The sequence below is a fragment of the Falco biarmicus genome, chromosome 14 (assembly GCF_023638135.1).
Source record: "Falco biarmicus isolate bFalBia1 chromosome 14, bFalBia1.pri, whole genome shotgun sequence".
Taxonomy (NCBI): domain Eukaryota; kingdom Metazoa; phylum Chordata; class Aves; order Falconiformes; family Falconidae; genus Falco; species Falco biarmicus.
In genome coordinates, this window is record NC_079301.1 from 23,976,422 (window position 1) to 24,042,229 (window position 65,808).

At 59.1% G+C, this 65,808-nt stretch overlaps 5 protein-coding genes across 13 annotated transcripts in view; 4 read left to right on the forward strand and 1 right to left on the reverse strand.

The window, feature by feature from the left end:
• Positions 1-1,153: 1,153 nt before the first annotated feature.
• XPNPEP2 (X-prolyl aminopeptidase 2) lies at positions 1,154-7,661 on the forward strand. Its single transcript, XM_056359617.1, has 21 exons — positions 1,154-1,300; positions 2,194-2,267; positions 2,359-2,469; positions 2,557-2,620; positions 2,822-2,926; positions 3,066-3,152; positions 3,259-3,405; positions 3,519-3,620; positions 3,756-3,837; positions 4,298-4,493; positions 4,688-4,777; positions 4,882-4,991; positions 5,073-5,150; positions 5,245-5,316; positions 5,465-5,525; positions 5,658-5,727; positions 5,842-5,946; positions 6,470-6,529; positions 6,719-6,795; positions 6,908-7,006; positions 7,310-7,661. The coding sequence occupies exons 1-21, from the start codon at positions 1,255-1,257 to the stop codon at positions 7,526-7,528; spliced, it is 2,055 nt and encodes a 684-aa protein (XP_056215592.1). The 5' UTR covers positions 1,154-1,254; the 3' UTR covers positions 7,529-7,661.
• A 606-nt stretch (positions 7,662-8,267) lies between these two features.
• On the forward strand, positions 8,268-14,268 carry SASH3 (SAM and SH3 domain containing 3). Of its 2 annotated transcripts, none has more exons than XM_056359620.1 (8): positions 8,268-8,464; positions 11,144-11,239; positions 11,516-11,665; positions 11,737-11,878; positions 11,954-12,111; positions 12,263-12,469; positions 12,773-12,923; positions 13,040-14,268. In XM_056359620.1, the coding sequence occupies exons 1-8, from the start codon at positions 8,411-8,413 to the stop codon at positions 13,222-13,224; spliced, it is 1,143 nt and encodes a 380-aa protein (XP_056215595.1). In that variant the 5' UTR covers positions 8,268-8,410; the 3' UTR covers positions 13,225-14,268. The 2 variants fall into 2 exon arrangements, with proteins under 2 accessions (XP_056215595.1, XP_056215594.1); XM_056359619.1 differs by having other exon boundaries at positions 8,269-8,464; positions 13,037-14,268.
• A 330-nt stretch (positions 14,269-14,598) lies between these two features.
• On the reverse strand, positions 14,599-29,670 carry ZDHHC9 (zinc finger DHHC-type palmitoyltransferase 9). 2 transcript variants are annotated; one of them, XR_008825462.1, is made up of 11 exons: positions 29,537-29,670; positions 28,964-29,242; positions 20,907-21,067; positions 20,179-20,337; positions 19,115-19,252; positions 18,907-18,955; positions 18,516-18,618; positions 18,241-18,344; positions 17,546-17,714; positions 15,443-16,867; positions 14,599-15,326 (listed from the first exon to the last, which is right to left on the reverse strand). XR_008825462.1 is itself a non-coding variant. In XM_056359618.1 (10 exons), exons 2-10 carry the CDS (start codon positions 29,128-29,130, stop codon positions 16,763-16,765), a joined length of 1,155 nt encoding a protein of 384 aa, XP_056215593.1. In that variant the 5' UTR covers positions 29,131-29,242; positions 29,537-29,670; the 3' UTR covers positions 14,599-16,762. The 2 variants fall into 2 exon arrangements, 1 of the variants encoding a protein (XP_056215593.1); XM_056359618.1 differs by having other exon boundaries at positions 14,599-16,867.
• A 1,294-nt stretch (positions 29,671-30,964) lies between these two features.
• On the forward strand, positions 30,965-36,493 carry UTP14A (UTP14A small subunit processome component). Of its 2 annotated transcripts, none has more exons than XM_056359615.1 (14): positions 30,965-31,069; positions 31,369-31,439; positions 31,684-31,748; positions 31,920-32,062; positions 32,228-32,383; positions 33,343-33,462; positions 33,547-33,641; positions 33,880-34,003; positions 34,089-34,166; positions 34,615-34,978; positions 35,134-35,513; positions 35,586-35,773; positions 35,845-35,944; positions 36,101-36,493. In XM_056359615.1, exons 1-14 carry the CDS (start codon positions 31,007-31,009, stop codon positions 36,371-36,373), a joined length of 2,220 nt encoding a protein of 739 aa, XP_056215590.1. In that variant the 5' UTR covers positions 30,965-31,006; the 3' UTR covers positions 36,374-36,493. The 2 variants fall into 2 exon arrangements, with proteins under 2 accessions (XP_056215590.1, XP_056215591.1); XM_056359616.1 differs by having other exon boundaries at positions 35,586-35,724; positions 36,101-36,236.
• Positions 36,494-46,894: 10,401 nt separating this feature from the next.
• BCORL1 (BCL6 corepressor like 1) overlaps positions 46,895-65,808 on the forward strand; it is a 30,953-nt gene continuing 12,039 nt past the window's right edge. For 5 of the 6 annotated variants that reach the window (XM_056359300.1, XM_056359306.1, XM_056359302.1 and 2 more), the window contains exons 1-7: positions 46,895-47,018; positions 54,723-54,861; positions 57,789-57,879; positions 58,153-60,717; positions 60,986-61,199; positions 61,445-61,525; positions 61,684-62,106. In XM_056359300.1, coding sequence (XP_056215275.1) covers positions 54,776-54,861; positions 57,789-57,879; positions 58,153-60,717; positions 60,986-61,199; positions 61,445-61,525; positions 61,684-62,106 — 3,460 coding nt within the window. In that variant the 5' untranslated portion in view covers positions 46,895-47,018; positions 54,723-54,775. The remainder of the gene's footprint in view (positions 47,019-54,722; positions 54,862-57,788; positions 57,880-58,152; positions 60,718-60,985; positions 61,200-61,444; positions 61,526-61,683; positions 62,107-65,808) is intronic. The other variant, XM_056359301.1, reaches the window with a different exon arrangement.

A 65,808-nucleotide genomic window follows, 5' to 3' on the forward strand; every position in this document is an offset into this window, starting at 1 on the left:
TCCTGCTGGCCAAACCACCAAGCACAAGGTCCTGCCGTGATGGCGGTGACATCTTTCCACCCTTCTCCCAGGATCTGCTCTCAGCACGTCTCCATCCCTGCCCCACACCTCCCCTGGTCCCATCTCTCTTTTACCCTCCTCCAAACACGTGCTTGTGCCATGCCCCTCAGACAGAGCCCCAGGGCCACCTGGCACTCAGCTGGCTGTGACAGTGATGCTGGGCCTGCCCCTGTGGTGCAGCAGGTCCATGAGACATCCCAGCCAGTTAAAAGGAGCTTCGTGATCTGCAATGAGCAATGGTCCAGCAGGGACCCCTCCTGGTACCCCTGTCCTCGGTGGGGATGCGCATCCTCCCCTGAAGATCCATGTCTGACCCATGTCTGGACACCTCTGCTGCCTGCCAACAGCTGTCCTTCAGCCAGCCTTTCTCTTCAATAAGCACAGAGAAGTCATTAACGAGCTAAGAGGAAATACGGATGCAGTAAAAGTGACAGGCCTTGGGGTCAAGGCTCCTCATGACTAACATAATGAGTTTTTTAGCAAGGCAGATGCCGTGGCGGTCCAGAGCTCACGGGCTTAGGCTCAGCGGGACAAAGGGCAGATCCCAGCGGGCTCCTCCCGCAGAGCGCAGGTCCCAGCGCAGCCCTCGGAGGTGGCCGCTGGTCCCCGGGCCCAGTGCCCAGGGTGTGGGCAGGGGCTGGTACCTGGCCTGCACAGCATAGCTCAGTCTGTTCACCACCATCACGGTCCCCTCCCTCCACACGCTACCACCAAACGTGTTTCTGATCATGTAAGGCTGCTCGATGCTAAAATATTGCCTAAATATTGCCACTGTCTCCCTTGCCAGTGTTGCCAACCCGGCTCACCAATACACTCCAAATTTATGTTTCCTATTATGCCATTACCAGGACAACGGGCTCTCGCTAGCGCTGAAGTTCCCTTTTGGTGTTGCAGCCCCTTTTTGCCTGCTTTGAACCCCAAGCAGCTGGAACGTGCCAGGCTGAGCTGGCGTGGCCCCACCTCTGCTCTGGGAGGATCTTTGGACTTCGTGCTGACTTTGCTGTTTGCTTTGATTTAGCAGCAGGATTTGCATAGGACAACAACCCCGCTCCCCATCTGCTCCAGGCCTTGACCTTCCCATCCAGCATCCCTCTGCCCCAGGGGCAAAGGCACAGGAGGAGGGACCTGTCACCCAAGGCACTGGCGAAACATTCCCTCCACTCCCTGTCCTGCTGGGCACCTCTGGGGGCAGCCATGCACCCCCCACAGTGGATCGCAGCCTGGGTGCTCCTGCTCCACGGTATGTTGGAGGGGCTGGACTGGGAGGTAGGGTGGGCTCCTCAGGGAATGACACATCCTGGGAACTCCCAGGAACCAGTTTGGTCCCAGCACAGAGGATGTAGGGGTGTTCTGCAGCAGTCCAAACCACTGCCTCGGGTGAATCAAGGGTGTGTTTGCCCTTAGGTAGCCAGGGCTGTGCTGCTGCTCCAGCCTCGATACCCTACGGCAGGGGGGCAGGCTATGGAGAGGGGCTAAGCCTGCCTGCCTGACCCCAGGGATGACCCCTGGGGAGGTGATGGGTAAGGAGCAGCTCCCGGGGGCAGTGAGACCAGGCACCCAAGGCCACACCATGCTAAGGGTGGCCCATTCCCCCATTGCACCATGGACCAGAGCTTGGTGCCCTTGGCCCAAGACAAGGAACCAGCTCCCAGCCCACCGACTGCAGCGGCAATGGTGATGGAGATCTTGGGGAAAGGCAGTGCCGGTGATGGCACCAGATGCAGTGCAGTGCTGGGGAGAGGCCAGCTCCTGCCGGGGCTGCCAGCCAGCTATTCCCTGGACCCAGCACTGGGGATGCGCAGGGCTGGCTCCTGCCAGCTGCCTCCCGGCTCCCAGACAGTGGGCACCAGCTGCACCTTGTGATGATTCCCCCCCCGGCTGGGCTGGTCCCCAGGCATGCCGCAGGCACTGGCGTTTACTTCCTCTTGAGCTGGATGATGGCGTTGGTCTTTGCCCACTATTCCTGGGGCTAGAAACACTGTTTTTTTAAAAAGCCCTAAAGCTGGTCTGGCTCGGTATTTGGGACTGGGGATGAGGGTCACAGCTGCCCTGGTGCTGGCTCTGGGCTGGAGCAAGGGGCCAGCGGGACCTCAGGCTGCAGCCTGAGGCTCCAGAGTGTCCCTGCACCCCCAGGCTGTGCCACAGGCTGGCCACTGCAGGGCGCCTCCGCCAGGACCAGCGTCCGGGACTGCTCCGTGGACCCACCGGTGAGCCCCGCTTGCCCTCCCAGTTCCTGGGACATCCCACACGGGATCAGCCCCCCAGCTCCACTGCTCACATCTTCCCTCGTGCTACCAGTACCTGCCCCCTACGGCCACCAACACAACCGCGCGGCTTGCTGCTCTGCGGGGCACCATGCGAGCCCACAGCGTCCATGCCTACATCGTGCCCTCCACGGACGCCCACATGGTAAGGCAGCAGCCTGCCCGCACCCCTGAGACTGGTTCTCCCACCGGTGCCTGTGACCACCTCTCGTGGCTCTGTTCCCGTCTCCAGAGTGAGTACATCGCTGAACGGGATTCCAGGCTGGGCTGGCTGACCGGCTTCACCGGCTCTGCAGGTGAGAGCATCCTCACCACCCTGCGGTCTCTGCTCCAGCGGGGACGGGGCAGCACCTGGCTGCCTCCTGGTCCTTATCCTTGGGGATCCGCAGGGCAGGGCATGGTCCCACTCCACACGGGAGGTTGGGCTGGCGATCCCTGAGGGTCAGCTGCCTGGAGTGGGGGGAGAGGTGATGTCTGAGCCCCCACTCCTGTCACAGGCACTGTCGTGGTGACGCAGGACAAGGCTGCCCTGTGGACCGACAGCCGCTACTGGACCCAGGCAGAGCGGCAGCTGGACTGCAACTGGGAGCTGCAGCGGACACGTCAGTGAGGGGCAGGCCGGGGGATTTCTGTGTGCCCCCATGCCCAGGACCTTCCCAGCCCCAGCCATGGCCTCATCTGGGCTCACCGTGGGCCAGGACATGGTTTGTCCTCTTGGTGCCACCCAGCTCTCTCCCACAGCCTGGATCGAGTCCATTGGGCTGTGGATCCTGGAGGCAGTTCCTGCTGAGGGGAACATCAGCTTGGACCCCTTCCTCTTCTCCATCGGTAGCATTGGCCATCACATAGAGGGTGACCCTGCCTGACATGAGGGCAGCTCCCAGGTGTGGATTTACCAGGTGTCTCCAACTGCGGGCTGCTTCCCCCCACTCAGACGCCTGGAACAGCTACAGCCAGGCTCTGCGTGGCTCTGGCAGGACCCTGCTCCCCATTGAGACCAACCTTGTGGATCAAGTGTGGGGTGACCAGAGACCCCCTCCAGCCTCTGGTGAGATCTACAGCCTCCCAGCAGCATTCACAGGTATGACCACCATCCTCCCCAAGGCTGTTGGGAGGATGCTTGCCAGTGGCAGACCCCAACCCAGGGGTCCATGGTGGTCCCTGAGCTGAGCTGGCTTCCTACTCCCCCCCCAGGGAGCAGCTGGCAGGAGAAGGTGGCTGGGATTCGGCAGCAGATGAAGCAGCACATTCAACGTCCCACAGCTGTGCTGCTGTCAGGGTTGGAGGAGACAGCCTGTGAGTAGCTGTGGTGCCACGGTAGGTGCTGTGGTGGGTGTCACGGTGGGTGTTGTGGTGAGTGCCCTGGGATCCAAACCCTGGGGGTGGGAGGGGAGCTGGTGGGCACAAGCTTGGAGGTCTTGTTCCTGACAGGGCTCTTCAACCTCCGTGGAGACGACATCCCCTACAACCCTGTCTTCTATTCCTACACCCTGCTGACCAACTCTAGCATAAGGTGGGAGGCATCTTCCTGCAGGCACAGGGCATGAATGGGGCTCAGCACCCACCCAGCTTCCCTTCCAGGGCCAGCACCCACAGGACCCTCCCCTCAGCCCAGTGGTCCTTTCCTCAGAGCCCACTATGTCCTGCAGTGCCCAATTCCACTGACTGTCCCCTCCAAGCCCCACATCTTTCCCATGTCTAGCCTGCACAGCACAGCCTGGGGTGCAGCTCCCCCACTCGCAGTCCACCCCAGGGTTGTAGCACCCTCCTTCTCAGCCCACTTCGTGGTGCAGCACCTTCCCTTCCAGCACAGCCTGAAGCTGACCCCTGTTCCCAGCCCAGCATCCCCTCTGGGCTCCCCAGCCCCCTCCCCTTCGCCGGCACACTCTGCATGGCCAGGCTCAGGGAGGGGGGACCAAAGGCAGCAGGCCAACCCCACGGCACTGCCTGCACCATCCTGCATCCTTCCACAGCCTGTTCGTGGACAAGAGGCGGCTGGCGGCAGCAGCACGGCAGTCCCTGCAGGCCGGCTGCCCCGGGCCTCTGTGCGTGGAGCTGTGGGAATACGGGCAGGCACGTGCCCAGCTCCAGTACTATGCCCAGGGCAACGTCACCATCTGGTTAGGCACTGAGTACACCACCTATGGCCTCTACAGCGTCATACCCCAGGTGGGGCACCACTGCGTGCTGGCACCAACACCCATGCCACTGAGCCCTGCCGTGGGCAACATGGGTCCCGCCGGGCGTGGGGATGGCCCCATGACCACCAAGCTGTGGTGGTGTGGGATGTGCCATGGCCACCCTTGAGGCATGATGGGTGGATGGCCATGCCCAGCCATGCCACCCTCAGACTGCCCTTGCAGGAGAAGCTGCTGGAGGACAGCTACTCCCCCGTCATGCTGGCCAAGGCTGTGAAAAATGCCAAGGAGCAGGAGATGCTGCGGGCTGCTCACGTAAGGGTTGTCCCCATCCCTGCAGCCCTGAGCAGAAGTGGGGGGCAACCGGGAGAAAAGGGTGCTGGTGCCCCCCTCCTCTGATGCCTTTGGGCCACCCCCAGGTTAGGGATGCAGTGGCTGTCATCCAGTACCTGCTGTGGCTGGAGAAGATGGTCCCGCAGGGACAGGTGGACGAGTTTTCGGGGGCACAGTATATCGACGCACTCCGCCAGTCAGTGCTGCCACCACAACCCCCCCACCCGGTGTAGGGCAGATGGGGACTCCCAGCATCTCCCTCCCTGCTGTCTTCTAGGGCCCAGGAGCACAGCCACGGACCCAGCTTCCAGTCCATCTCAGCCAGTGGGCTCAACGCGGCACTGGCCCATTACAGGTACGGGTCAGCCCCAGTCAGAGCCGGGGCAGCCAGGGCCAGCAGCAGCAGTGGGGAGGCTGGGAGCAGGCTCTGACCCCCCCTCTCCTCACAGCCCCTCCAACCAGAGCAGTCGGAAGCTGTCTGTGGGTGAGATGTACCTTTCGGACACTGGAGGGCAATATCTGTGCGTAACCCCTTAATGTGGGCCCTCAGCACTGCACAGTGCCCCCATCACCTCCCATGCCTCCAGCACTGGGCATTGGCAGGGAGCCCCAAAGCCAGTGCCAGGGCTGCATCACCCCCATTCATGCCCCCCCTCCCCCCCTTTGCAGGGACGGGACGACAGACATCACACGGACAGTGCACTGGGGTGTGCCAACCCCACTCCAGAAGGTACCAGCCCCTCCATGCCAGCCAGCACCCCGCTGCAGCACTCAGCACCAAGGTCACTGCCAGGGCTGGATGTGCTGGGGCAGGCATCCAGCTACCACCACGCTCAGCCCCCTTCCACCATGCCCCTCCTAGGAAGCCTACACCCGTGTGCTGATGGGCAACATCGACCTGTCCCGCCTCATCTTCCCACCCAACACAGCAGGTGGGTGCTGAGCCAGGCATCAGGCAGCCCGGAGACCCCTGGACATGGGGAGGAGGAAAGCAGAGGGGGCCCTCACTGGCTTGCTGGCCCCCATCCCACCTCATCATTCCCCAGGGAGAGTGGTGGAGTCCTTTGCCCGCCGAGCACTCTGGGATGTGGGACTCAACTATGGCCACGGGACCGGCCATGGCATCGGCAACTTCCTCTCAGTCCATGAGTGTAGGTGCTGTGGCACTGTCACTGGTGCTGGGGACATGGGCTGGGCTGTGGGGCAAAAGATGAAGACAGGGGCTCATGCAGGACTTCTCATAGCCCAGCTGAGCCTCTCGCTGCGGGTGGGTGTCCCCTACCTGCAGGGTGCTGCGGTCCTTGCAAGGATAGCCCCATGGTCCTTGCCGGGGTAGCCCTGCAGTCCTGGCCAAGGTGGCTGCATGTTCCTTGACAGGGTGGCCACATGGTCCTTGCTGGGATGGCCCCACAGTCCTTGCCAAGGGTAGCTCCATGGTCCCTGCCAGGGTGGCCCTGCAGTCCTTGCCAAGGTGGTAGTCCCATGGCCCTTGTCAAGGTGGTCCCACAGTCCTTGCTGGGATGATATGATCTAATGGTCCCTGCACAAGTGGCCACCTGTCCTTGTTGCGGTGGCCACGTGGTTCTCGCCAGTGTGACACCTTCATCCTTGTTAGGGTGTCCCTGCAGCACACGCTGTTCCCAGAAGCTGTAACACACACCATGTCCCCTGCAGGGCCCGTGGGCTTCCAGTCCAACAACGTGCCACTGACGGCCGGCATGTTCACCTCCATCGGTACGCACACCCACCGCTCTGGCCAGTGCCTCGGGCTCTCTGGGGTGTCCCTGCGGTGCAGAGCCTGGCTGGGGAGGAGGTGTTCAGCTCTCAGCCCCACTCAGCGGCCAGATCTGGCCCCTCCAGGGTGGGATGGGCTGGGAGAGTTGCTGGGGCTTGGGACTCACTGAGCACCTTCCCGGCCCCCAGAGCCTGGGTACTACCGGGACGGCGAGTTTGGGATCCGCATCGAGGACATTGCTCTCGTGGTGGAGGCACAGACTGAGGTAGCACAATGGGGCTGGGGTGGCACCACACTGAGGGAGGCTGCATCAAGCCAGGGGCGGAGGCACCCCCTGGGTGCAGGTGCGGGGACCCAAGGCCACCTCTCTGTGGCAGCACCAGACTGGGGAGAAGCCCTTCCTGACCTTTGAGGTGGTGTCCCTGGTGCCCTACGACCGAAACCTCATTGACCTCAGCCTTCTGTCACCAGAGCAGGTATGGGGTGCTGGGGGCAGGGAGGCAGAGCAGGGACATGGGGCCAGCACATGGGGCTGGAGTGTGAGGAGAGCAAAGGGGCTGGGAGGGGGATGTAGTGGGAAACCAGGACCATGGCACGAGGCCAGGGTGGGTAAACAGGGCCAGGGCAGGGAGGGACGTGTGGATGGAGAGGGGTGATGGGGTCTGGAGACAGGGTCCAGCGATTAGGGTGTGGGGTAGCTGATGGGTAGCACCAAAGGCGGGGGGGGGGGGGGGGGGCAGGCAGCCCCTCCATAGCCCCCCCCCGGTGCCTGGCTGCAGATCCGGTACCTGAACGCCTACTATGAGACCATCCGGGCGCGCGTGGGGCCAGAGCTGCTGCGGCAGCAGCTGGAGGAGGCGTACCGCTGGCTGCAGAGGAGTACAGAGCCCTTCCCACTGGGCAGTGCCGCCACCACCGTCGCTGCTGCCACCACCACCCCGGGCATGCTGCCCCTCGCCTCCCTCCTCTCTGTGCTGCTCACCAGGCTGCAGGCCTGACCCTGCATCAACCAGCCCGGTGCCAGCCCTCTCCCTGCTGTGGCCGTTTGTTCTTCCTGCCGCTCAGTTCCTTTTTTTTTGTTTTCTATTCACTCATTTGATTAAACATGAGCAATGCTGGCAGGTGCCTGCATACTGCTGTGCCCTGCTGCAGCAGCCCAGTGTGCTCCCAGCCTGCCCACCACCTCACTCACTGGTGTGGGGCTGGGGTCCGGCCCCACATGGCCCCCAGCCCCACATGTAGGACCCTGCTCATGCCTTCTGGCCTGCCCTGGGGGACCAAGGAGGTAGATTCAGGGCAGATTTTAATCACTGGGTCAAGAGATGGAAGAACTGGAGCAAGAGGGTGCAGGACAGCTGGCCCAGCCGTGGCGATCGCCACTGCCCTGCAGGTCTCAGCAGCAGTGTGCAGATGAGCACATCCCACCTGGGCTCAGTGCCCAGCCAGCCAGGAGGACCTGCAGATGTAGGGGACAAGTGGGACATCCCTGACCAAGCACAACATGGAGTGCTCGGCCATCGTGTGCTGGCAGAGAGAATGAGCAGGCACAGAGAGGGGCACAATGGAGAAGTTGGAGACCTCCATCCTTTGGGTAGGGGGGTGTGGTGCGGTGCCCACCAGCAGCATCGCCAAGGGGTGGCAGGGTGCAGGCAGACACCCCTGCCCTGGGGGCCCTGGGCAGGGTAGCAACTTCGTGAAGGGTTTCCTTCCTCCTGCCCCAGCCAGCACACCCGTCAGCCACTCTGAGCAGCGCCGCTGCAAGCACCCCTCATGTGACCGCCAGCTTCCTGTGCGCTCCCTGGCCTTGGTGCCGGTGCTTTAGTACGTGCCGTGCCAGGCGCTGCCCCAGCATTGTACCCTTGCCACTGGGCCCCAGCACCATGCTGCGCCGCAAGCCCTCCAACGCCAGTGAGAAGGAGCCAGGACACAAGAAGGTGAGTGCGGGCAGCGCCCGACCGCCCTTGGCACCCACAGTGTCTCCAGCACGCCCAGCACCGGCTGAGCCTGGGCTGCTCGTGGGATGCTGAGCAGGGAGCACTGGTGTCAGTGGGCTGGGGAAGCCATGGGACAGAGCCCCGTGGGGCCTGGGGGCAGCGCTGCCAGCACTCGGTCCCTGCCACCACCAGCCACTATGGCCTCACTGGTGCGTGGTCCTGGCTTTGTCCCATGCCCTGCTCCCACCCTGGCTTGCAGCTCGGTGGGATGGTTGGCCAGGATGTGCAGACCCCTGGGGTAAGCATGGGTGCAAGCTGGGGTGCTGGTGGGACCCGTGGGGCTCTGCCAGGGGGGCAGTGGCTCCCCCTTTCCGTGGGCTCCCCACAGCGTGGGCGGCCGCCTGCCGTTTCCTGCCATGGTGGTGGGGCGGCCGGCTGCGGTGCTGAGCGCGCAGCTCCCAGCCCGACCCACAGAGCAAGGTGTCTGTGGTTGGGGCAGCGTGAGGCTGCGTTCAGTCACATGTGTTGGCCTCTTCCTCTGGCAGCACTGCACCAGGCGCTGGAGCCACCAGCAGTACCAGCTACCAGCACCTCCTGAGAGCCCTCAGCACAGCAGGGCTATATGCCACCTGCCCAGAGGGCTGGAGCCACCGACGGGGGCCATGACCAGCCCCTCAGTTCCTGTCAGGTCTTGCACCAGCAAGCACTTCAGCTCTTGCCAGGACCCAGTGGGCTTTGCAGCCATGTGTCACCAAGGGGAGCAGGGGGACAGCTCCTGGTGCCGGGGTGCTGCCCACAGTGGGCAGACATCCCGGCAGAGATGCACCACAGCGGCTCCTCCCTGCTGGGGAGCTCCCAGGGGAAACGTGAGCAAAGCCCCAACTCCCTGTGCTGGGGGTGGCCCAGTGAGCCTGGCAGGCCCCAGCGGACATCCCCTGCCCTTGCCCAGCCACAGCCACGGCTCTCACTTCCCTCTTGCTGCCATGCTCCTGGGGGGGCCGTCCACCCCAGCTCCACAGTCCCCCGCTGCCAGGCTTTCCACAGCTGCTGTTGCACCCCCAGCTCCTCCAGCCCCAGGGCAGCAGCTGTTGCCACAGCTTTCCTGACTGCGGGTGGGCACAGAGCACAAAGTTGTTTTACCTGAAGGGTGCAGGGAGAGAGACCTGAGGGGCTCAAGCCACCTGGGTCTAGTGGGTTCAGGGGTGCTGGCATGGGAGCAGGGCAAACCACCAGCATTTCCTCCCCATGGGTGCACCAGCTGAGCCGGTCCTAAGTTAAGCCACAGCAGAGATGGAGCCAGGTCTCCCTCATCGAAGCCAGCCCTCTACAAGAAAATGGCAAAAATAAGTAATAGAGGATGCTCAGTTGAGTTGATGAAAAGGAGAAGGAGGAGGGGAAGGTGCAGGGCCATGTCTGGGCAGGACCAGGCTGTGCAGGGGCTGAGAAGGGCCTTGGCTGTTTCCGATGCAAGCAGGAGTCCAGGGCAGGCAGAGTGACTTGAGAAAGGAAATTACTGCATTTGCAGTCACGGAAAGAGCGAGTGCTGCAGCGTGTGCTCTGAGTGTGCTGGCAGCCAAGCCTGCCCAGCCCTGCCATGCTAGCTGGCTCCCACGGTAGCACTGGTGCTGGGCATCCAGGGATGAAGGAGACCTGGGACCATGTGCTCCTACAGGGAACCCGGCTAGCCAGCACTAAGGATGCTTCTGGACCCCTTCCCACATGGAACTGACACCTGAGGACAGAGAGAAGGGGGAAGGAGAGCCAGGGAGGCAGGCAGAGGGCACAGGGAAGCCTGGAAGAGGCAGTGGTGGAGGGCTGCACCAGGACTGAGATTCAAAACCTGCTTCAGTGGCTTTGGTGCAAAGGCGGGACTGAGCTTCCTGGTGACGCTGGCAGGGGAGGTGCTCTCTGGGCTGTGGGATGATGCTTGCAGGCAGAAAACATGGGCAACTTTCAGGCCTGGAGCTCAATGTGAGGGCAGCAGCATGGGCATGGCAGCACTCATGCTCTCAGCCACTGAAAACAGCCTTTAGTTGTCAGACACTCGCAGAGGAGGAGGGACTGACCCAGGGTACAGCCACTGCAGGAGCCGGACTGAGTTCAAGGCAGGTCCCACTGCTCCCATTCACAGGATCCCTGGCTCAGGGGCTGGGCTGGTACAGCATGCCCACGTTTGGGTGCTGAGCAGAGTGGCTGTGTTGTAGAGCCCACGTATTTCCCCAGCAAGCGCCCAGCCCACATGCTACGACAGCAGCATGGCGCAGACCTGGGCTGCTCTCAGCTTGGCAGCACCAGGCTCAGCGCCGGAGCACCCGCAGTGAGCGCTGGAGCAGAAGCTCTCGGTGCTGCTCAGTCCGCAGCAGCACCAAGCGGCACCACACAGCCCCTGCCCCTGGAGCACTGCGCCCAGCAGCCGTACACGCACCGAGAGCAATGCCAGGTCTCTGGACCCCAGGTCCTGGGGGGCTCACATCACACGGAGGTTCTTTAAGGGGTGCGGGGGGGGGGGGGGGGGCTGTGCAGGAAGGGGGAGGCTGTGTAGCCAAAACACTCTTCAAGCACCGGCATTGCTCTGGGCAAGCCAAAGCAGCCCGAGGGGCATGGCTGCCGGAGGGGAGGGTGGGAGCTGGGGCACGGGGGTGCAGGGAGAAGCCCTCACACATTTCTGTTCCCCCCCAGCTCTCCCTCCAGCGCTCCAGCAGCTTCAAGGACTTTGCCAAGTCCAAAGTCAGCTCCCCTGTGCCGAGTGAGAAGGAGTTCAGCTTGGATGAGAATGTGAGTGCCTGGATCCCTGCAGACCACCTCCTGCCACGTCCTGCTCCCTTGGGACCACATCCCCACTGGGGACAGCCCTTTTCAGAGCCTGTTTCCCCAAACTCCTGGTCCTACTGGCGGCCCATGTGCAATGGAGCAGCCCCAGGGGTTCCAGCACCGGCAGGACTCAGGGTCTCACCCCTCAAGGAGTCTTGCACCCCTGTGTGACCCAGCTGAGGTTTGCCTGGGGGCGGTGGGGAGCGTGGGGTCTGCCTTCACTCTCCATCCCTCTGCCAGATCCCCGAGGACGAGTCCAGCAGTGCCAGCCCTGACGATACTGCACGAAGCAGCGGGATGAGGTTGGGCAAGAAGTGGCGGGCCGTCATCTCCCGCACCATGAACCGGAAGATGGGCAGGATGGTTGTGAAAGCACTAGCAGAGGGGAAGGTGAGCAGGGGGCCCAGGCACCTGGGGGGCAGCTCTCCCTCCCTTGGCCTGACCCTGTCCCCCCCTGGCAGGGAGACGTGGAGGAGGAGGGGTCCCTGTGCCCCCTGTCCCCAGCCAGCAGCACAGAGGAGACGAGCCACGAAAAGGTGCCCCCATCTTACCTGGAGATGGAGGAAGATGGGCACCCATCTATCGGCCGTCAGCTGTCCAGCGGTGAGCCTGGCCCCAGCAGGGTGCTGGCCCCTCACCTCCCAGCAGGTCACATCCTGACCTCCCTCCCCTCCGCAGGCAGTGAACTTTCCAGCCCCGGCCCCTCGGGCAGCAACCGGGACAGCTTGCAGCTGGAGGAGAGCAGCCCAGCCTACACTGGCCCCTTCTGTGGCCGTGCCCGTGTCCACACTGACTTCACACCCAGCCCTTACGACAAGGACTCACTGAAGCTGCGGGTGAGCCACACCACGGCCAGCCCAGGGCTGTGGAGAGCTGGGGCAAAGGGCAGGTCTGGGGAGGGAGAGTGGCTGGGGACCCCCTGAAAGGGGATGCTCCCCAGCTGTCCCCAAGCCTGTGCCCACCTTTGCCCCTATCTCCCTTGTCCAGAAAGGGGACATCATTAGCATCATCGAGAAGCCGCCCATGGGCACCTGGACGGGGCTGCTCAACAACAGGGTGGGCTCCTTCAAGTTCATCTATGTGGATGTCATCCCTGAGGAGACAGCTCCTGCCCGCAAGAGCCGTGGCCCCAGCAAGAGCAAGCGGCTCAAGCCCAAGACCCTCCACGAGCTGCTGGAGCGCATCAACCTGCAGGTAAGGGCCAGGGGCCCATGGGGGGTCAGCGGCACCCAGCATGAGCCCAGGATGCCCGCAGAAGGACCACCCTCTCCTCTGCTCCCCAGCAGTCCTTCACCAGCCACCAGCCCCATGGCTCCCTCCACCTCATGCCCAAGCACCGCTGGGGCACAAAGGGGACACAATGGGGCTTTTCCGGGTAATGCCTGGGCAACTGCCTGCCGTGGACCTGCGCCACACGGCTTGCACCAAGGGCCAGGCAGAGAGCTGGGGGAAGCTGTGCTGCACTCTGCTCAGCCCTCCGCTGCCCTCCCACCCCAGGAGCACACCTCCACCCTGCTGCTGAACGGCTACCAGACACTGGAGGACTTCAAGGAGCTGCGGGAGACCCACCTCAACGAGCTGAACATCACGGACCCCCAGCACCGTGCCAAGCTGCTCACAGCTGCCGAGCTCCTCCTGGATTATGACAGTAAGAGTCAGGGGAGGTGGAGGGGAAACACTGCATGCTGCCCATGGCCCCCACGCCGGGCAGCCACAGCGGCAGCCTCCCTGCCCACTAATGCCACGTCCTGCCTCCCCCAGCAGCGAGCGAGCCAGAGGAAGGCGACAGCTCCGAAGCCCAGCCTTTGCCCTCAGAGCTCAAAGGGGACATTCCCCGGGACTCAGGCTGCTTCGAGGGATCAGAGACCCTAGACAGCAGCCGGGAAGATGCTGAATCGGGTGGTCCTGAGGGGCAGCTGCGGGCTCTCTCCCTGGCAGAGTCGTCCTGAGCCTGCCCTGCCTGCTGGCACTGCCTCGCAGATGGGCACAGCCCACAGCCGCTTCCCGGACTGGAGGGGACGGCTGCTCACAGGGGAAGCAGGTGAGCACCAGCAGCAGGACCCCACGGCCCTGGCATGGGACCTGGTGCTGCGTGGCTGCAGGCAGCTCAGCCACTGGCCCTCTGGGGCTACCCCCAGGACGTTTTGCACTGTACTGCGTTGCACTGCTGCCCCTACACAGGTGCTCCAGGCACCCTGGGGAACAGTGTTCCCTGCCAAGATGCTGCAGGCCTGGATTGCCTCTCCTGGGCTTGCCCCACTTCATCCACAGCTTTTAGAGCTCTTCCCAGAGCCCTTGCTAGCTGGGTTGCACACACAGGAGACTGCAAGGACGGGGAGGTCCATGGCAGGCAGGGACAGGAGGTCCAGTGCTGAGCAGCTGGGTGCGAGAGCACAGAGGTCCCACTGAGCCTGACTCCTTGCTGGCAAGGAGGACACCCACACTGCCTTCCTCCAGCATCTTCCTCACACAGCCAGGGCAGGCAGGGAAAGGTTTGCTGGACGGTTTGCATTGTCTGTGTTGGTGGGGTGCATAGGTGGGTGGGTGGGCAAAGGTTCAGCCAAGCTGAAAGTTGCCCAGCAAGGGCACTGTGAGCCCCCGCTCTCAGCTCAAGGGGAGCCCCAAAGGCTGCCCGCAGCTTGCCAGCGAGCCCGGTCCAGCAGGGCTATGAAAGGGAGCTGGAGCAACCACCCTGCTGCCCCACAGGTGGCTGGGGGAGGCTGTCACCCCGGACAGCCCCCGCCATACTGCCAGATCCTCCCAGCCAGGGCCCCACAGCCTCTCTGCATGGGCAGGAGCCGAGGCAGGGGCACGCATCCACATGGGAGCACGGGGCAGCCTGCTCCCTGGCTCGGGGTATCTACTCCAGCTCCCTTCAGCCCAGCTTTTGCTGCTCACCACCACCTCCAGCTCCTGCACTGCAGCATTGGCCTTTGGGCACCCAGTTTGTTCCTTTGCGCTCAATCTCAATAAAAACATGCAAGTCCGTTTCACTTCGGCCTTCAGCCTGCTTCCTACCAGCCAGGAAGGCTTGGGGAGGGAGCTGGGGAAGGGAGCAGGGTCTGCAGGTAACCACACGTTTCCCAGGATGCTCCCCAGCTGCACCCACTGGGATGCATCTTGGCTCAGCTCGGGCTGCACAATCTGCACGCAAAGACACCCCCCCTCTTCAGCTGCTGTGGGGGGACAGGAGGACGCAATTAAGACAGCACAGATAAGACACGCTAGAAGCATGACACGTAGAGGCTGGAAAGCCACGGGGAAAGGGAAAGAGGCAGCTGGCTTAGGGAGGCACAGAGAGAGGCAGAGGCTACAGGCTCAGCCATTTTTCAAACCAATTAAGTTTCCTTCATTGTTTTAAAATTAAAAAAGGAAAAAATAAAAGAAACGCCAACCCTCGCCCTACCCCCACTTCCTTCACGGAGACCTTGAACAGAGCAGACAGGAACCACAGGTGTGGGCAGCATCTGCGACGGCCCCAGCAGGCAGCACTCAACACACCGCATTAGAAAATAGATTAGTAAAACAAAAAAATACACTTTTTCACAACGAGTTTGAGATTTGGTCAGTAGCGTGTTGGGGTGGGTGGGAGAGGAGGGGCAGCTCCCACCACCAGCGGGGTGTGCATGGGGCCAGGCACAGCAGCCCAGGCCTGGTCCTGGGACCCCCCCTCCACCCCAGGGTGGGACAGGCCCAGCCTGGCTGCAGGGTGGCAGCGGCTGCAGGCCGGGCAGCTCTGGCCCCACGGGCAGTGGCAGGCCAGGGCTCCTTCCCCAGTATGCACCAGTGGGGAGCAGCTGAAGGCAGCTGCAGGGCAACTGTGAACCAGCGGCTGGAGGCCAGGGCAGCAGCTCTGCCCTCTCACCTAGGAGAGGAGACCCCGGCACTACAGGAGAGAGGGCAGCGCTGGTTGCCACATTAATACTGGTTCACCCGCTGCCAGGCACAGCCCAGGTCGACACTGTAAGGGGCCAGGGAACAGGAGCAAGTTGGGAGGCACACATCAGGCCCTGGAGGGACAACACTCCCCGCTGCGCTCTGCTCCATGCCACTGTTGAAAGCAGGATGGCATATGAGGCCAGGGAAGGAGCAGCAGCAACTTCATGCTGCCAGGCAGGAGCATCACGGAGAAACAAGCAGGACATTCTCCACCTGCCACTCGCTCACCTCATGTCTGCAGAGAGGCACAGGACCCAGCACTCATGGTACAGGATCAACAGCTGCCAGGACACAAAACAGCCTTCCCTCCATCACCGGCCTCTGCAGGGACCCGCAGACACAAGGCTCTTCTCAGCCTGGCTGCCAGATGCAGGACAGGGAGCGTCACAGTGGAAGAGGAGCCCTGCCACAGCACAGAGGTCTCCCACCACGGCCCAGCCCTGGCCTCTCCCCCCTCCTCTGCCAAGGCGATGCAGATGGCCAACACCAGACAGCCAGTCCCCGAACAGCTGGCAAAACCCAGGGAAGATTCAGGCTCTGAAAGCCAGTCGAGGATGGCTGAGAAATGCAGGGTAAGGCAGGGAGGACACAGGAACATGATGACATGACACAGAATCGGGGCAGAGGTTCTGCAGAGCAGCAGCTGAGTGGCATGCCACAGCCTGGCAGGCAAGGGGAGGGCACGCCTGTGCTTGGCGCAGGCACCCATGAGCAAATGCAGCCCTGGCACTAGCTAGAAAGCCAACAGCACAGGCAGGCCCTCCCCTGCAGCTTGATACACCCCTTGCACAACTGGGGTGGAGACAAGCAGCAGGAAGATGGGCTGCCCTGCTCCCCCCCTCAAGCCCCTGGGTCAGGCATGAGCCCCGGGAAAGGATGGGAAGGAGTGCCCCCGCCACAACTGCTCTCGTGCAGGCCAAGTCACATGAAAAGAAGGAACATGGGAAGGAAGCTACTTTAAAAACCACTGCCAGCAGAACACACCTTCCCGGTTGTTTTGGCCCTTTTGGCACCGAAATGTCTCCCGACAACCCCTGCCACGTTAACCAATAAAACAATGCCACAGATTAGAGGAAGGAGGGAGGAGGGGAGAGAGGACACTACTGCCATAAATTGGCTTTCCTCTTCCCATCAGGATTCCTCAGCAGTAGAGAGCAGGCCGACCCTAACATCGCTCCTGAGCTGCTTGACCACAAGTCATCTTGTCAGAATTGGGGCCAGATGGAGGACAGCCCCAGCCACAGAGCCAGTACTTGGCATCCAGGACAACCTGCAGAGCAAGAGGTCCTGCCTCGGCCCACAGGCAGACCAGCCTCAGTGGTGGCGAGTGCCCCTGGGTGACCAAGGAGGGCCACTCACCCTCATTATCCTTTGACACCATGCAAGGCCAGTGCCAGCCTGCACTGCCTGTGCATCAAGGCGAATAATGACTAAAGCAAAATGGCCATGAGGAATCGTTTGCCTGCCATCCAGCCCATCTCCTCCTCTCCTCTATCACTTCCAGCTTTGATTAGACAAAACAAGAAAGTTCTCCCTTTCAAGCAGATGCTAGTGCTCTGCTTGCCCAGCATTCTGGGATGGGACCGGGAGCTCCCCAGATGTTAGCTGCTTCTGCTCCGGCATCTCAGCGTTGCTCAGGGATGGTGCAGGGACCTGAAGAAAGAAGACAGCAGTGACTTGCGTGAATACACCCCAGTACAGAGCATGTTTGAGCACACAGACACGTGGCCCTGCTGCCCTGGTCCTGTCTTCAGCTCCACCAGGCAGAGGTCTCGGCTGCGCTTGGGAGAAACCAGGGTCCACCAAACAGGCAAAACAGCAGCTCCATTAAGATCTGGAGCACTGGACTCTGGAGGCCTCCTGTCCAATCACATCCTTAATGCAGGGCTAATTTCAAAGGCAGAGTAGGCTGCTCAGGGCCATATCCAGTGGGGCAATAGCTTTCTCCAGCAATGGAGATTCTACATCTGCAAGGGCCCTTCCCAGGGACAATCCTTTAGCTTGCACTCAGTGCCAAAACAAGATGCCTGTAATCTCCCACCCCTCCTCGACCCCTCCTAGCTTCCATAGGTGCCAGCTCCCGGGACTAAGATCTCCAAAAGCACAACCAGCTGTGACTTCCTTTGAGGAAATCAAAGGAAATCAAGAGATGCTCATTTCCAGGGCCAGAGCAGAATGAGCTTTTTATCAGCAGCCTCTCAACAAGGCCCCCCCAAGCGTTGTTTTGTTCATGCTAAGTCACAGTATCTGCTTTCTCTCTGCTGACCCAAAGCACCAGCAACTCCAAGCAGATGCCGCCCACTCACCCCCCACATGGAGGGAATCACTCACAGCACTCAAGTGAGGAAGGCTGCCATCCTTCTGTGGAGCTCTGCTCTCCTCTGCCTGCCCACCAGAGTCCTGAGCAGCGGTGGGCTCTTGAGTGCTGGGCCCCCGTGGGCATGACTCCTCCTGAGCTGTGCTCTCTTCTTGCTGCAAGATGCCCCGTCTGTCCAAGACACTACAAGAACAGAATCACACCATCAGAGACCCACACCTCCCCTGAAGCTAGTGAACTTTTCCTGGCAGAAAAAGTGCTGGTGGAAAACAAATGTCAGGTCAAGAAGGTCCACTCCAAAACAGGCTGTGCACAGCCAAACCTAGTTTACAGCGTCTACATTCCTCCTGTGAAAACCAAGCCCCTTGGAAAGCAGTTCAGAGCGTGGGATCCCACCAAAACGAGTGCCCTGGAAAGCACCTTCGCTCCATATATTGCCCCAGGTAAGGGGAGCCACTCCCCCACTGGCTCCCCAAGGACATGGTGATCAGCAGCACGTCACAAGCTAGAACCACTGAAGACAGGCAAGGAAGGCAACACAAGGCCTTCCACCCCAGAGCATCCAGCCCAACTGACCTCTGGAAGCCTCATACACACAGAGCGCTGGCAGAAAAGCAGCCAGGCCTTGTACCCAAGCAAGGGGAGCTACACACAGTCCTACACCGGGCTCTGGGGGAAAACGTGGCAGGGTGGCCCCTTGAGAGCTTACCTGGGGGGAAGAGGCCCACAGAGCACCTCACAGCAGTTCTTCACTATGTTGCCATGGCTGTAGGGATTCTGCACGCGGTTCTTCCCAGTCCAGGACCCCTTAATCTGCAACAGTCAGGGCACAAGCTCAGGTCTGCTTCACCAATCACCAGCCCCAGCCCACGGAGCCCTGCCTTCAGGCCACAGGCCACGTCAGCAAGGTGGACACAACCGTGACATGCTGAGGAAGTGACGAAAAATGGAGATGGCTCAGAGGAACAAGAAGAGTCTACTTACATCTTCATTGGTTGTCTGATTCAGTGCCACCAGGAAGGTGTGGAACCCAGTCAACCCCACCACTGACCACAGGGTGAAGAAACAGATGAGCACTTCCAGTACAGTAAGGACAGTTAAGGACTGGGAACAGCCTGGCAACAGTCCCAGCCCAGCTGTGTCACTACCCCCAGGCACACTATCCTAACTCCTTTTCTTTTCCTAGACATGGTTTTCCATTTTACCTTCCTCCCAAAAGCCACAAAATCACTCCCCACCTTGTAGTCACAGGGGAAAACACCATGGAAGACTCCTTAGAGAACCCTGAGCATCAAGACTCCAGTCCCCCCAGAATGCAGCTCAAACTAACACCCAGCTTTGGAGAAGCCAACCCCTCTGCATTGTGGAAGGATATGTCCCTGGGGTTTCCTTCAACGTGTTCAGAAACCCAATCTTCAAAGATTCTGGCAATACAAAGAGAGAGGTATTTTTTTTCTCTGGAACATCACACTAAATCCTGCTCCCTTTCCCATTCCATCACCTCTGGTTTGCAACACCATCTGTATCCCCCCCTCCAGCTCCTTAGCCAGCCCAGTCATCCCTCTCTCCAGAGCCAGACTCACTCAGTGCTACGTAGACTATGTTGAAGGTGAAGATGTAGATGGTGAGGAGTGAGAGCGAGAGGATAAAGAGGTAGAAATAGCGGTAGTTCCTCTTCCCCACGCAGTTGCCCACCCAGGGACAGTGATGGTCGAAGCGCTCTATGAAAGGAAAAATGGAGATCAGCACTGCACTAGTGCAGTCCTGCCTGCCTCCAGATGCTTTACTGCCATGCCCTGAATTGAAATATTCCCAAGGCTGGCAAGGACTCCCCGGGCCATCAAGTCCAACCCCTCTGCTAACTCAGGGCCCTGTATCACGGCCCCCTTCCAGAAGGGGAGGCCACGTAAGAAAGTGCAAAATCATTTTACTAATGAGTTGGTTTGCACATTCAGATAGAGTTTAAGAGCTTTTAGTAAAGCAGCACACAGGTTAGATGACAGCCTGGGGCTCAGAAGTTCTTATCTAACCCATGTGCCCTTTACTCCTGTTGGAATAATTAGAAGAAGGTCCAAGGAACTGTATAAACACTCAAAGGACTGGGAACCTGCGGAGGAAAAAAGGGATCCAAAAGAATGGGATTTCTTCCTTGAGAAGGGATGCTGAACATGCGCCAATCATGATACGCAAAAGAGTTAAGTCTGCGATGCAGCAAGGGGAACAAAAAACAAGGGCACTCAACATAATGGCAGAATCTCTGTGCTGTTGCAAGTTGCAGCTTTCATGCAAGACACAGCTCTCCACTGGAACCCTCTAGCCCAGCAAGGCCAGCAGCTCAGTGAAACTCAGAAATGGACTGCACATTTACAAGGACAAGTTACACTTACGTTACACTAGTTATTGCCAAAGAAGTACTGGCTAAGATGAACCATCTGGCTTTAGGTTCCAAGCAAATCTCAAGCTCCTTGAGCTTCAGATGAAGCAGACTGTCCCTGTCTGTTCACACACCACCATTCTGGACTTGCTCAGCACACACAGTGTGAAACCCAATATGGAGCGAGATGGGGTGCAGGTCTCCACCTGCCCTCTTCCAAAGGCTCTCACCTAACATCCAGGTGCTGGAGCAGGCACAAGCTCTTCTACTCACCCACACAGTTGTCACAGATGCTGCAATGAGAGGCACGGGGCGGACGGAAGATCTTACATGTGTAGCAATACTTCAGCTTCACTATCTGGTTGTTGATTTGAAAGTTTTTAATCCGTGGGGGTGGGCGCTGACCCTGCGGCACGGTACCGTTGGTGGCCTCTGAGTAAGAGAACCAAGGAGAGATTGGACCTGGTGCTACAACACAACAGGCCCAGAATGACAGCTCGCCTCCCTGCTTTTCCTGCTAGTGGGATCAGGGTCTGCTGGGTCCGGAGTCAGTGGCTGCAGCTCTGCTCACGCACTCCAGAGCCAACCTGAAGGCTTGGAGGCAAGAAAAGGGATGCCAGAGCTTTCATGGGCATATGGACAGGGGCTGTGGAGGGGGCATCACCCACATCCACCAAACTTCCTCTCTACCTGAAGGATCAAGGTGCCCACACCAAGCTTCCTGCACCCCTTCCCAAAAGCAAACCAAGTCTGTATGTACATGGCTACAAGACAGAAAACAGCATGTGAAAAGGTTCCCAGAAAGGGAATTCGGTACATCACACCAACTTTTTGAGACTCAGCCGAGCAGAAATAGCCAGCAGGTGGTAAGATGCCCCATTTGGGGCAATCCTCACTTTTGGAGGGCCAGCCGGGAAGAAAGGCTCTGCAGTAAGAGTAGCCTATAGATATGCCAGAAATGCAGAGGCTTTTCCAGCCAGCTTGGCTGGCTCCGCACTCACCAATCTCCATCTCTATGAAGGCTGCCTCATCAGGCAGGGCTCTCGGGATCACCCCAGGATCACTGAAGCTTGTCCGCAGGAGCGTAGCCATGGCAAATAGGAAGAGAACTGCTGCAAACACGGGGATGGCTGGGGACAGCTGGACTGCCAGGTACCGACACCTGCAGAGAGATGTCAGGAGGCGATGAATCAGACCACTGCACAGTCTGCCTGAGCCAGGGCCTGAAAGCCTGGCAAGATGTCAGAGTCCAGACTTTTCTGAACGCTGGTTACAGCTGGAGAAGAGAAGCTGTTCAGCACTTCCTTCTGACCCCACCACCACAGGGAAACACCCCTGGGGCAGCTCTAATGACCAGCCACAATCAAAATGTTCCCCCATGTTTTTAACCAGCCAGGCACAGAATACTTTCCAGCACTTTGTTTTGTTTCCAGCTCCCATTGCTCTGAGTCACGGGCAACGCCAGAAACACAACCAGCCAACGAGAGGGATCTTGCCTAGAGGACACCTGCTGCAGCCAGCTGCCAAGGGATGGACAGCACCTCTTGGAGAAGCACACAAAGCCTAGTCTGAAAGCCCACCAGCACATCGGAATGGTGGGAATCTCTAGCTGTCCCCTAAAAAGGCAGCAGCTTCCAGTACCACAGAAATTACTTTCCAGGGATTAACCATGTCCTGTGCTTCTCAGGAATGGATCCAAGACAACCCCAGCTCGAGAGAGGAAACACAGCACAAGGTTTGTTTGCTTTATAAATACAGAAAGGTCCAATAAGGAATTATGTTGCTAATCCCGTTGACCGAGGTAGTGCAAAGGGAGCAAGGAGATTAATCTTGCCTGTGCCCCATGTCACTTCTAGACACCCACAAACATGTCTCCATGGGCAGTGCAAGCTGTCCAGAAGGCCTGTACAGAAGTCAAGGTTTAGAGATGTACTGGTCTTAAAGAAAACACATTTTTAGCCCGATTCCTTCAGAAAACCCCATTTATGGCAGCGTGAAATTTCTATGGAGTTTTTCCCTAAGGTTTGACGGAAACCCCACCCAATTCTCAACACTTGTGCAAAATCTCACCTCTCATTGCACGCCTTGTTTCCCCAGGTTCCTCTCAATGAAGCTGGGTACCCAGGCTTTCTGGTAAGCCCTGACTTCACGGGGTTGGATCCAACCCGGACTCCTGCTTTCCACAGTCGCTCTCCAAAAAAGTAGAAGGCTACTGTGATGAAAGGCATGGGATTATCCTCCCCAGTGGATCTGTCATCCTAAGCAAGGTGACTTCCATGACATCCATAGCATTAACGATTTAATTCTGGATAGCTTTCCCACCCATAGCTTCTCCGAACACAATAAAGTTTCTAGCTCCGGCTGGTTGGTTTGCAGCACCAAATTCTGCAAGCCCACCATCCACTGCAGGAAGGCTCGCCAGGCTTCAATTTGCCATTGCTTGACTCCAGTGACTGACCTCTGTGTGCAATGAGGTACAGAAAGGGCTGTATACTGAAACTACGGTATGCTTTGGCCACAGCCACAACACAAAAACCTCTACAGCGATGCACAGGGCATGTCCCTAAACCAATGTTGTTAAACACTACAAACTCTGCAGTTACTCAAAATGACACAATCCTTAAGAGTTCTCCATGTGCAGAGTCCTGCCTACATTTGAAGTGCCAGGTCAAGCAGCCAGAGGGCTGAGTTTATCGTCTTTAGGCAGCCCAAGATAACTTTGCTTTCCCTTTGCAAGGGCAAAGTCTAGAAAGAGAGCTGCAAGTCATTTGGCAATTAAAGAGAAACCTTGGATCCCATTTTGGGAAGGAACACGGGTTCATTCTTCTAAAAGCTGGACATGGTCTGCCTCAAAGGGCTGCAGCTTGACCCTTGTCCAGCTGACATGACAGCTTTAAAACTGTTACAACAACATGAACATATTACGGGCTTAAAATATGCATTCGTGAACCATGTTAAATCTGAGCCGAACCCGCGCCAGAGCTTCCAGCCTCAGATATACACTAACACCTTTTAAGTTTTGTCAGTGTACTGTCAGCAAAGAGATTTATTGCCCGCAAGCACATGATCCGTGCCAGGTGTACTCTTCCAGGCACAAACCTGAAAGCTTTACACAGCGACACTCAAGAATAAATGGGATCAGCCCCTGCAGCAACCAGTGCGGTCCCCATTCCATCTGCATTTGAGCCGGAGCGTGGGATGTGACTCACTCCCTGCTGACCATTTCCTACGCATCTTTGTGCCGTGGCAAGGAAAGCAGCACCATTCAGCCAGTATCCAGCCCTTCCATCCAGCTCCCAGCGAGGCACAGGCACAGGGCAGGTTAGGTCCCCAATTCAGGGTGGGAGAGAAGCAATCCCCAGTAGCCTGCCTGTCTGCCCAGAGGTGTGCAGTCAGGGAGGACAGGGACAAAGCCCCTGAAAACACCAGATGCCTGCTCTCCTGTCTGCTGGGAAAAAGATACCTGGAAACTCACACAACGAAGGATTAACACTAGCTCCTTCAGCTGCCATTCACCGAAGCGCACGAGATGTCTGCTCAACAAAGCCATTGTCCTGTTGCCATCTTCCCTCCAGCACAAAGCAAACACCCAGGCACTGTGCCAGCTGCTCAACCCCATTGCTCAGACGTGCTCTGGCACAGCAGGTGCTCAGCAGGGCCCTCCTGCTTCCCCAGGTAGCGGGGCTGGTGGTGCTTCTGCATCCCCTCGCCTAGGCACAAACACAGCCTGGAGGCAAGGTCAGAGAGGCCTGAGTGAGACAAACCCCCACTGCACTGAAACTGTATCCTGAGACCCAACACTGAGCCTGCTGCATGTCTCCCATCCCTCCCTGTGCTGACAGGGCCTTGCTTTTAAGAAGGTGTCTTTCAGGGAATAACCCCAGACCATCTGCCATGGCAGAAAGAGCCAAGCTCCGTCCAGAACGGCTGAGCAACAGGTAAGACCACCATGCAACGTTTTGACTTGGTACTCACTAGCACTGGGGATTCTTCAGTCTATGCCTAGACTACAGCACCATCACGCTCAGCAATTCGTTCACACTGCTAAGTAACAGACATTTTAAAGATCTTTTGTTTGGGAAAGCTGAGAGTCAACAGAGACATACTGGCATGTAAGGATATTGCTCCTCCTCCACTCCCCGTGCAATATCTGTGTTCTTGAGCATTTTGTCATCTAATAGCAGACAATAACCGCACTATCACAACCCATCATCATGGGCGGGTGGGCTGTGGGGTGAGAAAGGCTTAAACAAAGAGTTCGTTAGAATAGCGGGGGTAGGGGGGTGGGGGGGGCAGGCAGCAAGAATCAGAAGCTGGGAGGTGCCACAAGTTTACAGTGCAACGGCTGCTTGACCGATTATTTTGCGACTGCTTGGGAAGGTCTGTTGTAAGCAGCACATTAAGCAAAACTCTGGAGGAAGGGGAAAACAAACAGGCCAGCCACGATGGAAGTGGACTTCAGCCATGGCCATTAGGCAGCACATCTCATGGTTGGGTCCCTCCAGGGTTCAGCGCAAGCTCTGTTGTATAATTTATTTACATCTCACTTGCAAAATACCTATTTAACTTTCCTAAACTAATGCATAACCACACTGTGTACTTGTCCTGAATGCTAGCGAAGCAAAGTCGTATCTTTACCAAACATCTGACCCTCACCAGAGCACTTACAGTCGTCTGCATTTCCCAGACCTGGGATTTTTTGCAGAGGCTGATGTACTTGCAGGAAGCATGGAAACTGTTGCTCTGAAAACCTGGGTAACCACTGCACTGCAGTGCTAGAAGTTCAGTGCCCTTTCCTAAGCAGCACTCGGGCAGAAATGAAGCTGTCTACAGAAACTCTCCCTGTCTGTCAACAGTGACACAGAAAATGCTCGCTAGAGACCCACTTCAAATGCGGTTCCACTGTGAGCACATGCCACGTGCTTCCAACCCAACTGATGCAACAACCGACTTTAAGCAGGAAACAGAAACCTTATGCCAATGTTACTGCTCTTTTCCCAGCTACACTCACATCTCCACACAGGCAGGAGAGCACCCCAAGACCTGTGTGGGAATGGTGGTGCTATAGAGGATGTGCACACAGCAGGGAGACCAAGGTTGTCTTCCGAAAAGGAGCCCACGTACAAGAAAAAGGGCATGCAATTAACAAACCCGGGAGCAGCTGCTTCACGCAGAAACACGTCTTCATGAGCAAAACTAGCTGAACTCTGGATACCAACAAGTTTACCTCTACCGAGAGAACCTGTAACTACTAAAAAGCACCAATCAACTTGTGTTTAAGTTTTGACAATGCTTGACATGGACCTAAGCAGAGGTAAAAGCCGTCTTCAGGAGCATGTCTTTATCAGTGCCAAACCTTGGATCCTTGGGATTTGGAAAAAACAACATTTAAAAGTTAAGTCACATGAAGTGTCACCATGGGTTTTTTCAACTCATCAGAAAACAAAAAAAATTTAATCTCTACATAGTTAAAGAAAAAAAAAAAGTAAAGAAAGTGATAAAGTTGCTTGGTTATTGGAAAAGCAAACAGCAGCCCTTTTCCGCACTCAGGAGCCTGGCATCGCTGGCACTATCTTGCCTGTAACACTTACAAACATCAACTGTTCGTGCTGAAAAACTGAAGACAATAGAAACCCCGTTCTCTTGCACATGCTTTGGAGAGCTAAATGGAGAACTCTCACTTCAGGAGGGCCATTACAGACACGCTGGCAAACTGCAGAGGAAACTACCAGCAGCCAGAGAGAAGACACTACATCCCATCATCTTAATTCTCAAATGGATTTTACAAGTGCTTTACCTGGGCTTCTCCTTGTGCTCAAATACCACAAGCAGAGTTGGACAACTAACCGCCCTATCACAAAAGCTGACGTACTCATTAAATGCCTGAAATAATGCCAAGAGGATATTAAACAGAATTTTACGTGACACGTTACAGTCATAGAGTAGACCCAATTAAATATAGATCTCGGACCCTGCAGGGACCCGCCACAGCCCTTAAGCAGCAGGAGCTGCTCTCTGCCAAGGTGGTGGCGAGAGAGGTGCCCTTGGGCAGAGGACTCCAGTCACTGCAGAGCACTTCCCCAGGAGCCAGCACAGCTCTTTATCTGCTTTATCTGGGAGGGAGGAGCCAGATCTCCAGGTAGAGCATTGATAACTTAGTCAGCCCTCTAGGTCCTGTTCGCTCAGTGATGGAAAGACTTACCCAATTCCAGACCACAGCTCTACAGCCTAGAGGATAAAAACATATAAATTCCCATGCATGGGGGCTGAGATGGCCTCAGACCATTCAACTAGAGGCACAGCAGATAAACTAATGGCATTGGAGCTACTTGAAGGAAAAATAAAAACGCAAAAACAAAATAAAAAACCCCACCAGCAGCAGCCCAAACAGAGAGGCTGTCATTTCATGGCTGGGGACAACTCTTTCAGGGAGGAACGCAGCAGCTTATCTCATGACATGCGATGCCAGTCACCAACAGCTCTCCAGCAACAGCATTTGTAATCAGAGCCCAGCCAGAGCAGCCTGGAGGGCGAGGATCAAACCCGCACTGGCTCAGATCGAGTAGCAAGACATTTTCTGGCTTCAGGCATCCCCAAGCCTTGTTTAGACAAGGTGTGACTGCGCAAGTGATTCAGCTGAATGAAATAAGCATTCACAACACAGGCACCCCTACAGCGAGTGTATAAGAATTAAAAGGACTCCTCTACCCACCACAGTCTGCTTCACTCCAAAACCAGATCCTAACAACCCAAATTGTTCCTCTGTAGCACAGACTTTAAGGGGGAAACCATGAATTTCCACACAAACACGAAAGAATCTGCCAAAAGCCAAAAGAAATGGGTAACACAGCAAAAAGATCAAGGCTGAGACCCTTATGCAAAAGCACCCTAACACATGCAGAAGGCATACAGGGTAAGCAGGGCTCTTGAGCAGCCAAGCTGCTCATCTTCTCAGCTCGGTCACTGAAACAGAGACGTTGCAGAGTGTTTCTGGCTGGGAAAGCAACATTTCATCCCCATCCCAAATTCAAAAATCCTCAAACAAATCAAAACAAAACCATCTCGTTCAAACAGAAAGCATTAAGGTCCACACACTGAGACAATCTAATAGATACTTTGAATTTTCCCAAACTTTTCCCCATCTCCCCAGTTGAAACTACTCAGCCATTTTAACTAAAAATTCAAGAGATGATTCCTCTCCCAGCAAAACTTCCCCTGGGCCAGCAGCCCCTGCAAAGACCACCCTCCAGCTCCACGCAGAATGCATGTCTCTGAGCAAGCAAGGACATGAGCAACCCCTCTGCCTCCCAGAGCATGGGAAGAGGCTTCTCCAGGAATTTCCAGTCACGTACCTGCTGCACCCATGGCCAAACTAACCATCACACTGCCAGCTCTTCCAACAGCTAGGACTGGAAAAGCAGCCTGGGTTCGCTCTGTCCTGCACAACCACGGCAGGCAGCTGGCAAAGGCAAACATGGTAGAGCGGGATGTGGCTTCGCTCTTCTGTTAAGGACAGGCTCCGCAGGGAGCAAGAGCAATTATCCCTCACAATAAGTGTTTCTGGAGCCGTAACACTTACTAGTTCTTCCTGCAAGGCAGGAAGTCTTAACCCCATTTTTCAGATGGGAAAAAAAACAAAAAAACCAAACAACAAGACAAACAGTGGTGTCATTTCATACCTTTAAATTTGAATTCAGACTGAGTCAGGGATAATTTGGGCTTTCCACACTCAGGAACCCCAACACCCTGCATTACAGTTGTACAGCACCTGCCTCCAAAGCTACAGGACAAACCAGCCTCATACCTGACCAAGGCCCGACATTAGCCACTTCATTGTTGCTGTTGGGATGTGGCAAGCCTCAGCAGAGTGTTCCAGAAAGCCCTTTCCAAGGCTGCCAGCGGCATCCACTAAACAAGAGGAGCCAGGGAGAGCAATGCCAGGCCAGGGGAAGTTGAGACAAGTTCCCTTGTCCAGGGAAGATGTCTAGGAGGCCAGCATCTGGGCTGAGTGCTTTACTGGAGGAATAGCCAAGGCTTAACGAGGGAGCAGTTTCTTCCACTTGCTTTCCTGGCTTAAAGAGCTTTTGCATTACCCAACACCATTTAGAGTCCCTGCCTCCCTAAGAAACATGCTGAAGGAGACAGAGGAAGGAAAGTTTCAGAGTTGTTTAGCTGATCCAAGCTTATCTTCAAACCAGGCAAGAGGGGCATTCTGCCCCCTCCCCACAACATCAGTACTTAGGTAAACACAGAGGTAAACACAGGCTGTTTTTTTCCTTTTGTTTGGTTTGTGTTTTGGTTTTTTTTTTTGTAGGATTAATCTAAAGCCAGATCAGTTCCCCAGCCCCTCACATGGGCAAGTGGTGGGGAAGGGGCAGGTCCTGCTCTTTTAGCAGTGTCCAAGACTTTGGCTGCAGGTCTTCAGGCCACTGAGCTGATCTAAAAGGGCAGCCGGATCCTCTCCAAACACGAGGACTCCAGCTGGCAGGAGGGCCTGCTGTAGTGCAGCATTCTGCAACACCCAGCTAGCAGGCAGCTGCAGGGCAAGTTGGATCAGTGTTAAACCCCAGTGCCACCAAGCTCACTCCTTTTTTGTTAATTCTCCGGTTGGGTCACCTCCCTCATTGGCCTCAGCTGGGGGCTGCATGCACACCCAGCCGGTAGGGACACAGGCTCAGGCCATGCTGGCCTGGGCTGCTGCAGCAGCAGCGCCCTTGCACCCCGGCTACCCCTTGGTGACAAGCACATGCCCGAACCCCCGTCCCCTCTAGCTGTGTTCAGTGCAAGGGGATGCAAGTCCCAAACACAGGGAAGCCGAACCGGTCAGGACGAAGCGCTAGCCTCACCCCATGGGCAGAGCTGGGGGAAAGCTCCAGTGGGGCCCATCCTCCCCAAGAAGCTCCAGGGTCAATCTGTTGAGGGCAAAGAGGCAGATTCTGCCACAGCCAGCCGCAGCGTGCTGGGCTCCCCCCTCTCTCCCAAGGCCACCGGGCAGGCGAGCCCTGGGCAAGCTCAGTCCCTGGGCTGTGGGGTCACCGGGCCGCCGCGGGCAACTCACTCAAAGGCAAAGAAGAGGGCGCAGGTGCCGAGGATGAGGAAAAGCGTCAGGTAGAAGATGCCCTTCTGCCGGGCCATCATGATGCGGCCGTCGCAGCAGAAGGTGTTCCTGCCCGGCAGCTTCTCCCATTTCCGAACCACCTTCTTCCTCGCCACCATCACCGACATGGCGGGGCCGTCACTGGGGCGACAGCGGCCGCCACACGTCCAGGCACTGCTGCTCCGCCACCCGCGCCCCCGGCATCATCTGGGGCCTCGCTGGGCTCGGCTGGTCTGGGGGCTGCGGGGAGAGGGAAAGCGCCTCAGCACCGGGGCGGCGGCCCGGGGCGGCGGGGGCCTCAGCGGCTGGGGGCGGCGGCCGTCTCCAAAGAAACCCCCGCGCCCCGGGAGGGGTGTCGCCATGGAAACCCACCGGGGAGGGGGGTGGGCAGGGCGCGGCCCGGGGGACCCAGGTGGGGGGGAGCGACGGGGCGGGGCAGGGCAGCCCCCGCCCCGCCGGGCCGGGCCCCAGGCCCGGGAGGGGAAGGGAAGGGAGGGGAAGAGAAGGGAGGGGGCCCGCGCCGCCGCCGCTCACCCTGTGCCGGTGCGGGCAGCACCGGGCGGGCCGGGCCGGGCCGGGCCGGGCGGGCCGCTCCGCTCCCTCAGCGCCGCGGGAGGGGCCGCCACGCCCCGCGCCGCCGCGGAGGCGGGGCCTTGCCGGCCATTGGCCCCGCCGCGCCCGCCGCCCCGCCCCGCCGCTCCCCGCCTTCTCATTGGCCGCATGCGACGTCACTCTGCGGCTGCTCCCCCCGCCCCGGTGCGGACACGGGGAGGCGGGGCGAGGGCGGGGCCCTGCACGTGGCCGGGGGCGGGGCAGCCTCTGGGCGGTGGGCGGGGCCGGGGAACCCCTCCTCCCCCGGTTTAGCCCGGCCCAGCTCCGGGGGTTCCTGCCAGACCCTGCCGGTGCTACCCTACCCAGACTCCACCCCGCCCCAGCGGCCCGGCCGCCGCCTCCCCGCTCCGCTCCCCTTTTTCCGTTATCTCGTAGCGGGCGCCCACGACGCCACTTTCCCTCCGTCGAGCCGCAGTACGGCGGGGAGTGCCCCGGGTCGGTCCCGCCGACGGGCTGTCCCCCTGTTCCAGCTGCCAGCCCTACGCCCGCATTTTGGGGCCGCGCACCCGTTGTCGCACCGTTTCGCAGGCCCGGACCCGGGGGTTCGGCGCAAGGAACCCCCACGGTGTCCCGCCCCACGCACACGCGGCGCTGTCCGTGGGTACGTGGCTGCCGGCGCTTCAAATGCGGAGGGAAAGCGGAACTTTTCCGGCGGTTGTTGCTATGGAGACTGAGGAAGATGGGGCACAGCCCGTCGCCTCCCTCCACAAACCGCCCCCTGCCCTGAAGCCCCTATTTTGCGCCCAACCCGGGCGCAGGCAGGGATGGAGGAGGAGGAGGACGGATGCGCAGGGGCCCGGCCGCCGGAGCAGCTCTGCGGGGCGCTGGCCTGCAGGCGACCCGGTGACACTCGCACTCCCTGGCAGCGACCTGCTCCTCTGCCCCGGCCCCCACCGTGCCGCTGGCGGCCACCGGGCGCTGACACCCCTTCGCGCCCAGAACGGCTTCCACCGGCGAGGCATCAGGGCCCGGGAAACGCGCCAGCCTCGGGGGACGGGTCGCGCCGCGTGGGCTTCGGCTGCACGGGGTGCTGGGCGTCCCGGCGGCGCGGGTGGGAGGGCGGCCGGGGCCCGGGGAAGGCCAGACCCTCCCCCGCCGTCGCCGGTCGCTCGGTCGCGCCGGCCTTCAGGCGCGGGGGGGGGGGCTGCGGGCGGCCTCCGGGTGCGCGGCCCGATGGGAGGGACGCCCTCGGCAGCGCCTGCGGCCAGGCGGAGGCCGGTCCGCCCCGGGGTCCCCAACCGCGGCCGGGCCGCTGCCCCCACCCACCAGGCCCCGCTGCCACGGTAACCGTGACGTCAGGCAGGGCGGCGGAAGCGCGGCGGGTGGTGGCAGCGCCGTGCTTTGCGGCAGGTCGCAGCGCGGTGCTTTCCGGCTCGCCCGGCGTGCGGCGCGATGGCGGAGGAGGACTGGCTGGGAGTGGAGGCGGCCCCGAGCGCTAGCGAAGGCGAGGATGAGGTGAGCGGGGCCGGGCTCGGCTCCCCAGGCAGCTGCCGCCGCTGCTGCATGCGGAGCTCCGGGCGCTCCCCCGTCCCGTGCGTCCCGGGGCGGCTGCGGGCATGGCCGGGGACGCCGAGGCCTGGGCGGGAGCAGGCTGGTACCCGGGGCGAGGCCGGGCGGTGGTGGGGCACCGGGCAGCAGGCGCCGCTGCCGGTAGCGCTGGCCGGGGCTGCCTTTGCGGCCGTGCTCCGCGGCTGCTTTGCTGGGCCTCTGCCGGGGCAGGGCTGGGCTCGATAACCGGGGCTGCTGTGTGCCAGGGGCAGGAGGACGGCGAGCGGCGGCACCGGCGGCTCCTGGAAGCGGTCAGCTCCCTCTCCGGACGGAAGCGGTGAGTGCAGGGTGTTTGAGGAGGTCCCGTGGCTCGGCCCTGCGGCTCTTGCAGCAGCCACACTGCAGTTCCTCCCCGTTGCCCCTGCGGGGCTGCGCAGGAGTGCTTTGGAAAAAGGGGCAGGTGGGAGGGCACTCGGTTCCCTGGGCCCAGCTCTTCTGCCTGTGCCGCAGCTGCAGGTGGGAGGAGAAGCACATGGTGGGGACGCGAGGAGACTTTTGGTTTATTTTCTTTCTTCTCGTAGGCGGAAGCTGGCTGAGCGTACAGAGGCAAGCGTGCAGGTGTCAGAGTTCAATGTCAGCTGCAAAGGTAATATCCCTGGGAAGCTGGGCAGAGCTTCTGCTGTCAGACTGAGGCCACACAGCCCACCCAGAGCTAACAGCTTGGGATTTGCTGTGTCTGCCCTGGACCTTTGGGCTGAGCGCAGCTTCAGCCCCTTGGCGATGCCACACCTGTGTTAACGTGTGGGACCTTGTGTAGGTGCTGGGGAGAAGCTGGTTCTGTCTGAGCTCCTGCAGCCTATCCGTCCTAAATCCGCCCTGAGCAGCGTGAAGAACGAACTGACCAGAGTGAAGCAGAAAAAGGCAGTGGAGCTGCCACTCAGCAAAGAGGAGGCAAAGCGGGTGAGTGGGCCTGTGCAGGCAGCAGAGAGAAGTTCTGACCTTACAGGGCAGCACAGCTGCATTCCTGAGTGCTCCTCTACTCCTCTCTGATGCTGAAAGGCTTTCCTTGCTCTTTAAGTCAGCTTTTCTCTACTCACCCTTTTCCCTTCTCACCCGTGCCTACAGGTCGTGAGGGAAGCTGCCTACGTCAGGACCTCTAAAGATGTGGGCAAATGGCAGCAGGTGGTTTTACAGAACCGACGGGCGGAACAGCTGGTTTTCCCTCTGAAGCAGGAGATTGCTACAGTTGTACCCCTGGAGCAAGCGGCTTCAGCTTGGAAGGTGGGTGCTGTTGTGTGTCCTGCAGCTCCCTCGATTTGGCTGGGGCAACTCAACATCTCCTGACTACACTGAGAGGGATGAGGTAGGCATGAGGAAAGCCCAGCCTGTAGCTGAGGCTCTAGGCAGGTGCGTGCTGAGCTTGGGAAGATTAAAAGGGAAGTCTTCAGTGTTCCTCCCTTGTAGCAGATGTGTAAATGCTGTCTGGGAGAAGCCAGGTAAGGCATGAGCAGAAGGCTTAGAGCCTGCTCTGTCTCCTACCTTCTTTTTAGACTCTCGGCCCTAGATACACAGGCTGAGTCTGCAGTTTCTCAGTCCTTGGGCTGAGCCAGGTGCCTGCTAGTAGCCCTCAGCCACTTGTGCTGAAGCTGAGGGGGGATTTGGTTTCCCAAAGCCTGCGCATTTGTGAATCTTCATTATGAAAGAAGGATGCTTTGGGTATTGAATGTGAGTTCCCCTGGGGGTTGTGGTGCTGGCAGGAGAGTTGCTGTCATCCCTTTGAGTTCTCCCAGTTGTCCAGATGCTCAGGTGAGAGACAGCCCCTGCCAAGCCCCCAACATTCACAGCACTCGCTTTGATCTGCCCAAAGATCCCTTTCTGTTTTGGTGGGACATGGGTGTTGTGTAACCTGGACCTACTGCTGCATGCTTCTTGTCAGTGCTATGCGGCCAGCACTGCCTGTCAACTGCAAGCCTGTTTATCTCTCCTGGGAGGAATTCTGTCTGCCGTAACCTGGTGCAATGGCTGGGAGGGTGCTTCGGCAGGCCCACAGTGAGCCTCAGGCTGTTGCGTGGGATCTGTGAGCAGAATTGTGGCCCCAGCCCCCAGGAGGAGGGGGGCACACTTCTCCAGGCCCTCCCATGGAGCTGCTCAGGGACACTTGGAGGGATGGGGACATCTGGAGAAGCATTGGCTCTCACAGTTCTCATCGTGCTCTTGCTGTGTCGGTTCTGTCCCAACAGGCCCGAACTCCCCTGGAGCAGGAGATCTTTGGACTGCTCCACAAGACGCAGCAGCCCATCACAGACCCACTCCTGACACCAGAGGAGACAGCCTCGCTGCAGGCAATGAGCTTGGAGGAGGTGAGCGCTCCCCCAGCCCCTGCCATGCCCTGGCTCTGGAGGCCTCTTCTTTGGTGTTTGCCCTCACTCTGAGTTCCCTGGCAGGCCCGGCAGCGGCGGGCTGAGCTGCAGAAGGCTCGGGTCATACAGTCCTACTATGAGGCTAAGGCTCGTCGAGAGAAGAAAATCAAGAGCAAGAAGTAAGGTTCTGTCATTGCTGGGCTTGGTGTGATGGAAGAGAGCTGGGTCTTGCCACTGGAGCTGGCCCTGCCCAGTGCATGGGTATGGCCAAAACATGGAGGAAGACAGAGCCAGTCCTCTCCTTTCTGGGATCTGCAATGTATCAGGCAGCTTCCTGCCCAAAACAGTGCTGTGTTCCCAAAGGCCTCCCCAGAACCGTGAAGCCTCGCTCACCGGCTCTCCACCCTTGTGTTGCAGGTACCATCGTGTGCTGAAAAAAAGCAAGAGACGCAAGGCCTTGAAGGAGTTTGAGCTGCTGCATAAGTTGGACCCCGAGGCTGCCTTGGCAAAGCTGGAGGAGCTGGAGCAGCTCAGGATGCAGGTGCTGCTTTTGCACTTCTCCCACACCCCTTGGGAAGTTCCTGCCTGTGAAGGTGCTCTTTCTGATGCTTCTCTCTTCCTCCCAGGAACGCATGAGTCTTAAGCACCAGAACAAGGGAAAATGGGCCCGCTCCAGGGCCATTATGGCTAAGTATGACCTGGAGGTGAGATCACAGAAGAATTTGGGTTGGGAGGGACCTTCAAAGACCATCCCATTTAACCCCCCTGCCATGGGCAGGGGCACTTCCCACAAAACCAGGTTGCTCAGAGCTGTTTTCAGCCTGGCCTTGAACACTCCCATGGATGGGACATCCACAGCTTCTCTGGGCAACCTGTGTCAGTGCCTCACCACTCTCATCGTGAAATATCTCTTCCGCATGTCCAAGCTAAATTGCCCTCCTTCAGTTTAAAGCAGTTGCCCCTTGTCCTGTCACTGCAGACCCTAGTATAAAGTCTCTCTCCATCTTTCTTATAAGCGCCCTTTATATATTGAAAGACCCAATAAGGTCCCCAATGCTGGTTGGAGAAGGGGGAGACAGGTGGGGGGGGGGGTTAAGGAAGGTGGGCATGTTGTTTCTGGGCTGCGTTAGAAACATCTTGATCCCCTCCCAGGCCCGCAAGGCCATGCAGGAACAACTTGCCAAGAACAAGGAGTTGATGCAGAAGGTGCGAGTGGAGCTGCCTGAGGAGGAACCAGGTGGTGTTCCTGAGGAGGACCTCACATCAGTGGCTGTCCCCACCATCCCTGCGGGTGCCGGCAGAACTAATCCCTGGATGCTGGGCAAGCCCAGTGGCCCAGCCGAGGAGCCCGAGGTACAGGAGGGTCTTGGAGACTTTGCGGTGCCTGGTGCTGCGGAGAGCAAGGAGGAGATGGAGGAGGAGGATGAGGAGGTGTCAGAGGAGGAAGCTCTGTTACAAGACTTTGCGCAGAAACGGCACGTGCGGCAGCAGCGGGCAGGGAGCCCTGAGGGACAAGGTGAGGAGCTCACACCCCGCAAGTGCAGTTTGGTGTGCTGCAGGGTTGGGCAGGGGAAAGGGGGTCGTGGGACTGTTTTCTGGCCTGTTTCACACAGTTGTCCTGCTCCCTCCCTGCTTGTGGGTGACTTTCTCACCTGATGCCTCAATGTGCAGGTGCTGATGAGACTGATGCGGTTTCTGAACTGCTGAGGGACAGCCCTGTCCACCCTGTCTGTGCGGAGGAGCAGACAAGCGTCAGGATCGAGCAGCCTTCCCAGGCCCAGGCGGAGATCCTGCTGTTGGAGCAGCTGGGCAGGGTGCAGACGATGGAGGACGCTGAGGCTCTGGCCTCAGAGGAGCATGTGGAAGAGCTGGAGAAGCTGGGGGCTGCAGGAGCAGAGGAACAAGTGCAGCAGCAGGAGGAAGGCAGAGCTGAGGAGAGACGTGTCAAGAAACCACCAGCCAAGAAGAAGATCATTAGCCTGCAGGCTGTGCTGTCCGGGAAGTCCCAGGAGGTTCAGTGCCCCAGCCTGCCTGTGGTCATGGAGGAGGAGGTGATCAGGATGGGCCTACCCCTTGGTCCCTGGGCAGGGCTGGCTGCAGGGGACTGATTTGTCTCTCCACAGGAGGGTGGCATCGACCAAAGAGGGGTGATCGCAGAGGCCTTTGCTGGGGATGACGTGGTCGCTGACTTCCGCCAGGAGAAGCACAAGGCAGAGCAGGCTGCAAAGCCGCAGCCAGTGAACCTGGTGCTGCCGGGCTGGGGTGAGTGGGGAGGCACAGGACTGAAGCCCAGCACCAAGAAAAGAAAACGGTAAGTGTGGAAGAGCTGCAGCAACATGCTTCAGCCCAGCACTGGGATCTGACATCTCACTTGCCTGGCAGATTCCTGCTCAAGCCACCCCCAGCCCCTCCCAGGAAGGACCAGCACTTGCCCCATGTCATCATGAGCGAGCGGCGCAACATCCATGTGGCAGCACATCAGGTGGGTGATGCCCAGCCTCCGCAAGTGGTAGCAGCAAGTACTCCAGCACCCAGGCCCGCCCAGAACCTTGCTGTGACCCGTTCCCAAAACCTCCTGAATCCCTGCCGGTAATCCCTGCTCCACAGGGAGTTACCCCACTGCACTGTTTCCCTGCAGGTCAGTGAGCTGCCCTTCCCCTTTGAGAGGCACCAGCAGTTTGAGCAGAGCATCCGGACACCTGTGGGCCCCACGTGGAACACGCAGCGTGCCTTCCAGAAGCTAACTACCCCCCGCGTCATTACCCGAGCAGGCCACATCATCCAGCCCATCTCCGCTGAGGATGTCCCTGACATGGCCACCGAAGCTGGCAGTGGAGCCAAGCCAGCGCTAGAAATTGCGCCCAAGCAGCCAGAGCAGCCCTTTCGCCACCCGCGCAGGAGAGCACAATAGCTCCATGCCCATGTGTGCTTGGACTGGAGCAGGCAGAGGAACCAGGAGAGGCTCCTTGTTCTGTCTGGTGCCTTCTACCCGTTCCCCCCACCCCAATAAAATCTCCTGGGCTGCCTTGTCTGAGCGGTGTGTGTGGCTGCCCTAGCAGTGCCCGGGGACAGGACAGCTGGTGCCCTCCTGCCTGTCCTTGGGGCCCCATGCAGCGCAGGGTGCTTTGGCCGGGTGTAACAAACAGCTCCTGGGCCAGGCCCGGGAGGTACAGCTCAGGCTTGCAACTGTGACAAGGGGGTGGAGCAGCTGCCAGTGCTCAGTCGGGGCTGGTTTTTCACCTGCCCTGTGGTTTTGTCTTTCATACTCCCATTTTTTTAATATATAAATGGGGGTTTATTATTACTATTTTTTTTTTAATCATAGCTGAAGGGGCTTTCTCACAGCCCTGCTGCGCAGAACAGCTCCTTGGGCCTGTCGCAGTTCCAGGGTAACTTCTGCCCAGCTCTAATCAACCCAATTCCCTGGAAAACAGGTCCGTGAGGGGGTGCAGGTGTGCTGCAAACGCTGGGAGCTGGCTCTGCCCCTGGCGCAGCCACCCAGCCTGCTGCTGCTGGGCTCGGTGTCCTGCCCACTACACCTCTCAGAGGGTGACAGCAGGGTGCTGGTGTGTCCAGCACTAACGGAGGGGTGTGCCAGAGCCTTGTGATGAAACCGGAGCAGGCAGGGATCCCTCCAGGTCTCTCCTCCCTTGTCCCACACATGGTGTGCTCATGCCAGCTGCAGAAACGCTCCCCAGCCAGAGCGAAGGAGCGCAGGCCCAGGGAGCTGCTGCTGTTCCTGGGAAACACATGCCCTATGCCAGGGACGCGTCCTACCCTGCTGGCACCACAGCCTGCCCAGGAGAGCGGCCAGGCGGTGTCCTCGGGCAGCAGCTGGTCCCTCGGAGCCAGGGCAGGGCTGCCACAGTCACCCTGCTCCCCTACAGCCAGGTCATACCAGGGAAAGGGGGTTCGTGGTGGGGGTGGGGCACAGGCACCCACGGGGTTGAGAGCGGGTGCACAGCCGCTCCCCGACTCCCACCCCAAGACTACGCAGGGCTGTTCCGTGCTGGGTGCTGGCACTCTTGGGTGGAGGGGAGGTGGGGGCTGCCTGCACTACTGCCCGCCAGGGACCAGATTGGGTGCGCTGGCCCAGCCGGCACCCTGGGGCAGGAAGATAGTGCTCACCTGTGGCCAGGCCGCGGTTGTGTGTTATGAATTTACCCCAAGCTGGGGGCAGGGTGGAGGAATAAAAAAAAAAAAAAGGAGAGGAAGCGGAGAGCCCCTCGCTGGCTTGGTGGCCCCAGCTCAGAGCCCAGCTTCCCTCTGCCCTGCCTGCCCCAAAAGGTGTGGGAAACCTTCACCACCACAGCCCCAGGGGATGGCGGGGAGGGGCGGGGGTGGGGGTGGGCAGCGGTGTAGGGGGTATTTCTTGTTTGTTTTAGTCAAAGCTGAAGTGCCCTGGAGCCAGGGGAAGGCAGAGCCCAGTGTGGGGTGTGTGCAGCCCTCTGCCTGCACCTCCACCTGCCCACAGGCAGCCCTGGGCTCACTGTAGCCCCACTTTGCTGGGGCTAGCTGCATCCCCACGGTGCCCCTGGCACCGACCTTCACGGGGACCCCTCGTTATGTGCCCTGACCCAGCGTGGTGCCTGGCTTGTCCCAGTACCCGGGCCACCTCACCTCCTTCAGCTCCCAGCCTTGGGATTCTCGTAAGAGTACCTGGGCTGGGAAGGGTCTTCGGAGGCCTCAGGGCTCAACACCTGTGAGTGCGGAGCTGGCCTTAGGCTCGGAGCAGGGTCTTCAGAGTAGTGTCCTGCCATTTGGCTGTCTGCAAGGAGGGGAACCCCAAGCACCCCTCTGGTCTCTGTCCTCATATTCAACCCACCCTGTGGCAAAGAAGGACTGTCCTGCTGTACTCTGCACGGTGTCCCCTGCACCCCTGAGGAGTGGCTTACAGCCCAGTGGGGTCTGGCCCTGCCTTAAGCTGGGCACCTTAAGTTGCTACCTTCCTCAGCTGCCCCAGAGCGGGAGTGATGCTCCCCACTGGGCCTGGGGCGATGATAGCACCAGGGCAGCCCCCTCCTGGGGTGCAGATCCTGCAGAGGACCAAGGCCACTAGGTCTGAAACCAGCTCAGGCTTCAGTGGAGCAGATGAGTTTACTGTCACAAGCTGGGACCACCTGAAGCAGCAAGAGGGACCTGCTGACACATGGCCCCTCGATCCGGAGGCTGCCTCACACTGAACTTTGGCTGGTGAGTCCTGCGGTGTGAGCATGGCTGTTGCTCTGCCAGCGTTGAGAGGGGACAGCTTCAAGCCATGGATCTGGATGTGCCTCATCTTGCGCAGAAGGGCAACACTGGGCTGGACTGGGCTTGAACTGGGGCTTCCAGTATGCAGAGGTGCTTCAAAAATAAATGTGGAAAGCATCAGCGTGAGCTGCTGGGAATGAGTTAGAGGAGGCACCTAGATAGAGTTGGGTCACTGGCACTGCCGTGCTGGCCCCTCTGGGCTGCTGGGCCAGCTTGTCTGTCCCAGCACAGGCTCCTCCAAAGCTGCAGCACTCCTGCATCAAGGGCAACAGTTGTCCCTCTGACTTCCCTGCAGAAATAAATTTCCTCAGTGCAGGAAAGCCAGCACTTGGGTGGTTTTTTTAATTAAAAACCAATTCTAGGTCTGCAGACTGCTGCAGGAAAGGGGGATGCTGGGGATGCCCGCCGGCAGCGGGGAGAGGGGGAGAGAGGAGCCGTGGCTGGGGGAGCCTATTGTAGGGGGAGTGTTGCTTGCTGGGTGGGAGCGGGCAGGGGCCTGGCATGAAGCAGGGCTAATGCAGGCTGGGGGGCGGCTCCCCGCGGGGACTTTCCCGGCCTGATCCTTGCCCTTCCCGCGGCACGCTGCAGCCTGGCTCCCCTCCCGGGGCCGCGGCGGGGCCGGCCTCCGGCTGCCACACGAGGTGTCAGTCGGTGGGTACCAGCAGCCCCAGTGCCGGGAGACACCCCCCCAGCCCGGGCCGCCCCCTCGGCCGCGCAGCAGCCCACAGGGAGCGGGGGGTGGGGCGCACGCCTTCCCGCGGCCGTGCGAGCGCCGTGTCCCTCGGGAGAGCTGCGAGCGGCCGCAGCTGGCCCTCACTGCCCTACTTTCCGGGCTGCGCCGGGCCGGGGCTGCGGCCGCTCCCGGGGCCGGCGGGAGCGGGGGCTCGTCCCGGCCGGGCCCGCGCCGCCCCGGGAGCGGGCAGGGGACGGGCAGCGTGCGGCGGGGCTCTGTCTCTCCCAGCGCGGCGTGCCCGAGCTCGGCGCCGTGCCAAGGAGGCGGCACGGCCACCGCCGGTGTGTGTATGTGTGTGTCCCCGTAGGGACCCGGCCGGGGGGCGAGCCCGAGCTCATGGGCCGCCCTGGCCGCCCGGGAGCTGCTGCTGTGGCTGGGCTCCTGCACCCGCTATCCCGGGAGACCAGCAGGAGCTGAATGAAAGTTAAAAGACACATTTAAAATCAACAAATAAAAGGCTTTTGGTGGCTCGTTTTTTGTTGTTGTTTTGTGATGTCTTTGGTTTTTTTAAATACAGGCTATAAATAACCTGCAAAATATTTTGTCTGGGCTATTTCTGAGGGTGAAATCTCGGCCCTCTGGCTTCCCATGCTGTGGGACGTGAGTGCAAGCACTGGGTCCATCACGGTCCCATCTCAGCTGTTGAGGAGGGTCCTGCACCCTTGCTCACAGGGATTAGGGTATTTCCATGTCCCTGAACGCCTCCAGCCCCCATGGCATAGGAAATGGTCTTCCCTAGAATGGGTCTGACGGAGCCGCAGGGTAGGAGAGGGGGTAAGCCCCCCCCCAAAAAAAACCCGACAGAGGCAGGAGTCTCTGCTTGGCATGGTGCGGAGAGAACGGGGCAAGGGAGGCAGATTTTATGTTGGTATTACAGGTGCAGGAGTTGCTCCCCCTATTTTCCCTGTCCTTCCTGCCCCCATGCCGGGGCCAGGGGTGGCCTGTGCACCACCCCCTGCTCCCCCAGGCTTCCTTCAGCCTCGGAGGGGGGTCTGGCTCTCCTCCATCACCTCACAGTCATGGGTACCCTGGGCACCCCCAGTCCTCCTGCAGTGGGCACCCGGCGCCCGGCCAGCACATCCCGGCCTGCACAGCCACCACAGCCGCGTTTCCGTGGAGATGGCATCTCCCGAGCCGCACAGCCTGAGCGGGAGGGTTTCCATGGAGATGCTGTATCCAGCACGGCACAACCTGAGCCAGAGATTTCCGACGAGATGCTGTAGCCGGGACCCTTGCACCCGCAGCAGCGGCAGCTCCCTGGGCACCCAGCCACTCCTCAGCCCGAGCCCGGTGATGGGCACTGGGACATGGGCGGTCGCCACCTTCAAAGAGTTGCTGGGGCTGGAGCAGTCACCGGCCTTATCACCCATCCAGGGTGGGGGCCCTGTCACTTGGGTCGTGCTGTAATGTCACATTCTGGGTTTCCCGGAGGTAACGGGTCCCTGTCTGTCCCCAGCTGCCTGGGGAGGAGAGGGGAAAAGCCCCCATAACCCCCTGATGGCTTTGTCCCAGCTGCCACCCTGCAAGTCCCACAGTGATAATGCTGGGCACATCGGGGGGCCAGGGAAGGATGCTGGGGCTGCCGGGCAGGGTGTGGAGCACTGCGCTGGACTCCCACACCTGGGGAAACAGGGGAGCCAAGCCCCGAGCCAGCAGCGGCCCAGAGCTGGGGGTTGCCGGGCAGGGCTCCAGCAGAGCCGCGGCACCAAAAACCTTCTGGGAGGGAAATGAGGATCGCCGAAGGGGCAGGCTGGAGGCAAAGCTCGGGGGGGCGGGGGGGGGGGGGGGCGGGCGGGGGGTGAGGGGAGGCTGTTCAGACAGATGTCCTCACGGCAGGCGGCGGCACGGTACGTGTACCCTGGCCGGTGCTACAAAAGCAGCCTTCGTTTAAACGCAGCTACCGCAGAGGTCACAGTCATGCGTTTTGCACAGAGTGAAACCCTGGTGAAAGGCGAGCCCCAGCCGCAAAGACAAGAAGCGCGGAAGCGCCGTTGGGACACACGCGTGTCTGCCGGACACGCGGGGCCGCCCCCGCCCGCCTCAGCCCCTCTGCGCTCCCCGCTCCGCCGCCTCCACGTCCTGCCGGACCTTCCCCGGCTGCCTGCCCCCTGCCCGCCCTTCCCCGGCTGCCCGCACCCTGCCCGCACCCTGCTCGAACTTCCCCCGCTGCCAGCCCTTCCCCCGCTGCCCGCTCCCTGCCCGCGCCCTGCCCGCGCCCTGCCCGCACCGAGGACGGCCCCGAGCCTCCGCCGTGGTTCCCTGCTGGCAGGAGCGGCCGCGGCCGGGTCCCCCCGCGTCCCCGTGCGGAGCGTGGCAGCCCCCATCCCCGCGGCGGACAGCTGCAAGCGGCAGCCGGGGAGGCGATCCCCGGGGCTGCTGGCACTGCGCTCGGCGCCTCGGGCACGGCGTGTGTTGCGGCCAGCGGCCGGCTCTTTGTCTCTGGTTATGATTAGGAGCCCTCGGCAGCTCCCGAAGCCGGACCTGGGGGGCTCGGGGCTGGAGGACGGAGAGTACAGGAGCCGGGGTGCGGTGCTGCAGCCCCGGGGCCGCAGGGCCGCAGGCCCAGCTCTGCCCGCAGAGAGCTGCCCTCCTCCTGCTGCACGGTCCTCGGGAAGGGGCTGGAGCAGAGCCGGGGCCCCCTGCGGACACCAATCCCACTCCACTGGGCTCCTCGCCTGTTTTCTGGGGCTCCCCAGGCACCCTCAGCTCTGCTCACCCACTGTGTCCTCCCCTTCATCACTTCCCCTGCCTGCTCTTGCCCAAGCTGCCAGCTCTTCCCTTGTCTCCCAGGCACAGCACGGTTCCTCCCCGCCTCATTCCTGGAGCCCCAAACTCTCACCCGCCAGCATCCTCTCAGCCCAGGACTTCTCCTGGGGATGCTGTGGAGGAGGGCAGCAGAGGCAGCGCTGCCCCGCTCACTGGAGGCAATGCCTCATTTCCCCATGCTTTTCCAGCCAGCACGGAGGCCAGCCCATGGAGCACGTGGGGAGGAAGGGGCCAGCCCCGAGCATCTTGTGGTGCCCGTGGAAGGTCCAAGGTGAAGCAACACAAAGTCTCAAACCATGAAACCCCCTCCCCAATGCAGAAGCAGCATTGCTTTGGCCCCAGTGGCTGGGTTCAAAAATGTCAGCATCCGAGCTCATAAGAGATGCAGTTTCTCACACCAGAGGTGGGACTCCATCACACGTCCCTCCGTAGTCCCTGCTGCAAGCCCCTTCGGGGAGCTGGGGGAAGAGAGGCCGCACAGCACAGCGGCAGGCAGCAGCCCGGCCCGTCACTTCCCCCACAGTGCTTGCAGCCTTCCTGCCTGCTCTGCCATGTCCTCTAGGCATGAGCAGGCAGGAGTAGAAGGCAGCGCTCTGATGAAATTGTCATCTTTTAGCTGCACCTTCAAACACACTGCAAAAGAGTTTGTTATTGAGTGGGGATGGTTGTGGAAAGCAGGAGGACAAGGTCTGTGGTTAGAGCTGATGCCTCTCATTGGTGTTACTACACCAGTAAAACCCAGGTGAGCTGCCTGCTCACTGCAGATGGAGCAGCACAGAGGCTCCTTCTTTGGAGCAGAAGGAAAAGCCCCAGGAAACCCAAAGAGAGACCACCAGAGCCCGGGGCGATGGGCTGCCCTGACAGGAAACCCCCTCCCTGGCCACACGGCTAGTTCCTCAGCCACAGCTCCATCTTCCCAGTGATGCCCAAGCTTTGAGGCTGGGATGTCCAGTGCAGTACCAGCCTGGTGACAAGACGCTCATGGGATATACAGCTGGGCATGGCATCACAGCAAGCAGGAGGTATCACCCCCATCATCCTCCTCATGGCGCTGGGAGCTGCAAGCCATCCTGGCCCACAGCAGCTGCCACCACCCTTGCAGGAGAAGACTCTGTGATGCCCTGCTGAACTGGAGCCATTCGTTTGCATCTCCTGGCCTGCCAGCCCAGCTGGAGAGGCAGAGAGCTGCTCAGGGACAGGCAGAGAGACCAAAATAGTCCTGAAAAGGGTTTGAGGTCTCCCCACCCATGGCCTGGCAGTGAGTGGAGTGTGCCATGTGCCAGTGGTGTTGCTGTAGCTGGTGCATGGCTGGGTGCATTTGCCAATGTGTTTCTGTTTCTAGCTTGGTGGAAGAGGGAGTAGTGTGGATCCTGCCCAAAAACCAGAGTGAAGGGGTGAAATATATAGAGAAGAAAAAAAAAAATGAAACAGTAATAACAAAAGCAGCAGCAACATTGGCTGCAGGCCAGGTCAGCGCCGAGCATTTGAGCCCCCACAGTTCCAGGGACTGCAGCGGGCAGAGGATGCACAGCCCCTTAGGTCCAGAGATCACTCCAAGCTCTTGGAGACCACTTGGGTCCCACTGGACCTGTGGAGCGCAGCAGAAGTCCTGCTGCCCAGGCAGGCAGTGAGGAGGAATTGCCGAGGCACGGCAGCAGCCCAGGGCTGCCTGCCACTTCCCGCGTTGCCCGTGGCCCAGTGGGCTCGTGGGAGTTGTGTCCCTGAGATGGGGGCGAGCTAAAAAGAGCCTCCAGCTCCACCCGCAGCAGGCAGCCTGGCTTCCTTCTGTTGAGAAATTACTGGTGAGTGCTCCCAATCGTATTTTTGCAGTGTGTATCGACAGATGATTCATGTTGGCCTTTCTGCAAGTTAGTCCATGACCAGTGTCCGATTAACCACGCCCCCCAGTGAGGGATGCTCCTGATTCCCCAGACTTTTCCGTTTCCTTGGAACACCACCATGAGAGCCACGGAATTTTTCAGCACCACCTTTTAAGGCCCCTGGGTGCAAATTATCCCATCCTGGGGATGTCAAAGTGTTAGTAGTTTCTAATTAAACCAGGGAGGAACAGAGCGGTGTTAGAGTATGCAATGGTGGGATGCGGAGCCCTCCCGGCTGGCTCCACATGTCCCTGAGTGCAATTCCCACAGGGATGGGGTGAGGTCAGCTGCAGGATAAGGCCATTACTCGAACTGTCTGTTTTTAATTGCACTAGGATGCAGATAAGGTAGGTCCTTGTAAATCCATAGCCGGTTGCATGCCTGTTTGCAGGATGTGCCTGCCCGGCTCCCTAACCACCTGCCCAGCCTCCAAAATGCCTGTTTGAGCATCTTCTCTGCCCACAGCCTGGCTGGAGGCAACAGGTAGGACAAGGCATGGATACCACAGAGGAGAAACTGAGTAATTCCCCTCTGCAGGAAGAGTTTGCTCCCTCCTGGCCTTCCTCGGCTTAGCCCTTGCTTTCTGCTTTCCCCTGGTGCTGCTGGTCCCTCACGTTCCCCCTGCTACCCCTTGCAGTGCTGCCTGCAGTTACCAAACCTTGCCCCAACCCACACGCCCTGTATGCTCAGCACCGTCCTGCCCACGGACCTGTGGCCCGAACCGCTCCCAGAGCACGCCTGCATCCCCACAGGGGCAACATGCATCGTCTCCTGCCTGAGGCTGTTGTGGCCTTTCCAGCAAAAAGAAGAAGAAGAGCTCAATCCCTTTCTGTAAGATATTTTTCCCTCCCTGAGGCAGAGGAAAGGCTTGGTGCTGAGGCTGCGGAGGATGCTCCCGGCAGCAGCAGGTGCCACCCCAGATGTGCCGGTTGGGGGGACACCGCAGCCGCCTGAGGGATAAGCCCACCTCTTGGGAAGCCCAGGACATCACACGGGCTGAGCTGGGAAGAGATTTTGCCATCCAACAGGCCAGGTCCTGGGCAGAAGAACGGCGCTGGAGCAGAGCGGCAGGTCCCAAATGCACTCCCCGGGGCAGCACCACACCGCAGGGGCTCAGAGCAGCACGGACCCCACGGCGGCAGGGAGGGGACCCCGCCAGCCCCTCTGGCACCCACGAGGGGCCCAGGGAGCCGCAGTGCAGGCGCAGCACCGTCCCCCTCCAGAGCCACCCTGACGCCCCAGCACACCCTGGCGCTGTCCCGCGGCGCTCCTGCGTCCCCTGCCCCGGGGCCGCCCCCCCCCCCGGGGCGGTGACACCGCGACCCCTCTGCCCCGCTGTCCGCTCGTTCCCGGCAGGACGGGCCCCGCCTTCCCCCTGTGCGCCCGCGGGACCAGTCCGTGCTGCACGTCCCTCCGCAGAGCCCCGCGCCGTGGACGCGGGGGGCCGCAGGGAGCCCTGCCCTCCCCCCTGCCCGCCCGCGGCAACGGCGGGGCATGGCGGTGCGCGGGGGCCGGGGAGGGAGCCGGGCCGGAGGCGTCGGATGGGGCGGCGGGGCCGGAGCGGGGGGAAGGCCGGGCCGCGGGGCCGGGGGCGAGGCCGGGCGCAGGCAGCGCAGCCCGTGTCAGGCGGCGGGGCAGAGGCGAGCGCGGCGGGGCGGTGCCTGCGCAGGGCCCGGGCAGCCGGGACACGGCCCAGGGCGGCGTGGCGGGGCCGGGCAGCGAGTGCCCACCCAGCGGGGCCGTGCCGGGGCGCTGCGGGGCCGCCGGTCCCCGAGGCCCGTGCGGGGGCCGGGGGGCGGCGCGGCCGCGGGCCGGGCGAGGCTGTCAGTTACCGGTGCGGTGCGGGCCCGGCGAGGCGGCCGGGCCGGAGCAGGCCGGGGGCGCGCCCGAGGTCGCTCCGCTCCGGGCACCGCGGCGGGGGGGCGGGGGGGGTGGGTATGCGGCGGCCGCCGGGCCTGCGGGCCCCGGTGCTGCGGGCGAGGGCCGGTGAGAAACTTCCAGCCGCCGCGCCGTGCCGCGCCGTTCGGTGCCCCGCATGGCGCGGGGGAGGCGCCTCGACCCCCGCCCGGGGCCGCGCCAGCCCCGCAGCGCTGCCCGCCCGGCGAGGCACCGGGCCCGGGGCGGGGACGGGGGGAGCACCCAGCGCAATCGCCGCTGGCGCGGGGGTCCCGCGCCCACCTCGGCCGGGCAGGCGGCTCCGCGGCCGCTCTGCCGGGCCGGACCGGCGGGGCTGCGCCCGGGGACACCCCCCGCAGCGGGCACCGGGGACTGCGGGCGCCGCGCTTGCTGCCTGCGCTGCCCGTCCAGCGCTGCCCGCTGCCGGGCTCCCAGCCGCTGCCCGGGCGTGGAGAGAGCGCCCGCCCTCGCCGCCTCCTCCTCCTCCATCCTCCTCGCCGCGGTGCGGAGCGAGCGCCGCTCCCCGGTGCGGGCTCCGGTGCCCCGGCGCGGGGTCGGGCGTGTGTGTGCGTATGTGTGTGTGTGCGTGGGGCTCCCACCGCGCCGCGCCGGGCCGTCCGCGGAGCGCGGAGCGTTGCGGCCCCTCCCCGGGCGGGAGCGGCCTCCCCCCGCGCCCCCTCCCGCGGGCTGTGCCGGGCGCGGAGCCCCCTCCCTCCCCGCCCGTTCCCTCTCCGGACTCGGCTGGCTCCGCACAGCCCCCCCGCGCGGGCAGGGCTGGCCGCACGGCACGCCGGGAGCCGCAGTCCTCGGGGCGGCGCGGCGGCCGGTCGGCCGGCGGCTACCGGACTACAGCTCCCGTCAGCCCCCGCGGCGGCGGCTCGCTCTCGCCCTCACACTCCGGCTGCCGCTGCCAGTGTCTCCGCCGCCGCCGCCGAACCGCCGCTCGCAGCGCCCAGTGTCCGACCCACCGCCTCGGGCAGGGGCCCGCCTCGGCCCGCCGCCCCCCGCTGCCCGCCCGGCTCGGGAAGCAGGTGCGTGCCCGCCTCCCGCCGCCCCGCCGCCCCGCGCCGGACGCCCGGCCCCCGCTGCCCGGGCACCCCGGGCCCGCGCGGCCCCGCACCCACCGCCGGGGGGGGGGGGGAGGCGGACGGCAGAGGGCGGCCCGAGCCCCCCGCCCGGCCGGACCGGGTCGCCATGGAAACGGTCCCGGGACACCACCGGGGGTGGCGGCGGGGGGGGCTGGTGGTGGCGCCGGGTGGGGAGGGGGGCGGGCGGTGGCGGTGGCGGCGGCGGCGGCGGCGGTGGGTGGGCGGGTGGGCAGCGTCCTGCGGCGGGACAGCGGGCGGGGACGGCGGGCACTGACAGCGCCGGTCCGGGGGCAACGGACGGGCGGCGGGCTCCGCTCCCTGCCCCGCGACGGCGCGGCGTGCCTCTGCCCTGCCTCGCGCGGCGGCTCCGGCACCGGCGGCACCTGCCGCTCCCGGGGCGGCGCGGGGGGTCCCGGGGCGGCGGGGCGGGGCGGCCGCCAGCGGCGGGACGGCGGTGCCGGGCGCTCGCGGAGTTTGGCGGCGTGGCCCGAGCCTGCCCCGGCAACCGCCGTGCTCGGGGCCGGCCGCGTCGGTAGCGGCTTCGGGGGCCGGGCGGGCGGGCGCCGGGCGATGGCGGAAGAGCCCTCCCCGGGGACAGCGCGGCCGCCGCCGTCGCAACCTCCATGATCGGGGCTGCCCCGGTGCGGCGGCGCGGGGGCCCGGCCGCGGCCGCCGGGGCTGCGGGATGAGTGGCGGCAGCTCCGCGCGCCGCTGGGGAGCGGCCCCGGGGGCAACTGTTGAACCGGGGCGGGCACCGTGGCCGGGGGCTGCGGGAGCCGGTGCGGGGAGCAGCGCCGCGGGGCCTGGCCGTCGGCAGAGTTTGGGGGGGGGTTGCAGGGCGGAGCCGCCGTGTACCGGGCCGGGGCGAGGGGGGGGTCCCTGTGCGCCTCGCGGGGCGCCGGTGGCGGCGTGGGGCCGTGGGCCGTGCCGCGGCCTCCCGGGGCTCAGGGAGTGGGACGTGCCGCGGCAGGGAAGCCCCCCTGGCCGTCCCAGCCCCGGGGGCGTCACGGTGCGTTCGGGCCGGACCGGTGCCACTCCTGCGCCGCCGCCGTCCCCCGAGCCGGTGCGACGAGAGCGGCCGGGCCCCCCGCCTGTGCCCAAGGTGAGGGTCGGGCAGCGGCAGGACCGGGCGGGAGGAGGAGGTGCTTCCTGCCGCCCTCACCGGAGAGGAAACCAAAACTCCTTCGGTGGAGTGTCGGTACTCGGGAGGCTTATTGCTGGCGTCTCGGTGAGCGGCATCGGTACCTCCATCCGAGCATGGGTGAAGCCGGTTCAGGAGGGCACCGTCGAGAAGGTCTTTCAGGCTGAAATAAAGATGAGGCAAGTTTCTCCTCTCAGAACATCTGCTCTCCAGCACCCTCATGCTTGCCTGCCACCACCGGAGTTGGGGGGGATCCTTGTGAGCGAGGGGCCAACACGTCCTGTGCCCTTCGCAGCATGCCCACCTCTTTCTTTCGCCATGTCTGCATCAGCCTTCCCTTCCCCACCCTGCCTTTTTCATCATCCTCGTCAGCCTTTGGGTTTAGCCAGTCCCAGTGCCAGCGCAGTGCTGGAGGCTGCATGGTGCCCATCGAGGGCACCAGCTCTGTCACTGTCACCTGTGTCTGGAGATGCCTTTCTGGGGGGGTGTCGGAGACCCGGTGCTGGCGCAGCTTGGCCTTCAGAACAAAACCGCCCTTGGGACCTCTGGGCTCTGGCGTGCCAGCTTGTCTCAGGGGGACAGGAGGCTGTATTTCCTGACAGCAGGAAATACTGCTCTGGATGCAGTATTTCGGATGGTCTGCACCTTGTCAGATACTACGTTTTTTAACGCTAGCCTCCTCAGTGTCTCTTTTATTCCAGTTCTTAAAAATTTGTGAGAGTGGGCTTTCATGGGGACAGCCTTGCTGTCTCGAGTGAGCGAGTGTTTAGTGACACCCATTGCACCACATCTGGGACTTATTATGAAGGGACTACTGAACATGCAGCGAACTTTTATTTATTTTTTCAAATGGGGATGGATTTTTTCTTTTTTTATTTCCAATTCATCGTGCCGAGTATCTATAATTACTTGCGGTGTTACTGTGTCTTTAAATCAGCTTAAGCAAATGCATGTAGGCAAAGCCTGGCTCAGCTCCACATCAGTCGGGGCTGCTGTACAGCCAGTGGGAAACCAAAACCGAGCTTGGGGCCACGCGGGCCACAGGCCGGACCCTGCGTCTGGCACTGTCTCCCACCACAACGGGCAGTGAAGGTGGCATGTCCTGTCCGTGCTGCGTTTTTTTCCACCCCAGTTGGTGGAGGTCAATTCTGCTACAGTTTCTGACCTCTGCATGAGTGGTAACATAATATAAGATAAACTGTTTCCTTTTCTTCAGTTTTCTTTTTAAAATTTTTCCCTTGCTATGTATCACACCTGTAGTGAGTCCTGCGAGAGGACTGTCAGGATTTTTTTGATTTGATTGTGTAATTTAATTTTTATTTTTTTTCAAGCAGTTGGCTTTAAAGGGTTTTCTGAAGCAATGCTCAGAGTTAAGGCATCTCAGGCACCTCTCAGGATTGGTGCTCACTCTGTACCTCTGTACCTCAAATGGATGCCCAATAATCACATAAAAAAACAAATATAATTTCTTGCCTGTGTTACTAATGGCAACAAAGATTGCCAAAGTGAACAAACTATTGCAAGTGAAGGAGACCATTCCCCTCGATGCAGACCATTTCCTTCTGGCCCATTTGAGCCTCTCTGAATTGCTGCAGGGGCATGTGCTGCCTTATTCCACTTCTTTTGCTCCCATCAAAGTGGCCGTCTCGTGGGCAATGCACTCTTGAGTGGCAAGTCCTGCTTGAGTTTCCAGCAGCCCGCCTAGTTTTGTATTTGGTAGCCATCTGGGGGAAGGAAACCCTGCCTGCGAGGTTTCGGTCCTCTCTGGGAATGAACCTTACAAAGGTGTCTTGTGCGGGTGTGTTTCCAGGGTCAAAGTGCGTCCCTCCCGGCCTTCTGCAGTGCCCCCTGGGCAAAGGAGCCGTACAGCACCGCGGAGAGGTGAGCTGCCGCATCCTCCCGATCTCTTGCTGCAGAGGGATGTGTTGGGCTTTCCTCTTTTTGATACCGTAGGGCTGGAAAGTCTCCCTTTCCTTCCTCTGTGCCACTGGCCCACTTAATGCAGCAGCCGAGAGCGCTGCTGGCGCGAAAGGAGGCACCGCTGACGAGCAGCGTTTTACTGTGTCTGTAAAGGTCCTGCAGCCCAGCCGAGTGCATTGCTTTGTTTGTCAAGCTGCACTGAGTTCCTACCGATGTGATCCACTATGAGATCTCCGGAGCTGGCTCTTGGCCTCGTGAGGCTTGCGCCGTGGCTGCTGCTCATGCAGCAGGGAAAGGCGAAGCTGCTGTTCGTCCTGGGGAGCTTGTGCCGTCGTCTGAACCCTGGCTGCTTGGCAATGGTGCATATTGCCACTTGTCAGGCCCTTGCTGGAACGCTGTCATGCGGTGCTCTCCAACCTGTGTTGGGGAATAATGTGCCTGCCCATAGCCCAGATGCAGGGAAGCCTTGCACTGGGGGATTTTGGGAGTCTGGCTGCTGGCGTTTTGGTAACTGTCATCTTGTGCCTGCGTAGTCAGCGTGCAGCTGAGACGGTGGTGATCTGTTGGCATGTAGCTCACGTGTTGGTGCTGGGATGGGGGAGAGGAAAGGTAAGTGTCTTGAAATCCAAGTCATTTTAGTATTTGGAAATTCACAGAGCAGGAAAATGCATGAAAAACTTCTTGTGGGGGGGTCAGGGAAGCACAGTCCTAAAGTGGAATGTGTTTGCACTGTGGAGAAGTGGGTTGGTATAAGCTGTACCTGTGAGGAACGTGGGAAAGCCTCCCTTTCTGTACCCCTGGGTCTTGGTCCACCCAAATTGCCATAGAGTTGAATGACTAGAAGATCATGGCTCTGGTTGACCTGACCAAAGCAGTACAAAAGTGAGTTAGATTAGGTGGCAATGTAGATGTGACATCTGTTTGGGCAAATGCCAATGGTACAAAACGCTCCAGTAAAAAAACAAACTGCTATCCATGGCTGGAAGTTAGGTGTCAGCTCAGAGAAGTTGCTGTATGTATTTGCCAACATAAGCGCTTGAGAAGCTGAGTGTTGAGTCAGGTCAGAGAACAGATCTGGCTGAGTTGTCACTGTTATTTGCAAGGTAGGGAGGAGACTGGATTTCAGTGGGGTAGCTTGCAAATCTGTTGTGCAAATCCTGTACCCCTCTGCCCTGTTAACACTGGGGTGGGAGGTGTGTGAGGTGCAGTGTTGCAGTGGAAAACTTGATTAGGAAGCCTTACCTTGGGCAACTCAAGTTAGCATCCCTGAGAGCTAGGGAGCAAGCAGGATTTTAAGAGGGGTCATCTTGGAGATTATGTGGGCTTAATTATCTTCAGCTATGTGGGAGCTGGTAGGTGAAGGCAACAGCAGCCTGTCCTGCCACCCTCAGCTTGACCTGTGTTGAAATGACAGTTGTTTCGGTGCTGTTGTGATTTTAGTGCAAGGAAGATTTGTCTAGAGATAATTATTAGAAAATACCCATTCCCGAAGAACTTAATCTCAGGAAACTTGTTTCCATCAGCTGGACAGTGGTATTACATAACAGAGAGTAATTTCTTGACTTAATCCAAGGGAACTTCCACCTGTAGCTGAGCCATCACTAACCTGAGTAAAAGCATGCTTTTACTACAAGGAAAACATCTTCTGCTTTGCTTTTTCTGGAGCCTGGAAGAGAGACTGGTTTGCAGAGTAGCATCCTCTCCTTTTGCAAAATGATGAGAGGTTTTGCCTTAATGAACAAAAAATACCCCCGTTCTTTTAATTCACCACGTTAGTTTGATTAAAAACCTCTCCAAGGGCTTGTTGTTGTTGGTGAATGTGTTCGGCACCTTGTTCACAATTCTTAGAGCACATTTTGTTTTGAGAGGTGAAGGAGCTTTAATACCACATGACGAGACTCTCCACACAAAGTGCTGTGTTTATGTTCTTATTTCATTCTAAACTAGTTTTCTTTGGCATTACTTAGAATTGGCTGGGCACCTATTTAGCTAAATCAAAATAAGACTGTGGTTTCATATATACTTCCTTTGGCAGACGTGGTGATTAAGCAGATTCTGTGCCAGGCTGTGCCCTCTCTCCTTCTTGGTGAACCTGACCAAGGAGCTAGTATGGGTTAAAACCAGTCCAGCCACAGGGGAAAAGGGGCAGGGGGAAGAAAAGGTTTTTAACAGAGATCAACTCCCTGATCAAGTTTACCAGGACCCTGCACATTTTCAGTGACATGATTGAAGTGGCGAAGGGAAAGAAGGGCTTCAAAAATTTCTTCAACAGCTTCTTCTACTCGAAGGCAGGCATGTGAAGCCATGCCCTAGTTGTGTTCTCCAAGGGGTTCCTGCTAGTTTAATTACATCTGATTAAAGTCATTTTAAGCTGCACCAGTGAAGACAAAAATTTTGCTTGGTTTCCTTGTGTCGACTCGACTAAAAGTGTGTTTTGACCCAGGAAGGCTGCAGTTGCTCTTTCTGGTTTGGCATTGCATTGGGAAGCTGCTCATCCTTGCATTTCTCAATAAACTTCCTGGGCTGCCTTCTTAAGGGTGCTGCTCTTTTGCTGTTCGTGCTGGTTTGCACTGGAGACCACGTCTGTTGTTTTGCCCCCAGTTTATTCCTTCTCTGAGTTAAAATATTGATGCTTTTTCTCTTCTGTTCTTCTTCATTCCCTGTGAAATGCCTGTCTTTGGCACGTGTCCCACATCGTCTGTGGAGGATAGAGGCCAAGAATTCATGAAACAGTGTCTATCTCTGTTACTATGTCCTGCTGGCTGTCTTCTCGTGGCCATTGTGCCTCCTCTGTTGACCGGTTCTCACTCAAGTACTCAAAATGTGCTGTTTCTCCCAGCTCCTTGTACCACGCCACTATCATTTTTCCCTTGCCAAGCCCGTTCTCGGGTCATGCTTGATCTGTGCTTAGTTGAGGCTTCAGCTCATCTCCAACTCCTTCCTGTTCTACATCGTGCAGCCGCGTGCATCCCCTTCCCCCATTGCACAGAAGGTCCCTTTTGATATCTTCTGAAGCATCTGTCCTGCCACTGTGCTCAGGGGCAGAACTTTTCTCTTTCCCTTCTTTCAGTTTAGCCTAAGATGGTGAAATCCCCGCAGATTGTTTGTTCCCCTATTTCCTTTATGTTGCATTTCTCTCCAAGCATCACAAGACTCCTCCCCTTCCTGCTCCAAGCCACCTCTCATTCTCTTTGGGTATGACCCTGCTCTCTGTCTTAGCGTCTGCCTGGGTCTCCCTCCATTATACAGTATTTCTTCCATCTTACGGTTTGTGTCTTTTAGCAGGTTTCCCCCTCTTCTCCTGACCTCTGATTTCCCTAGTTTGTTTGCTCACTTGTGCCCTCATATGTGCAGATGGGTCAGTTGCTTCTTTTTCGCAAACAAGCTACCTTGCCCCGATTTCTCCTGGGTGCCTGACCCTTCTTTCCTGTCTGGAGGATCCTCACTGGCATGTTTGGGCTGGGGTGAGGATGGCTGGCAGCAGCTGTGTTCAGAGGTGTCATTCAGTTCCACATCTTGATCCCTTGAGCTGCTGCCTGGTAGATCCCTGCGTGGCTCGTTTCAGCATGAACGGATGGTGCAAGCTGCTTCTTGTCCTGTTCAGTCCTTCTGTCACCAGGAGGTTTTTCAGGGAAAAGACAACCGAGGGAGATTTGGGATCATGTGTCACTTTCAGCTTCTTCCCACTCTCACCCGCTGCACCAAGAGCATTGCTGTGGCTCTATGCCTGCTTTACTTTCGTGTGTTTAGTATTTCTCTGAAGCGAGAACCTCTTTGACAGCATCTCTCTCTGCCTTTTGGCGTCAGTCCTACTTGGTTCGACCAAGTCCACTTGTTAGCACAGTAGAGCCTCTCTTCCTTCGTTGCTTTTTCCCTGATAGGACTTGAGCAGCAAAGCTGCCTTAATGCTTGAACACCCAGTGCTGCACGATTGGCTGCAACGTTCTCCCTCAAAAGCTCCTCCAGCCGACGGTGAATCTTGGATGCTCATGGATCTCTGGATTTCCTCATGTTTTCCACCCGTAATCATACTGAATACCAGCACCTTCCTGACAGAGGGAGGGGTTTATCACTTGATGGCACTGACGGCCCTGTTGGCAAACCTCTGCTCCCCTGCAGGGCACCCCAGCTGCCTTCTTGTTTGAGGCTTTCCCCCTTGAAGCCGCTGTGTGCCGGTTTATGAAAGTTATATGAAGCTATGGGGATGCCAGCATTGTAACAGACCATCATGAAGAAGCTTGGTCTTGCGGCTCACTACCGGGGTCTGGAGGCTCCTCTGGAAGGGGGAGAAGAAGAGTGGAGGACTCTTTTGAGGGGTGCATATGTGTGCAAAGACACCTGTGTGAAACTCTCAGGGTAGCTAGAGGTTTTTGGCAGTAACATTGTTTAATATGAGGATGAGCGTACCGTGGATTCTGTCCCAAGGCGCTACTGATGTCTTCTAGCCATCTTCCAGGCACAGGTGTAGCATTTTGGGTATTGCACCAAACCTGCCTGACAGCGAAGCTGCGGATGGCTCTTTTTCAAGCATGGTTGAATGCGAGCATCCCAGGGAGAGTTACTAATCCTCTGTTTTTCTTTTGTAGGCAGAGTGGCCCTGTGAGCCCCAGCAAGTCCCGGTTGGTGACGAGCAGCTGTCATGATCTCTACAGCACCTCTTTACAGTGGGGTGCACAACTGGAGCAGCACAGACCGGATTCGCATGTGTGGCCTCAACGAGGAGAGGTGAGGTGCGTGGGCGGCGTGGTAGGGGAAGGAGGAAGAGAGTGGAGAAAGTGCGTTAGGGATCGGGAAAGGCTACGGGAAGGGAGCTGGTGCTGGCTTAACCTGTTCTTCCTATGGTGTAAAATGGACTGAGGTGCGAAAGAGCTGCAGGGAGGGGATGGGTGTGTGGTTAAACAGTGGCATTCTGTGCTGGTCCCCACATCCCGTGCTCCAACAAGGAGGGTGCACAAGCAGAGCATGCTGGAGTTCTCTGCAGAGGAGCTGCTGGCTGCGTGTAGCTGTAGTGCATCCATGCCGTTGGTGGGTGATGAGGCTGAGCTTTCTGCATGTGCTGTTGGCTTCAGCAGACGTGTGCTCTTAACTGCCAGAGAGGGGAAGAGCTTGACCCGCTGCGAGCCAAGTAGCTAAGACCTGTCGGCGGTGACCCAGGAGGGTTAGTACAGACCAAATGATTAGAAGGGAGAGTTGTGACATGCCACCAAATAGGAGATTAGGGAGGATTAGTGACTGGGAGGCAGAATCGATCAAGATGAGTTCTTGGCCTGCCCCGTGGCTTTGCATCACCTTTTTATTCCACAGCTCTTGGGGGAGTTCTCAAAACTGATCAGTTTGTGGCTTCCTTGAGGCTACTACGTGTGTTCATTGCATTTGCCAGAGCCAGAAAAGTTTGACGGGCTTGAAGGCAGCACGCACCTGTCGTTCCTGACTGTGGGTGTTGAGGCTTTTGGCGGCGAGTCCTCCGAGGGCCGGTCAGAAGAGCGGCGGGACAGGGAAGAGTTCAGACTGTGGCTTGAGGCAGACATGCGGGCAGAGATCATCTTCAGCCCTCAGCAGCCGCTTGGCCTGCTGTGTGTCCCTCAGATAAGAGCTGGGGATGGCGTTGCCCTCCGCCTCTCCTAAACCACGTGGAGCTACTCCTAGTTGACAACAAACATCAAAGCTCGGGGTGCGAGTGAGACGGGCACACCGGGCCGGCTGCAGCCGAGCGCTGTCCCGTGGCTGCCCGCCCCGCTTGGGGCCAGGTGGGAGGCAGCTGGCACCGGCTGGCCGTGCCGTCCCCGTGCCCTGCAGCCGGGTGTGGCGGGCTCCCCACGCCGCGGCACGGGCCGGCCTGTGGAGGAGCCCCGGTCGGCGGCATTCGGGGCCGGAGGCGGGGCAGGCCGCAGCACCGGGGCCGGGGCTGCCCTCGGGGCCGTCCCGGCAGCTGACAGGGCCTGGGCCCGGCACGGGGCAGAGCCGGCCCCGCCGCACTGGCAGGTAGCCGAGGGCGGGAGGAGGCGGTGCCGGTGGCGGGGAAGGGCCGGGTCCCGCTGTCCAGCTCCCGGCCGCTCGCCCGCCCGCCGTGCCGCGGGCAGCCAGCTGCGCTCGGGCGCCCCCTGGCGTCTCACCGGCGCGTCGCCCGGCTGTGTGTGGCGGGCCCCGGCCCCGGCCCCGGCCCCGCTCCGCCCGCGCTCCGCCCGGCCGGCCGCCGCAGGGCTCCTCGGGGACCGGGCTGCGCCGGCGGGCTGGCTCCGGGACCCCCGCTCCCCGCCCCGCAAAGGTCCCTCCCGGTCCGGCGGGGCCGGGTCTGCCCCAGCGCGGGGCTGGGCCCCGGGGCCTGGCCACGTCCGGGCCCCCTTGTGCGGCAGCCCGAGCCCCGCCGGCTGTGCTGAGGCGGCCTGGCCCCTGCCAGCCCGGCCCCCGCGCCACAGCCCGGCCCGGCCCCCCATCTCCCCTCGCTAGTGACAGGCCTCTCCGGCCTGCTGTGGCCGGTCTGGGCTGGAGGGGCCCTGCCAAACTGCTGCCGAGGGGGCAGGAGCCCCTCGAAGGGACCAGGCTGTCACGGGGGTTGTGAGGCAGCCCGGAGCGGGGTGCCTGTGCTGGGGCTGCGGGAGCCTGAGGAGAAAGCTGGCTCCTGTAGCTTGTGTCCATTACTTTGTGGTGAAAGCCTGGGGGTTAGGGGAGCAAATCCAGAAAAATCATGTCAGCAGCAGAAGCTGAGCTGGAGGTTGGTTCCTTCGAGAGCAGAGAATCCCTGTGGGGTAAATACTGCTGGGGCAGGAGTGTCCCAGGCCAGGGCATTGAAGACACAAGCGCTGTCTCCTGTGCAGGGTTCTCGCAGATGCCAAGAACAACTGTCTCCTCGGTGTGCTCCATTTCCACAGAGCTCACAGTCCGTACCCCAAATTCAGGCTTTCCGCTCAGAAACTGTCTTCCAAAGAGAAAGGGTCAGACGCGCAGGCCAGCAGGGCACTGCACACCGAGGCGGCTGCCCGCACCTGCTGCTTCTGTTACGGACGGCTTGAGCCCAGATAGCTTTGGCGCTGGGGGGAGATGTCCACCTGTGGCTGGCGGGGAGCAGCAGGGCTGGGCTGGGGAGTCCCAGGGCAGGGAGTGAGCGTGGCTGGGAGACAGAGGAATGGGGAGTGCGGAGGTGCCTGTGGAAGAAGAGAGGGGCAGGCTGGGGCTCGGGGGAGGATGGGACTGGAAACGTGTGGTGGGGCAGAACAGGAAGCGGAGGGGTTGGGAGTGGATGTGTGGAGCCAGACTGTGATGCAGCGCAGCCAGGGAGGGCTGGGCTGGCCCATGGTGACACCAGGGTGTGTGTGCCAAAATGGCCATGGGTAAGGAGGGTGCACAGAGCTGCTGTGCCACAGAGAAGGTCTTGTCAGGCCCGTAGGTGGTGTAGGGTAAGCATTTCTGTGTGAGGAGGTGCTATCCAGCGGGCAGAGCTCTGGGAGAGGGAGGCCACAGTGGACAGCAGTGTTCCTCATCCCCTCAGCCTGCAGTGGCCACATAACCTGTGTTGATGAGGAGCTAGCTACCTGGAGCAGGCATGCTGCTTCAGGCTGCCAGCTGATCTGCTGTCCCATGCGGGGACAGGGAGGGGTAGGATCCTGGGAGGGTGTCTTGGGCTTTCGTAATGCTGTGTCTTGTTCCTCGACTAGGAGAGCCCCCCTTTCTGATGAGGAGTCTAAAACGAGCAGCTCCCAGCACTTGGGGTCTCAAGAGTTTTGCGTCAGCAGCAGCCTTTCCGAGGTGAGCTCCTCGTGTGCACATCTGGGTTCAAGAAGGCGTTCCCTGGTGGAACAAGCTAAACAAAAGCATCTACCCTAATGGGTCCCGCAGGCTCCTTCTTGAAGGTGGTGCACTTAGGTGCAGTAAGGCAAAGCAGCGCTCTAGTTTGGCAAGAACTGTTTGCCATTTCTGCCTCTGTGTCCTGAGCGGGGCATAGAGAGGAGGTCCTGCCTGTTGTGCTAGGAGCCACTTTCACAGCTCTCAGGAACACCTTCTTCTCCCTTCTTGTTGCAGGTGGAGCTCACAGCAGTCAGCAGTGGTGGCAGCAGTGCCCAGGGGCTGGATGCTGATGGCAAGGTGGAGGAAAAGCTGGGGCCCAAACTGGAAGAGCAGCCACCTGATCCCAACCCAAACCCTGAGCGTGTGGGAAAGACTGTGAAAGATGATGCCCTGGGCCCTCTGGTGAGCCAGGGGGATGGCAGAGGGCAGGAGCCTCCAGTCCCCAGAGCTGCTGAGCAGGAGAGCGGTGGTGCTGATGCTGCCTGGACACTTGCAGAGCCTCACAGTGACAAGCAGGCTGATGCTCCTCCAGCCTGCTCCGTGGCTCCAGAGAGCGAGCCTGCTGGGAAGGAGAAAACCACCCCAAGCACTGGAGCACAGGGGCCAGGCACGCTGGCAGAAGGGACGTTGTCTGTGGTTGTCTCCAGCTGCAACACCTCTGCCTCCACTCCTGCTACTTTTACTTTGAACAGAGTGTGCTTTCCCACATCTCAGGCCCCTGCTATGCAGAAACTACCCCTGACCTTTCAGGCTGGGGCAGTTCTGAGCCCGAGCCAGTCACTGGTGTACATCCCACCACCCAGCTGCGGGCAGCCACTCAGTGTGGCTACGCTGCCAGCCACCTTGGGGGTCTCCTCCACCCTCACCCTCCCTGTCCTGCCTTCCTACATACACGAGCGTTGCCTGCCAGGCATTATCGCTTCCCCAGAGTTGCGCTCCTACCCCTACCCCTTCTCTGTCACCAGACCCTTGGCTTCAGACGCCAAAGTGGTGTCTGTGGAGGTGAATCAGTTTAGCTGCCCCTCGCCCTCGGGTGGAAGCAGTGCCCAGGCTGCTGCTGAGGGCGCTCCCTCATGCACCGCTGGCCCTTCCCTCTCATCCAGCCAGGCTGCGCTGGCAGCATCGTGCGGGAGTGCTGCTCCGTCTTCCGGCACTGGTGCGCATGCCAGAGCCCCGGCAGCTCCCGAGCCGCAAGTACCGGGGGCTGCCACTTCACTCTCTCCTCTGAAGTCCCCTCCACAGCTCGAGCGTGAGATGGTCTCCTCTCCAGAGTGCAGCGAGATGCCTCTCGATCTCTCCTCCAAGTCCAATCGTCAGAAACTGCCTCCACCCAGTCAACGCAAAACACCTCCTATGCCCATCCTCACACCCGTGCACACCAGTGGCAAAGCTCTCCTCACCACAGTCCTGTCCAAGTCCCAGCGTGCAGCCCAGACTACGGGCAGCAGCGTCACCTCGTGTCTTGGCACCACCCCTCCCTTAGTCATCTTCCCTGAATTCCTGCGCAATGGCGAGCAGGGTTCCTGGGTGAAGAACACCACGCTCATCAGCACCATTCCAGGCACCTATGTCGGCGTCGCCAACCCGGTGCCTGCCTCGCTGCTGCTCAGCAAGGACCCTGGCATGAGCTTCAGCAGAGATCCGCGCCACCTTCCCAAGCAGGAGCCTATTTCCATCATTGACCAGGGAGAGCCTCGCAGTGCTGGGGTTCCCTGTGGGAAGAAGTCCAACCAGGTCAGCACAGAAGGACAGCAGGATCCCGCCAGGAGACTTCATGGTAGAGTTGCTCCAGGAGCTCCTTTGTGTCAGTCCAAGGACATGTCCACCTGGAATCCTGGCCAGGGAAGTGTGTACCCACGATGCCCTGTGAATGGAAAACCTTCCAATCCTCAGCTTCTGCCTCTTGGCTGGTCTCCTTATCATCAAACCCCCCTGCTTTCGATCGGCATCTCTACAGCAGGGCAGCTGCCCCCAAACCAGAACAGCTCCTGTAAGCCAGCTGGTGCAGGTGAGCTCCCAACATTCCCGAGCGTGCAGCCCACAGAGTCCAGCACAGCTGCCCAGAGCCTGCCGGAGGGGCTGCCCAGGCTCCCACCCGAGGAACGGGAAGCTGTAGCCAAGAGCAAGAGCTGCCGGGCCTTGCCCAAGCTCTATGAGGAGCCAGCCAATCCAGTCCCACTGGTTGCTGGTCCATCTCTTCAGACCAGTGCTGTGGATGTGAAGGGGGGGAAGGGGAAGCTGGACATTCCACAGAAGAGTCAAGAGTGTGATCGGCCAGAGGCTGACTCCAGTAAGGAGGGTAATGTACAGACTGAGGCTCCTCAGGGGAGCTGTAGCCGCAAACAGTTGGACGCAAAGCCTAAAACCCAAGTGTTAGCAGCATATTTGTCGCATGATCTGCCTGCAGCTGGGCAGCAGAGCCTGCGAATGATTTCAGAGGTGCCCACAGAGAGTCAGCGCAAGGAGCTAGGCTGCGAAGGCTCCCAGGAGCCACCAGCAGTAGAGCCCCTCCAGTGCGTGCGTCAGGTGGATCTGTGCAGGGTCAAGAAGGAGCGAGTGGAGTGTGACATGTCATTTACCTCTGGGACTTGTCTACGAGCTGGGACTGCTCCCCAGGCCTTTGGTGAGGTCAAACTCAAAGGAGCAGGCCAAATCAAGCAAGAGGGCAGCGTGCACTGCAAGTCCAAGCGGCAGCATGGTGGGGACGCCAGGCAGGCCCACAAGAGACTGAAGTGTCAAACCCAGGATGGTGAGGAGCCCCCAGGCAAATCGGGGAGCCGGAGTGCGCAGGGCCGGAAGGTAGGTGGTATAGGCTGGGCCTCTTGGGTTATGGCAAAGGTTAGCAGGCGAGGTTGCAGGCGAGGAGGGAGCTCTTCACAGAGGAGGGCACAGCTGAGTGCACAGGGCTTTCCGCCCATGCTCTTTGGCATTACCTGGCAGTGGGTTAATGTACCCGTGTCTGCAGGTTATCTAGAGCAAAAATGGATCTGGGGTGTCAAAAGTGCTGGAGGGCACCGGCATGATGAGTAGGGGACAGCATTTTGTCCCTTCTCTTTTGCTATTCCAGCTCAGTCATTTGGCAGCTCAGGCTTCAGTCCATGTCCTCCATTCACAGTGGCGAAAACACCATGACGATCTGCATGACCTTGGCAAGCGAGAAGGCCGAAGCGGCCTGGGATCAGGGCAAGATCACAACAGTCTCAGGGTAAAGCGTAAGCGCAGGAGGCCAGCAAAGACGGAGTTCCCATCGCCAGCACACCGTGGGGACAGCCACGAGGAAGGTACCCTTGTGAATGGCAATGTATTATTGCGGGGTCAGGCTGCAGCGGTTCCTGTCACCCTAATGCCCATGTGGCCAAACTGTTGCTACTCTGAAGCTGAACAGCCTCTGGAGCTAGTGGCTTCCCGTAGTGGGTTGGGATCCAAAACAGAGCTGCGATGTGATGCTGAACTGCCCTTCCCAGGCCAGCAGACTTGCGTGGACAGATCTGTAGCATGTTTTCTCAAGGCACAGTTTTCCCCACAGGTTACCTTGAGAAGAAGCCCAAGAACAACTTTCGGGATTTCATTCCGGTGGTGCTGAGCAGTCGGACACGCAGTCAGTCGGGTGAGTTGGTGCTAGGAGACCCAGCTGGGAGTCCTGGGTGGACTGTGAGCCTTTCCCTTTTTACGTGGCCTTGTCCCTGCCTTCTGTCCTGCCTTGCAGGGGTTTTCTTGTAGATACTCTTGGCTTTTTTGTCAGCTAGAGATCTCACTTTGTTGCAGGAAGCATCGCTGGCTCTTCTGCTGGTGTGACAGGAGAGTGTGATGTGAGCGGTCAGGAGATTTTACCATTGTTGGAGGAGGATCAGGAAGAAGAGGAGGAGGAAGGGGAGGAGGAGACATCCTTGAAACGTCGCAGGCTGCGAAAATCCCACAGGACATCACACTGTCACAGTCGCAGGGCTAGGGACAGGTCTCTGTCTGAGAGGAGCAGCTGTTACACGAGGAGGAATCGGGAGCTGCCCTGGAGAGTGGAATCACCCAGGCAGCTGTGGGAGCCCAACGAGGAGGAGGATGACGACAGCCACATCAAAAGGAAGAAAAGGAGACGACAGAAAAGTCGGAAATACCAGACGGGGGAATATTTGACCGAGAGAGAGGAGGAGCGAGTGGGCTACCCCCACAGGAGGCGAAAATCCAAAGCAGGTACAATCTGGGAAGGGGGGTTCCAGTATCAAGCTGTGGCCCAGCACGGGGTGTTGTTGTTTTATTGCTTTTTTTTATTACATGTGGGATTTTGGTGGGGATTTTGTTAGGTTTTTTTGGTAATGATGAAACTCCGTCATTATTAATGGTTTGATGTCCACAGCGTGGTCTGCTTCAATTGATCAGCTCTTCTTTCAAAAATATTGCAGTAAATTTTGGAGTAGGAAACAGCAGCTTGTGTGCCTAATTAGATACTGATCTTACTCTCAGATTAAGAGAGAGGGCATGGGAAAATGAGAATAGGATGAGGTAGCACAGTGAAATATTTCTGGACAAGAATGGGCCCCTGGGAGTAGTCAGCATTCCTGGCTGAAGTGGAGGGACATGGAGCCATCACAATTCAGCTGGGCTTCTTTACATTTTGTCTTGCTTTATTAAGGCAACTTGCAAGCTTGCACCAAGGAGCACAAGGATGAGAGGATTAACAAAGCTAGAGTGTCTGCAAGTGATGGAAAAATCCCCCACCATGGTTTGTATTTGCAGCTTTGCTAGGAGGAGGATGCTGTGCCACCTGCCTGCATCCCACTCACTGCTCTACCTCTGCTCTTGTGTTTTCTTACATAACTGCCCAGACCATGTGGTCAAAACCGAATCTGTGATCTGTGTTTCCCTGAGGTTTAGCAGTCTCCATGGTCCCTTCTCTCAGCCCGTGTGGGGCAAGTTTGAGGCTGTTGGGAGTAAGGCTGGGATTCATCCAGCAGCGTACTGGTGTCTCGGTGTGTGTGCTGACAGCTGGCTGGTAGCTTGTAGCTGTGTCCGAGCGTCCCACAGGTAACTTCTGCCAGGGCTGCAGAAGAGCATGTCTGAGCCGTGGTGTTGGGGGAAGTGCTTCTGCCAGCCCTCCATATGCTTGGGCCCTTCTTTTGGAGGTGATGTGGGTACAGAGCTGTTGCCTTCTGCCACAGGACTCCGATCACCAGTCTTCAGGAGAGGCTGAGATGCTGCTGAGGCGCTGTGAGAAGTAGTAGAGGTGGCTGCTGTCCTCCCACCAGCTGATCTCCCAAGCTATGTTTCTTCTCTGGCACAGTTTTACTCTATTGCTGCATTGTCTGGGTGCTTCTGTGAGACCAGGAGTAAGGTTTCTGATGGGCTTCCTGGCATCTTTTCAGTTAGTTCAAGGGTGCTCTCAGACTGTCTGCTGCTGCTGCTGGTTCCAAACAGAGCCTGAGGAGGAAGTCTGAGTGCAGCAGCATTCAGGAGGGTTTTCTCCAGGAGCTTTACCACACATCTTAAGAGTGTCTGTCTTCTGTCCAGATTTTAGAGGTGCAGAAAAGATCACCAGAAGACACTGAGACAGGTTTATGCAGGTAGGAAGGGCATTCACCATTAATTTTTGCTGTTATTGTGAAACAAGGGTAGCAAAATGCCTAGGCCAAATACAGATTAGAATCTTCTTAGCTAGAAATGCAGCTAAGGAGAGTGTAGGAGTTGGGTCCTCAGGGACTGCTTGCTTGGCCCTCAGATAGGTGAGCTTCTGTATTTTGGATTCAGAAGTTGTGACCTAGAACCATGGCTGGCTTTAGAGATGAGGACTTGGGCATCACTGTGGCACTGTAAGCTGGCTGGCAGCCAGAGGAGGGACAGGGGGCCAGCTCACGTGTTTGGAGAAAGCAGACCACTGTGTCCTGTGCTAGCTAAAAAATCTGTGTCACCACTGGGTAATGAGCTGCAGAGATCCACTGACAGATGCCTGGCTCACAGGGACTGAATCGTCTCCAGGAGAGGGATCAACACAAGCAATCTTGGTTGCTAATATCACCTCATCATCAAGCGCACCTAAGAAACAAGCAAGGCCCCTAGGCTTTGGGACGAGCACTTAGATAAAGGGCACTTTTTTATTCCTTTGATGGTGAAGATAATGCTTGAATCCACTGGCTGTGTCTCCTCTCTGGCTGATACTGCCTTGCTTTCAGGAAGACCGCTTTGCTCAATCAGCTGGACTGGCTGTTCCTCACCTAGGAGTGCACACCCTGGAGTGTCAGTGCTGCTCAGCTATAGTTGAGGTGCATACATTGGTGAAAGCATTAAGCCAGTGGTGTTCCTCTGTCTCCTTTGGCTATTGCAGAGAGTGAAAATAGATGCAGATCCCTGCCAGAACCACATCTTGGACCTCTGGGCTAGAGGAACCCACTGTCCACCTCCTTTCTGTGCTTGGAGGAGCGATGGAGTTGCTGTGTTTTCCTTCTGCTGTGTGTGCAGGGGCTGCTGGAGCACGCCACTTGCAAGCACACACCGTCCCGTTCACTATGTGTTGTCTGATGTGTCAGCATTTTACCCCTTTCTCTTCACATACCAGTCAAGAGACTTGGCTCTTCCTTGCCATGTTCTCGACTCTTCTTAGGTTCATGCCGTTTCCTACCTGACTCCTCCACAGCCCAAGGGTGCTGTTCATTGCTGGGAAGGTGTTCCCTGACATGGATAGGCAACCTGCCAAGTGAGGAGTATTTAACCTACACTGATGGGCTACTTTAAAAGCTTTGCTGTAGAATACAGAGCCACTGCACGCTGGCAGAAGGAATCAGATACCGGAGAAGGAGCATCTCAAGTCCTTGTATATTGCCCTGGGTTAGTTGTGAAAGTGTTGCAGTGCTGTAAAAGAGGAGGACAGTGTTACAGACAGCCCAGCAGAAATCTCCGTCCAGTGATTACTTCCAAAACAGCAAGCAGGCTAGTGATTGCTTCGTGCTGCACTCTTTGCTAAAATTTTGCTTAGTTGTAGCCTGAGAGTTGTGCTTAAGCTTGAAAACAAATGCCGTGTTTTGTGTGGTGGAAGTCAGAACTTCTGCCCCAGACCACATCTCATGGGTGCGCTCCACTTTGTTCAGAGCAAGGAGATGTCTCCTGTTCCTTGCCTAAGTACAGCTCATTGATGGGTCTGTTGTCCATGGATTTGCCTAAGTCCTATTTTGTCCTGCAGATAACATCTGCCTCCATCACCTCCAGTGGCAATGAAGCCCTGAAGTTCTCTCTGTGCTGTGCAAAGTCCTTTCTTCTGTCTGTTTTTTTAACTGACCCCTTACTCATTTCATGGAGTGCTCCTTAGTCTTGTGCTGCAGGATTGGGTGAACAGGATTCCTCCACGCAGCTGATCCACCTTGGAATGATTCTTTCAGATTTTGGTCACATCCTCCTCTTCCTTCTCCTCTCCAGCTTGAGGAATCCCAGTCTTTCTTGTAGGGCAGCTTTTCCACTCCTCCGTTGTTTTGGTTGCCTTTCTCCACTTCCACTCTCTTCTTCCTGAGATGTGGAGACAGAACAGCACAGCAGTACTTGAGATGTGCTTGCTTTGAGATTTATTTGTGGTTCTACCTTGGTATTTTGGCCAAACCCATTTCTTTGTGCAGGATCTGTGGCCCATGCTTCCTAGCAGTAGCAAAACATAAATGGAAGTTATATTGCGGTGCTTGACATGGAGAATCTAGAGTCTCGGCGTACCTTGGAAGCTGAAGATGCTGCTACTGGAGTGCTGCAAAACCTGCCTTGGCACTGAAGGCAGCAGTGTCCCTAACAGACGTAAAGTTTTGTTCCTGGAGTTTATCCTTTCGATTCCTTGAAGTGATCCACTGGGGCATCTCCTAGCTCTTCACCTAGAAATGAAGCAAAGTCTTTGTTCCCAAACAAAGTGCCCAAAGCTGCGGGGAG

Excerpts from the sequence above, each read along its gene's own strand:
- XPNPEP2 (XM_056359617.1), top strand. The coding sequence starts at position 1,255 with ATGCACCCCCCACAGTGGATCGCAGCCTGGGTGCTCCTGCTCCACG. Across the intron at positions 3,153-3,258 it reads CCCCTTCCTCTTCTCCATCG|ACGCCTGGAACAGCTACAGC; the intron begins GTAGCATTGGCC and ends CCCCCCACTCAG. Across the intron at positions 4,992-5,072 it reads TATATCGACGCACTCCGCCA|GGCCCAGGAGCACAGCCACG; the intron begins GTCAGTGCTGCC and ends GCTGTCTTCTAG.
- SASH3 (XM_056359619.1), top strand. The coding sequence starts at position 8,411 with ATGCTGCGCCGCAAGCCCTCCAACGCCAGTGAGAAGGAGCCAGGACAC. Across the intron at positions 8,465-11,143 it reads AGGAGCCAGGACACAAGAAG|CTCTCCCTCCAGCGCTCCAG; the intron begins GTGAGTGCGGGC and ends GTTCCCCCCCAG. Across the intron at positions 11,240-11,515 it reads AGTTCAGCTTGGATGAGAAT|ATCCCCGAGGACGAGTCCAG; the intron begins GTGAGTGCCTGG and ends TCCCTCTGCCAG.
- ZDHHC9 (XM_056359618.1), bottom strand. The coding sequence starts at position 29,130 with ATGTCGGTGATGGTGGCGAGGAAGAAGGTGGTTCGGAAATGGGAGAAG. Across the intron at positions 19,253-20,178 it reads CATCTGTGACAACTGTGTGG|AGCGCTTCGACCATCACTGT; the intron begins GTGAGTAGAAGA and ends TTCCTTTCATAG. Across the intron at positions 17,715-18,240 it reads TGTGGGCCTCTTCCCCCCAG|TGTCTTGGACAGACGGGGCA; the intron begins GTAAGCTCTCAA and ends CTGTTCTTGTAG.
- UTP14A (XM_056359615.1), top strand. The coding sequence starts at position 31,007 with ATGGCGGAGGAGGACTGGCTGGGAGTGGAGGCGGCCCCGAGCGCTAGC. Across the intron at positions 31,070-31,368 it reads CTAGCGAAGGCGAGGATGAG|GGGCAGGAGGACGGCGAGCG; the intron begins GTGAGCGGGGCC and ends GCTGTGTGCCAG. Across the intron at positions 34,004-34,088 it reads TGGAGCAGCTCAGGATGCAG|GAACGCATGAGTCTTAAGCA; the intron begins GTGCTGCTTTTG and ends TCTTCCTCCCAG.